Source organism: Phacochoerus africanus, chromosome 8 (genome assembly GCF_016906955.1).
Source record: "Phacochoerus africanus isolate WHEZ1 chromosome 8, ROS_Pafr_v1, whole genome shotgun sequence".
In the NCBI taxonomy this organism is placed as follows: Eukaryota; Metazoa; Chordata; class Mammalia; order Artiodactyla; family Suidae; genus Phacochoerus; species Phacochoerus africanus.
This window is the reverse complement of record NC_062551.1, coordinates 61,051,303-61,122,593: the sequence shown is the minus strand read 5'-3', so window position 1 is coordinate 61,122,593 and position 71,291 is coordinate 61,051,303. Positions and strand designations below refer to the sequence as shown.

The 71,291-nt window shown below is 54.4% G+C and overlaps 1 long non-coding RNA gene across 2 annotated transcripts; it reads right to left on the bottom strand.

Moving 5' to 3' along the window:
* Positions 1 to 20,495: 20,495 nt before the first annotated feature.
* Positions 20,496 to 34,027, bottom strand: LOC125134350 (uncharacterized). Of its 2 annotated transcripts, none has more exons than XR_007136613.1 (3): positions 33,830 to 34,027; positions 33,204 to 33,292; positions 20,496 to 21,517 (listed from the first exon to the last, which is right to left on the bottom strand). It is a non-coding gene; the product is annotated as an uncharacterized LOC125134350 (long non-coding RNA). The 2 variants fall into 2 exon arrangements; XR_007136614.1 differs by lacking the exon at positions 20,496 to 21,517 and adding an exon at positions 26,059 to 26,528.
* Positions 34,028 to 71,291: the final 37,264 nt, after the last annotated feature.

Genomic DNA, 71,291 nt, shown 5'->3' with positions numbered 1-71,291 from the left:
GGCCCCGCAGGCATGAAACCTGGGGCGGGGCACGCTGCCGCCTCCTCCCCCCGCACCCTCCAAACACAGCCGCCAAGTCCTAAAGCTTCTTCCATCTTTCTCCCTTCTCTTCTGCCTTCCCAGTGGCCTTCCTCCCTCCCACCTCCAGGCTCTCAGAGGAAAACTGGGCCACTGAGCTCCCGGAAAAACAACCCGTCATGGCCTAGGGCCACAGGGTAAGGGACTCTGCCCTGTACCCCACGGGCAACGGTGGCCACCAAATCTCAGGGTGGAAAACTCAGAGGGGACACCGGCGGCTGGCGTGTGGACCACCCCCCTCCGAGCCGACGGCAAGGCTTCCTTTGCGATGGCACCGTCCCACCTGGAACAGAAGGCGGGTGATGCCTCCGGGCACGGGACTACGTGCAGGCACACGTGGCTGCAGTGTGACCCGGTGAAATTCTTCTCGCTGCTTCAGAGCTACATGTGGGATGCAGATCAGGTAGTTCGGTTCAACCGACATTAACTGAGCACTTACTGTGTGCCAGGCTCCATGATGGGTATCCACCACCACGGCTGCTGCCTTAAACAGTCGGAGGAACAGGAGTGGGAGCCCTGAAATTAGAGGAAGACTAGCTTAGGTGTGCTCCGGAGGTGCACCTGCCCAGGAGACTGTTACCATCAGGCGCCTTTAACATACTGGAAATGGGTGCTTCAAAGGCATTAGCTGTGTGAGTTGCTTTCAAGAAAACCAGTACATCCTGCTGGCTGACGGCAAAGCGTGTCGGGCTCCGGCTCCACTGGGCATTCAGCTCAAGAATGTGGACCGCAGCTGGGGGTGGAGGTTGGCCAGCGGTCCCTTTGATGAAGCCTGTGAATGATTATCGGTGCAGTTGCAATGCTCTGTCAGTGACCCATTTGTTATGCAGCCAAAGATAACTGATACATCAGTTGACTGAATGGATGAACAATGCCTCTATGAGGAGGCATTCTGGGGTCCCCGTTAGGATCGCAGGGGTTAGATAAGCTAATCGAAACAATGTGCCCCAAACTGCAGGTGCCTCGAATTTCAGCGGCACAGAAACCTGATTTTCAGAAGCCCAGGTGCTAAGGAGGAGGGTGGCCGTGATGGCATGCCTTTTCCAAAGACTGTGACTCAGGCAAAATGAACCCCAGAGGCTCTGTCTTCTAGAAGAATCTCTTTCACAAGCAGTGGCATATGAGGAGAGGCAGGGGAGCCTCCCAAAGGGTCCAGACCTGGGCTGAGTGCCGTGCATGCGTGTAACCTCTGAGCAAGTCCTGCCCTCTGGGGAAGGAAGGGCAATGACTTCACTGGGGACAAAGACCCCTATTTTAATGCATTCCTTTACTGCAAAGCCAACACCCAGTGCCAGTTCCGAGGCTGGAAAATCCCAGCCTCCATGGCTCCCTCTGCTCCTTCACCTCGTGGCCCCCTCCCCTTCTCCAAGCGAGCTGCGGTTTCCATGGCAACAGCCCAAGCCCCGCTTCTGATGCAAAGAGAAAAAAAAAAAAAAGCCACCACCACCACCAACAACGCATAAAGGCTCTGGAGGGAACTACAGCTGCTGACGTCAAACAGATCTGGGTGGGGCGAGAAGATTCTTAACGTTGCAGACGTCTCGCCAGCAGTCCACGCACATTTCAAAGAAAAACATCTTATTGTGGCAAACACACTCAAGAACTTACCGTTTTAAGCACTGGTTTTATTTTGATTAGAGTTGATTTACAACGTTCTGTCAATTTCTGCTGTACAGCAAAGTGCCCCAGTCACACACACACACACCCCTTTCTTCTATTATCCTCCATCACAGTCCAGCCCCAGGGACTGGATGTGGTCCCCGCGAGGTCCGGCAGCACCTCACCATCTTCAAGGACACGGTTTTGTCCAACTGCGCGCCTTCACTCTGTGGTGTAACCGTCACCCCCATCCATCTTCAGGATTTTCTAGCTTCCCCAGGAGAAATTCTGTGCCATTCACGAGCCCCCTTCTGCCCTCCCCTCGGCCCCACAACCACCCTCCTGTGCGTGAATTGGACGGATCCAGGGGCGTCGTGTGCACAGAGTTGTGTGACATCTGCCCTCCCGTGGCTGACAGGCCGCCCTCGGCCTAAGTCCTTAGTGTTTGCGGCCTCCGTCAGGACCCCCCCCTTCACGAGGCTCAAACACATTCCCCGCATTTTGCTTTTCCACTCCCCTGTGAGCAGCCACGTGCTCACGCGTCCAGGCGGTGGCGAAAACCCAACACAGACACGAGGGCACACGTGTCCCTTGGAGACGCTGCTTTCCATTCTCGGGGTGTTTACCCGCGAGGCGCTCCCGCCTGGTCACACGGGAACTGTGCTTCGCCTTTTGGAGGAATCTCCATGCCGTGTCCTACAGCAGAGGCACCCTCTTTCCTTCCCGCCGGTAATCGGGCAACTTTCATGCCCTTCCAGCTGCTTCCTGAGTCTCGGCAGATGAGCAAAGGGCCGGCTCTGGAGCGTCTGCAGACGCCAGGTCATCACAAGCTTTTGGTGGAGAGGAGCTCCAGGTGCCAGCATGTGAATACCACCTACCGCCAATACCTGGTCCTTCTCCACCCGCTCAAGCCTCGGTTTATACACGCGCCCCCCACAACAGTGTTCGAGTCTCTACAACCTGCTGGGTGCTGGAAGCAAAAGGATGAGGAAACCAAAGACCCAGTTTCCACTTGAAAGGGCTCTAAACCCATCAGTTCCCTCGTTCCCCGAGGGGCCCCTCTGCACCTGGAACCAGGCCCAGGACACGGTGGTGGGCAAACCACACCCTCTCGAGGGGTCGACGGCGGGTTGTGGACGGGACTTTGGGAACCCAGACGGCGACCCGAGGGCAGCAGACGGGGCACCTCCTTAGTGATTCCAGACCCTTGGGGCCGGTGCCAAAAAGCAAGCTCCCTTCCCGGCCGCAGGGAGCTCCCCTTCACGACGGGGCGGGGTGGGCTACTTAGAGAAGCACTTCTGTCAGGATGCGGCTGCTTCCAAGAGATGAGAGAGGCCACCCCATCTGGCTTAAACAGTGAAAGAAATGGCTCGGAAATACAGGCCGAAAACGGCAGCAGAAGAGCCACAGGCTTCATGCAGTTCTGCGTTAATGGCCGTTACTTATTAGGGTTTGGAATATCGGTGTTTTCTAGTTTTTATTTCATTTCATTTCATGGCCATACCTGCGGCATATGGAGGTTTCCAGGCTAGGGGTCGAATTGGGAGTTGCAGCCGCCGGCCTACACCACAGCCACAGCAACGCCAGATCCTTAACCCACTGAGGGAGGCCAGGGATCAAACCCACATCCTCATAGACACTAAGTCGGGTTCGTAACTCACTAAACCACAACAGGAACTCCATGTTAATAAAAAAGTTTTTTTAAAAAGAAGTGGAACAAAAATCCAGTCTAAATAAATGTCTCATTTTAAAAATAGGGTCATGCTTTAAAATCAGGTATTCTAGGAGCTCCCAGGTGGCTCAGTGGGTTAAGCACCAGCATTGTCACTGCAGCAGCATGGGTTGCTGCTGTGGCGTGGGTTCGACCCCTGGCTCTGGAATTTCCATAGGATGTGGGCAAGGCCAAAAAAATATGTGCTCTCAAAACACCAGCCACTGTGTGTTAGCTTCCTGGGCTGCGGTACGAATGACCGCAAACCCAGTGGTTTCCAACAGCAGACATGTGCTCTTCCTTGGTCCCGCCCCAAGGGGCCGGCAGAGAAACCCTTCCTTCCTCCTTCCCCTTCTGCCGGTGGCCGGGGACCCTGGCCTTCCTTGGCTGTGGCGAACTCCGTCCCTGTCCTGGTCCCCACCTGCCGTCTTCCCTCTGTGGGTCGGCACCCACATCCCTCTCTTCGTCTTTTGGCTGCGTGTGTAAGTTTGGGGCCAGGGATCGAACTGGCACCACAGCAGTGACAATGCTGGATCCTTAACCCACTGAGCCACACGGGAAACTCCTTGGACCTGTATTCGAATCACCTCAACTCTTAGGCAATGCTGCCTATTGTAGGTAAGAATTGTAATTCTTATTGCTGTGTCTGTGTACAACTTGGTACTTTGTAATGTGATGCTGTGTGTGTGTGAGTGTGGATTCACACATCTAGCCTTTCACAATCTAAAACTGCTGCACTGACAGACTTGGTGTCCAGAACATCTACTGAGGAGGAAAGCAACCCTTCGTTAGCAACGAAACTACCTCAGGTCCCACAACAAGGACCACGGACGGCACAGGGACCTACATTCAGTATCTGGTAATGACCTATCACGAAAAAAATCTGAGAAGGAACACACACACACACACACACACACACATACACACACACACACAGATGGATAGCTGAATCACTTTGCTGCACACCTGAAATCAACACAAAATTGTCAAGCAACTATACTTCAATTACAAAAAAGAGAGAGAGGAGTTCCCGTCATGGCACAGCGGAAAGGAATCTGACTAGGAACTTTGAGGTTGCAGGTTTGATCCCTGGCTTCACTCAGTGGGTTATGGATCTGGCATTGCCGTGAGCTGTGGTGTAGGCTGGTGGCTACAGCTCCGATTAGACCTCTAGCCTGGGAACCTCCATATGCCGCAAGCGTGGCCCTAAAAAGACAAAACAAAAAAAAAAAAAAAGAGAGAGACAGAGAGAGGAAAATAAAACTGGAAAACCGTTCAGGTCCCACATTTGAAAAAACAATCGCTGGAGTTCCCGTCGTGGCGCAGTGGTTAACGAATCCGACTAGGAACCATGAGGTTGTGGGTTCCGTCCCTGCCCTTGCTCAGTGGGTTAACGATCTGGCGTTGCTGTGGCTGTGGTGTAGGTTGCAGATGCGGCTCGGATCCTGCGTTGCTGTGGCTCTGGCGAAGGCTGGCAGCTATAGCTCTGATTGGACTCCTAGCCTGGGGACCTCCATATGCCGCAGGAGCGGCCATAGAAAAGGCAAAAAGACAAAAAAAAACGCAGGGAGTTTCCTGGTGGCTTAGCAGTTAAGGATCCAGTGTTGTCACTGCTGAGGCCTGGGTTTGAGCCCTGGCCTGGGAACTTCCACATTCCATGGGGTACGGCCAAAAAAAAAAAAAATTGAAAATTTAAAAATGCATAAAAGCATGGATGGAGCAGTGCACATTTCCTTCTGTCTCAGACTCTAATGGGGCATGGCGCAAAATACTGTCAGGTTTTATCTGTATTTAAAATTTTATTATTTTGTTCATCATAGTTTGTGTTTTATTGCATTAAGGTTGCTTTTTTCCCCAACGCTTCAAATATGTTTTTTTAAGTTTTCAAAATTTTCGCAACGATGTCAAATACGAACGTGCTATTCATCTGGAGGACTGTGTGGTTTGCCCGGGAGGTTCCATGGCTGCTGTGTGCTCATCTCCTCTCTGTTCACCCAGTCCTCACATCAGCCTCGAGAGCCATGGCGGGATGGACCCCGTGGCGGGGGGGGGCTCTGCCATCAGAGCCCGCCAGGCGCCCACGCCTCCTCCTCCGAGCCCCGGGGGGCCTCCTCCACCCTTACGGTGGGAAGGCGAGGTCCCCCACCTTTTAGATTCGTGATGGGAATTCAACAGCACGCAAACGACTCCATTTATAATGAAGAAAGCAGCGCGGTACAGCACAGGGAACTCGATCCAGTCTCCTGGGATAGACGGCAATGGAAGAGAGGTCACCACGCTCTACAGCAGCAATTGGCACAACACTGCAAACCAACCGTGCTTCATTTTTAAGGAAGAAAGAAGGCACTTGCAGTGCCTGGTGCATAATAACTGCAATAAGCGCTGGTTACTGGCGAGGCGGGCGACTGTCCGGTGGGGTGATGGGTGCGGCAGTCACAGGCCCACCCACACTTGGGACTCCCGCCTCCAAGAGCACAAGGGTTCTTCACCTGCGGGGATGTGTCCCAAACACACCCACGTCCATCACCCTCCTCGGCCGCCTTGCAGATCGAGCCCCCTGTCCCGCCCACGGCCCCGGGCCCGGCCCGCAAGGGCACCGAGGAAAGGCATGTTCTCCTTGTGTGGGGCTGTTTGATCTCTGTCTCCCTCTCCCAGGGGCCCCTGAGCTGCAAGAAGGCAGTGGTCATATCGCCCATGCCCTGGAGAAGGCCTGGCTTACAGTCAGTGTTCACGATGCACAGCACAGCGGCACTGGTGGCACAGCGGTGGGCACAGCGGCCGGCTAACACCCGCGATGCCAGCAGGGTGGCTCATTTTAGCAGCGGAACTATAAATCCCAACGTTCTTTCTTTTTCTTTTCTTTGTTCTTAATTGTCTTTTCAGGGTCACACCCACGGCATATGGAGGTTCCCAGGCTAGGGGTCGAGTTGGAGCTGCAGCTGCCACGTGTGTGACCTGCACCACAGCGCATGGCAATGACCCACTGAGTGAGGCCAGGGATGGAACCTGTGTCCTCATGGATACTAGTCGGGTTCGTTACCGCTGAACCATGACAGGAACTCCTAAATCCCAAAGTTCTTGCCATCGACAGGCCCTTCTCCAGCCAACCCCCAGCCCCCGCCCCTTCCTCTTCCTCAACACCTCATACTTTCAGCCTTGCCCTGCTTGAATGCAGCAACGTGCCTCGGCCCCAGGGCCTTTGCACATGCTGTGCCCGCCCCCTGGAATGGTCTCTTCCTGTGCCAGCTCGCTACCCTTGGTCACCTCTGTCCTCAGTCATCCCCACCCAGCCGCAGGGTCTTTGGCGTACAGCACGCAGTGACAGGTTGGTGGCGGTCTGTGTCCTCCCTTAGATGGGAAGTCCCGGGAGGATGGGGGGGCAGGTTCATACACATCATTGCTTCCCAGGGCTTCTCAACGTCCCTGCTGCCGACATCAAGGGCCAGGTAATTCTTTGTTGTATGTGAGTGTGCACAGGTGTGTGACTGTGTGCCAGTGTGAGAACCTGAGTGTGCAAGTGCATGTGTTTTGAGAGTGTGACTGTGAGCAAGTGAGTGTGAATGTGAGTGTGTACATGGGTGAACGTGTGGGTGTGTGCATGGAAGCGTGCATGAGTGTGAGAGCGTATGAGGGGGTGTGAGGGCATGTGTGTGACAGTGAGTGTGAGTGACAGTGTCTCTCCTGGGCACTGTAGGAGTGTGTGTGTGACAGTGAGTGTGAGTGTGTGTGACAGTCTCTCCTGGGCACCATAGCAGTGTGAGTGTGTGTGACAGTAATTGTGAGTGTGATAGTGGTTCTTCTGTGTACCACTGGAGTGTGAGTGTGACAGTGACTGTGAGTGTGTGTAACGGTGTGTGTGACAATGGTTCTTCTGGGCACTGAGGAGAGTGTGTGTGTGTGAGTGACTGTGAGTGTGTGTGTCTCTCCTGTGTACCATAGGAGTGTGGGTGTGTGTGACAGTGATTGTAAGTGTGTGTGAGAATGACTGTGTGACGGTGTGTGAGTGTGACAGTGAGTGTGTGTGTGACAGTGGTTCTGGGCAGAGGAGTGTGTGTGTGAGAGTGACTGTGTGTGTCTCTCCTGTGTACCATAGGAGTGTGAGTGTGTGTGACAGTGATTGTGTGTGAGAGTGACTGTGTGTGTGTGTGACTGTGGCTCTCCTGGGCACCGCAGGAGGTGTATTTGGCAGCATCGCACGGCTCCATGCACGAGATGCTGAAAGCCCCTGCCCTCCATAGTCAAAATATTTCCAACCGCCCCCATCTGAAAACCCCCACTCCGTCCCCAAATCCTGAAGTCCTGGAAGAGGGTCTGCCATGACCGTCGGGGTGAAATGAATAATTTGTGGACGGACGCACGGACGCACGGTGGATGATTAAAGGAAAGAGACTTGCCCCGTCTTATTGCCCAAGCGTCCGAGGGGGCGCTTCGATGGCGGAAGGAGCACGTCCGCCTCTGGGGGGAGGTCCTGGCGCCCGCGCCGCCCGCCTGCCCGAGACCTCGCACCTGGTGTGGAGGACAAGGGCCAGCTGGCCCGCTGCCGTGGGGGGGGGGCGGGGCGGGGCGGGGGCGGCGGAGGCGGGACCCCGAGGAGGGAGGGAGGGGGGCAGCCCGGTGGGGGGGGGCCCTGCGGGCGAGCGCGGGGGTTCAGGAGCGTTGGAGTTTGCCGCCCCCACCTGCGCCCACGCCCTGTGTGCCCGGGAGCGGTTTGCGCCTTACAAGGCAATCTTTCTTCGACTCCGGGAGAGACGCCCTGCCCAGGATTCCGTGCTAAGAGGGTTCCGGGGGTGTTATTCACAACGCGAATGTCCAACGGAGACATTGATGTCAGGTGCTGCTATGACGATGATAAGAGGACGGGGGCCCTGACAGTTAAGGGCCCACACAGGAGCACGACTCCGTGCTGAGGCCTCCCAGTGAATCCCGGCACGGGAGAGGGGGGGTGGCCTTGGGGACCCCACCTGGGACACCGAGCCTTCTTCCAGCGTGCAAGCCGCTCGAGCACCGACTGCGGCGGACTTAGACTGAGAGCTGGAACACGTGCAGTCAGGGTTGGTGACAAGGTCAGGGTACGGCTGCGATCACGTGTTTTAAGGAAGCCCCTCACACAATCCCTGCGATGACTGCACAGGAGGCGTGAGTGCGCATGTGGATTCCAGAGGTGGAATCGCAGGGTCAGAGGGCAAACCCATTTTGGACTTTGTGGAAAACGCTGGCCAGAGCCATCTGTCCTCCACCTCAGGTAGCAAGGAGCCTGCTTTCCCAGCTCGTGTCAACCCCACTCCCCACCTCTTTTTTTTTGCCCTGCGAACACCCTTTCAGACCCCCTGCCCTGTCTTTACACTCGCCAGAAGCACAGTGTATATGTGCGTGACATAGATCCCTTGACTATCATGACTGCAATAATTAATTTAGGTTTTTTCTCCCAATTTTTTTTGGGCTGCACCTGTGGAATGCAGAAATCCCCGGCGATGGATTGAACCCAAGCCACGGCAATGACCGGAGCTGCAGCAGTGACAATGCCAGATCCTTAACCTACTGAGCCACATGGGAACTCTCCCAGCCTTTGCTAACTGTGGCTTTCCCCTGTACACACACACACACACTACTACTTTTTTAAAAATTGTGGGAACATACACAACATAAAATTGGCCACCTTAACGAATTCTAAGCACACAGTTGAGTAGTGTGAGGTCCGTTCGCACAGTGGTGCCATCATCACCGCCCTCCACCTCCAGGACACTCTTCCTCTTGCAAAACCGAAACTCTGTCCCCATCAACTGCTGACTCTTCATCCCCCCTCCCGCAAAGCCCCCACGATCAGCACTCTATTTTCTGTCTCCGAGAATCTGGTTAGTGGACTCTAACCTCATATGCGTGGAATCATACAGGATGTGTCTTTTTTCAACGGGCTTATCTCACTGAGCACGGTGTCGTCAAGGATCCTCCGGGTTGGTGCCTGTGTCAGGAGCTCCTTCCCTTTTAAGCTGCGCAACGTGCCCGTGTGTGGACTGCATTTTGTGCGTCGCTTCGTCCATGATGGACGCTTGGGTGGCTTCTCCCTTTGTGCTTCTGCGAATAATGCCGCTACGAACACGGATGCACAACATCCTTGTGCACTTAGGACCTTGCTCTCAATTTCTCTGGGTCTGTGGGCAGAGGTGGAATTCTGGGATCGTGTGGTAATTCCACCTGTAACTTTTTGGGGAACCCCTGGACTGTTCTCCGCAGCGGCGGCACATCTCACATTTCCACCGAGAGTGTCCTGTGTCCCGTATTCTCTCTGGTACCTGCCATGATCCTCCCTCGGTATCCCGGGGAGTGGGTTCCAGGACCTGCATAGATACCAAACCCCCAGGATGCTCAAGCCCCTCACACGGTACCCGCGGAGTTGACCAAGCAGCTGCCGAACCTGCGGATGTGGAGGGTCAGCTGTGTGTTCTGTGCTTTGAAAGAAGCACTTAACCATCCTGGGGGTGAGAGGTGGCACCTCATTGTTTTTAGGTGGTCAGACGGATGTGTCTCTTCTTTAATGCGTGTGCGCTTTTGTGACCTGTTAACAAGCCCTTCTCTGTCTGTGGTGATCGGAACAAGTGCGGAGGCTCCTCGGGAGCTGAAAAGCGGAGGTCTCTCCCTGGGGTCCGCTGCGCCCACACAGAGAAAGCTCTGTTCTCTGACACGGCCCTGGCTGCGCTGCTCCCGGAGGGATGGGAGCCAGAACTGAACTGAAAAGACGCTTCGAGTGGGAGAGGCCTTTCTCCCGGAACCCGGCCCGAGGACGGAGCTCTAAGAAGGTCAACGTCCAGCCCGAGAGCCAGGTACATCGGCCCCGCTCGGAATTTCCCCGAGGAAGGAGCCACATGCCGGACCGAGTCCAAAGTCTCTGCACACGGTCTCCACAACCCGCTATCTCGGAAACCGTCAAGTGTCGCCAGGATGCTGGAACCGTTCACTCCCAAATCGTAAATGTAGTCAAGACCAGTCCGTTCTGGAGATTACGTCCCTGGAACCAGACGCGAGGGGGTTTCTCTCTACTGTTCAGGGCTAGCGGGTTTCTGTGCCTGTGCCAAGCGATGTCACTGGGGCCTTGCAGGCCCCAGGCATCTATAGCTCACGTCCTAAATTCTGAATTATGCCGAAGTGAAGTATAAGATCAATGTGGGTAATTACAATGACTGAGATAGAGATGCACACTACTTGATTACGAGAAATGAGGAAAATCTAGGATTTTGTAATCTTTCTTTTTTTTGTCTTTTTGCCATTTCCTGGGCCGCTCCCAGGCTAGGGGTCCAATCGGAGCTGTAGCTGCTGTCCCCCGCCACAGCCACAGCAACGCCGGATCTGAGCCACCTCAGCGAGCTACACCACAGCTCGTGCCAATGCCAGATCCCTGACCCACTGAGGGGGGCCAGGGATTGAACCTGTGTCCTCATGGATACTAGTTGGGTTTGTTAGCACTGAGCCATGATGGGATCTTCCTCCTTCTTTCCCCCATTCCTTTTCTTTCTTTTTCCTTCTCTCTCTTTCCTTCCTTCCTTCCTTCCTTTCCTCTCTCTCTCCCGCCCTCTCTCCCTCTCTCCTCTCCTGCGTCTCTTGCAGCGGGTGAGGGGCCTCCTTTTTTCCCAGGGCACAGGCCCCCGGGTGGGACAGCAGAGCATGCCTTCTGGACGCTGGAAGCTCATCCCCGAGGCAGCTAAGGCGGCTGTGAATTCCTGAGTCGGGAGCAGTGGCGTCCGGGCCTCCCCAGGCCCGTCCCGGCCAGTCTCCAACCGGGAGTCTGGCTCCAGGACCTCGAGTAGGAATGTAAAGCCTCCCTGGCTTCTCCGAGATCCACCCGCCACGCCCTCGACACCTCTCCACACAGCTGGAGTCTGCCAAGTGCCTTCTGCTGCTTGCTGCCAAGAATGCTGGCTCTGACAGGGCACCTCCCTGATCTGGTGTCCCAAACCCTGGTGCTGGGAGGTGACGGACGGTCCCCAGGACCAGGCCTTCGCCTCCGCAGGAAGGAGTAAAAGCTGCCCCTTCTCTGGGAGGGGCAGCCCGCACAGGGCGCTGGGCGAGGAGCGTGGTTTGCGTTCCAAACTGCTCACTCGCGCCCCTGCGCAGCGAACAGCCCGCCCCACCTACACAGAAGCCCCACAGCCTCCGGACACCGACTGCAGTCTAACAAGGCGAGGCTCGCTCCTGCCTCCTCCTGCTGCAAACACCTAGCTGGCGTGTATTGAGTGCTTCCTGTATGCTCGTCAGAAACTCTCACGTGAAATGTAGCCCCAAAGCCATCTGCCAGCCAGAGGCTCCTCAGCCTCCTCCACCCTCATCGCCCTGCTAACAAGGATAAAAGGCATCATTTGGGTCAGTACTCACGGCGGCTAATCGATACATCCAGAGGGCTGGCTGGCTTTTCCTTTCTTTCGTGTTGTGGCTGCACCCGTGGCACACAGACGCGCTGGGCCAGGGGCTGAATCAGAGCTGCACCTGCGCCCTGCACCACAGCAACAGCAGCACTGGATCCTTAATTTATCGAGCGAGGCCAGGGATCAAACCTGCATCCCCGAGGAGACGAAGTCGGGTCCTTAACCTGTGGAGCCACAACAGGAGCTCCCCAGAGGGTTTCCGTGACCTCAAGGGCGCTTTTGACCCTCTGGGGAAGCTGAGGCTCAGGGCAGTTACAGAGGGAGGGCAGGATGGATTTGCACTCAGCAAATCTGAGTCCACTGTCACCAGACGACCCCTGTCTTCCTGTCCGAGTCTCAGGGGCCTCACCTGCAAACCGGGGCGGGCACACCACCCACCTGTCAGAGTTGTTATGAGGGGTGAGTGGAAGGTGTACAGAGGGGCCCAGCGCAGCCCAGCCAGCCAGCTGGGCCAAGGACCTCGCCCCCACTAATAGAACCGCTATCTCCATCAGCACCCCGATCCCCCCCACCGTGGTACTGACAGCCCCGCGTGGTGTGGCCGCCCTGTCCCGCGTCCGTCCCCGACGCCTCTCTCTGCATCCATCTCCACGCCACCACCTCGCTCTCCTCCTGTTCACTTTCGGGGGTCCGGCGGCCAGCGCAGGGGCCACACAGCCCACGGCTGTCACCCATCCTTCCGAGGTGACCCTGTGTGCTTCTTCCTGTGATCCCTCCCTCCTTGTGGACCCCAGGCCTTGTAGATGCTTCCATCCTCGTGTCACTGATAAATGCACAGAGGCAGGTAACTTCACCTACAGCCAAGCGTACAGAGAGGTTAACCCCTGGCATCTATCTGGACAAAACTTTCATTCAAAAAGATACACGCACCCCAATGTCCACTGCAGCGCTATTCACAATAGCCAAGCCATGGAAACAACCTAAAGGTCCATCAAGAGATCAATGGATTAAGATGAAGTGGTGCATATATACAATGGACTATGACTCAGCCATAAAAAAGAAGAAAATAATGCCATTTTCAGCAACGTGGATGGAACTAGAGATTCTCAGTAAGTCAGTCTGACAAAGACAAATACCACATGATATCACTCATATGTGGAATCTCAACTATGGCACAAATGAACCCATCTACAGGCCAGAAACAGACTCACAGACATGGAACAGACTTGTGGTTGCCAAGGAGGAGGGGGAGGGAGTGGGCTGGGCTGGGAGTTTGGGGTTCGTAGATGCCAACTATGGCATTTAGAATGGCTCAGCAATGAGGTCCTGCTGTACAGCACAGGGAACTCTATCCAGTCTCCTGGGACGGAACATGAGGGAAGAGAAGATAAGAAAAGGAAGTCGTATATATATATGTATATATATATACATATATATATATGACTGGCTCACTCTGCTGTTCAGCAGAAATTAACACAATGCTATAAATCAACTATATTTTAAAAATGTATAAAAAATTTAAAAAATGAATTTTCAACTGCTTTGTACTTCATTAAAAAATGGACCTGAAAACCAACTTGGAAAGTCATTTTTCCAGGTGTCAAGTGAACAATGATGAAAATACAGGCGAGCAGATTTGGCGACTGTGTGGAAAACGGCTGCTTTCCCAGGCTAGTGGGGAGAATGTGATTTATTATAACCGCCCTGGCACGTTCTTTTGGCCAAAGGCATTCCCGTCTAATATGCGCGTGCCCTCCGACCCCGCCGCCCCAGCCTGGGAAGATCCCCGGCAGATACTCCCAGGGGGACAGCCCCTCACGCGGCGGTCCGGGCAGCCCTGCTGGGGGAGTGACCAGCGGGAAAGTTGCGGGATGTGTGTGCTGGGATGTGAACAGTGCCACAGCAGCAGGACCTTGCAGCCCCAGGACCTCAGTTCTCCGCGTGGTGGAGAAATGACGTCCTGAAGCCTCTTTGGTGTCAGGTTCTACACTAAGTGAACGAGAGCTGCATTAAACACCGGTGCAGGAAACACTTCCCAAATTTGAGCCCACAGAGCCCACTTACTCGTCCACTGATTGACCATTTAAAAAATGTTTCGGGAGTTCCCGTTGTGGCACAGTGGAAACAAATCCGACAAGGAACCATGAGGTTTCGTGTTCCATCCCTGGCCTCGCTCTGTGGGGTAAGGATCCTGTGTGGTGGTGCGCTGTGGTGTAGGTTGCAGACCCGGCTCAGATCCTGCGTTGCTGTGGCTCTGGTGGAGGCCGGCGGCTGTAGCCTGGACTCGACCTCTAGGCTGGGGACCTCCCTATGCCAGGGGTGTGGCCCTAAAAAGCACACGTGCACATGCACACACACAGACCATGTTTTGGCCTCGAGATACAAACTCTTGCCTTTGGAATGGATAAGCAATGAGCTCCTGCTCTGGAGCCTGGAAACTACGTCTAAACACTTAGGATGGAGCACGATAATGTGAGAAAAAAGAATGTGTTCATGTGTGTGTAACCAGGTCACCTTGCCAGACAGCAGAAAACTGGCAGAACCCTGCAAACCAGTTATAATGGAAAAAATAAAAATCATTATTAAAAAACCCCCAAATGTTTTGGCCTCAAGTAGGCAGGGGATCAAACCCGTGCCCCACAGTGACGGCATGGAGCCCTTAACTGCCAGGCCGCCAGGGAACGCCAACTTATTTACCTTCTAGAAACGTCTCCCCAATACTTGCTGTGTGCCAGACCGTCCGTCCGAGAATGATGGGAAGTGGAGAATGTCTGGGGTCAGAAAGTGTCTATTTCTGACAGAATGTCCGTCAAAGGCCGCCTTGGAGAGCAGTTTGACAGCGTCTAGAACAGCCGGTGAAGTCCCCCCCCCACCCACCCACTACGCCCCCTTGGGGATCTGTGCCCCGGGACAGACTCTTACACACGCGGGAGACCAGCTCCTCGAGGTGCTGGTTGACCTGATGGACGGTGACTGAGCAGAAGCCATGGACTGGGTGATGCTTTGGGCACTGGTGGCGTCCAGGTTCCCCGCCCAGCGGCAGGAGGAAGGGTAAGTTAAGCAGGTATGTCCACCCCATGGAATGGGGTGGCAGTTTGAGAGCAAGGAGGAGAAAATGGGGCAACGGACAGAATGATTCGTGGACCTCAGCCCCCCACTCCGTCCTCACTCCGTGGCTCACGTTCCTTTTTCCTTTGGCTGCCCCACGGCTCGCAGAGGTTCCCGGGCCAGGGATAGAACCCGTGCCACAGCAGTGACACCACCAGATCCTTAACCCCCAGGGAGCTCCCATTTCATGTATGTGTTGCCCTCACCTTCTCCCAAATGCTTCCTCTCCCCTCTCTCTGCTCACGGCTTGTCGCCGGCATTCTTTTGGACCCGGGAAGGTGGGCCTTATGTGGGGTTGTCATCAGAACATGGGGGCAGATCCGCCGGGTTCCGGCAGACCTGGGGCCAGGGGGCGTGTAGAACCCGTCACCTCCACAAGGAGCTTTGTAGAAGCCCCTGCTTCTGGGGAGCCAGGGCGTTCCATCCCCACCCTCCAACTTCAGAACTGGAAATTTCTAGCCCTCCCCCCCGCCCTCCAGGCTGGGCTCTGTCCCTGCAGCCCCCACCTCTCTTCTGCCACGGTCTGATCGGGCTGCAGTTTCCGTGGCAACGGCCCTCCTTGGCACATCAGGTGACAGCTCTTGAGGGAAAACAGATGACAAAGACCCAGCCTGGGCCTGGGGAGGGGGAGGGAACCGCTGGGGGAGGGCTCCCACCTGCAGCCCCTCCGCCCCCACCTAGGGTCAGGCCTGTCTTTTGTGCACATTCCCGCTCATCTCAGACGGGGTCACTGCAGAAGAAAAAGAACTGGCTCTTTGGGTCTCCGCGGGCCCCCCAGGCCTCCCCAGCCTCCTGCAAGAGCCAGGGACGTTGTTCTTAGCTTTTCTGCCCGTGCTGATTCGATTCCTCCAACTGATCCACCGAGCCCGATGGGGGGGACGCCTCCTCTGCAGCCAGGGCTGCAGTGGGGGTGGGGGATCCGTGCCTGCCCGAGACCCTCATGTCCGGGGCGTCCATTCGCCTGGCGTGCTTTTGACCACTGGACAGTAGAGACGGAGGGCTGGCCCTGTGCTGGGTGACAGGCCAGCAGTGTGGATGCAGCAGAACCATCAAGAAGCCCCTTCTCCTCGGGAACTTTTATTCTAGTCAGGTTACAGACCATGGACTTAGTCACTACTCCCTGGTTTGCTTTTTTTTACATTTTAAAAATTATAGTTGACTTCTGCTTTTTTTTTTTAATGTTTCACTTTTCTCCTTTAAAGCCCTTCTGGCCATCTATATATTCTGAAGTTCACTTTTCCCAGATGTTTTGTTCACCTCTTACAAACAAAGGTGTCACCTAAAAGACTGCATTTCTTTGACTCCCACTGGGTTGTACGTAGCTCTGCCCATTTGCTCACTTTACTCTGGCTGATGTTATTTTCTATTTCTTCTGTACCTGTATTTTTGGCTCTTGTGGAGTCAGGTGAAATTTACCTTTTTCCTTCCAAGGCTGTGAGTTTAGAGGTGTGTTTCCTGAGCCCTTCTCCACACAAGGTATAAACACATTCACTCGAGCTTTCTGGCGGCGAGTAGAAAAGCCCCAAGGCTGTCCTCCTCCTCCCCTTCCGATCGGCTCTTGGGTATTCAGCGTCCAAAGAGTGTTCCAGAAAGGACACTGGTGGCCATCATGGCATATCCATGAAGGTGCCATGACCCTAGTTTTGAGAACAGGATGCACTCATTGGTACCCGTATTCACATCCTCAAAATGTGTGACGATCCTATTATGTGCCAGGCATTCTGGGCAGGGATCTTTGTGGTAATCAATGTCTTTAAGGGACTGACTTTTTTTCCCCTTCTTTGTCTTGGATGTTCTCGTGGCCTGCGGAAGTCCCCAGGCCAGGGATCGAACAAGCCCCACGGCAGTGACCCAAGCCAGTGCAGTGACAACGCCAGATCCTGGACCTCTGGCGAGCAGGGGTGCTGACATTCCTTTTTTATGATGTATTCCCCATGCCTCGAATGACCCCTGGCACAAAGTCATCCTCCCACAAACCTTTGCTAAATGAATCCTTAAAAAAAAAAAAAAAAAAAAAGTCTTGTTTGAAGGAGCGAATGTCACTGGAGCTCAGCTCTCGGACCAAAGAACATGACTTTTCCCGTGTTTGCTTTTTTTCCGTCCCACTGGCTCCCAGACCTGTGGGCCCATTTTTGTTGAATAAATGAATAAATAAAAGAGCAAGGAGAAGAAACGCTAATGCTGTGTTCTTGGTCCTTAAAAGACGCAGGTGATTTTCTCACAGGGTCCGGGGAGGCCCTCGCGGGCGAATTCGTGATCGTTTGCAAAACTCCCATCTCAGGGTGTGTGTGAAGGGGCACGGGGTCCCGCACAGGCCACCGAAGGAGGGCTGTGGGCTGGGTCCTCCCCGCCCCCAAGCTGCCCCTTCCCATCAGAGCACCGGCCTGGTCCCGCAAGAGGCGGCAGGCTGGCTGTTGCCATGGAAACGGCAGCTGGAGGGGGAAGGAGGGGGCTGCGGACTGCAGCACCGACCCTGGAATTTTCCAGGCGAGCACGCGGCAGGTGCCTGATAAACGTTTGTGGAAAGAATGAATGAGTGTGCCTCTCCTGCCCTCAGCCCAGCCCCCAGACATCCCGGGAAGGCTTCCTCCCCTCTGCAGGGTAAGACCTGGGTGTCAAGGTGTGGGTGCAGCCACGACTGCGCTCACCCTGGGGCCCTGGTTCACTGGATTGTTAGGGGAGCTCGAGCTGCTCCCGTGAAGCTGTGCAGCGCCTGGGAAAGAAGGCGGCCGGGAGCTGTGGCTGCAGAGGCTCTGCCGTTCTCTCAGAGCGAGGGCTTCCAGTCCCTGAGCCCTCTCTCCGTGGACGCACTGTCTCCTCTAACCTGCCGCACCGCAGTCCTCCGTAGGAATAACCCAGTTGTCGCTTCTCCTCTCCATGGACATTTAATTTTCATGGCAGAGAAGCCCCATCCGTGGCACAGTGCGTGGTACACGGATGGCACTGAACGAATACTCAATGGGCCCTCTTGAGCTGGAGTCCTTGTGGGGACAGGGGCAGTTCCCCGCTCCGCAGGTATTTATCCGGAAGCGGAGTGGCTGGGCTGGAGAGTGACCTCCTCGACCTCGGCATGGCTGACATTTGGGGAGAGTCGCTCTTGTTGGGGGTGGGGTGTCCTGCGTGTTGCAGGATGTTTGGCGCATTCCTGACCTCTGTTCACTTGATGCCACAGCACCCCTCCTCCCACGTGTGACCATCAACCGTCCCCAAGGCTTGCAAACACCCCTCCGGTGGAAGAGGCCAAAGTCACCCCCCCGGAACCAGTGGCTACAGAGAAGGCACACTGCCAGCCTTTCCAGACACTGGCGACTCGGCATTCTTCCTCCTCTGTACTTTCTTTCTATCTGTTCTCCCACGTTCCTGACCGTCTTTGTGGGACGGGACCTCACCCGGGTTTGTTTGGCTGAATTAATGGCCTCCGGATGCTGTGTTCTCTGGCCGTTTGGGCCCATGGAAAGGCGTTCAAACCGACCGCTAAAGGGCGGATCGGAAATGTGGCAACACCCCCCCCTTTCACACCAGCCTGCGAGGGGACAGCCTCTCCATGTTCACACCCTTACCCACGCCACCAATTTATGTTTTCGCATCTTTTTCCGTCTAGATGGGAGAGGGGACAGAGTTTGACTTTACACCGTTCGTCCGGCTCTAAGGGGAGTATCTTTCCAGGGGTCTTTATCACTGGGACTTGCTCGTGCAGCAGCAGCAGCTACCTCTCAACCTCTCCTGGTCGTTGCTTTTGTCTCTGGGACCTGTTTGCAGCCTTGGTCGATTCAGCGCCTCATTTTGGACAGCGGTGCAGCTGTTGGGGGCAGCGGGCGTGTTCAGTGTTTTCTCAGGGGTGTGTTTGGCCCGGGTCCCTCTGTGTTCAGCACGCACAGCGTCCTGTTTGCCAGCTCGTCCTTTGTGTGGGCTGCGTGTTGCCGTGCCCCTTGGGGAGCTGTTCACACCCCACGATCATTAGAGCACGGCTCTCCGCCTTGCGGTGGGGGTGGGCCGGCGGAGCGGGGCCGGCATGAAAAGAGGGCCGGTGCGGTGGGGAACCAGCCATGTGTCTGACGGGCAGGAACTGCCCAGCAGCCCGAACCCCAGGGCAGCCCATGCTCCAGAAGGGGAGGCAACGCCCCCCAGGAAGAAGGCTCAGCCCAGGCTGAGAGCCCAGTGGGCATCCCCGGCCTCCCCTCCGAGCAGTCATCTCGGGAATCTGCCAGGACCTTCTCCCCACGCAAGGGCCCCGGGACCCTGGCATGGCTGGTGAGGTGGCCAACCATCCCGGTTTTCAGGGCCCAGCAGGATCCCGGGGCCCTGTGAGGACCGAAAGCCTTGGCCGGCCTGCCGGGTGGAGTCCTCAGCACCAGGGACGCAGCACTAGCCACGCAGAGCCACAGTCAGCTCCCCAGGGGATCTGGTGAAGCTCTGCCCTGGGAGGCAGGGCTGAGAAGAGACAAGACTGGTGGAACCAAGCCTTGCCTGGCAGCATCCTGCCCACCTTCGGCTCGGCCCACCCGGGGGCCCCACCCCCACCCGGTCAGAGGACGCAGGGAGCTGGGATGCCTGGCCTCTCTCCTGGGAGTGCTAACAGTACCTCTTTTTTCTATTCTGGTGCTCGGACACCTTGGGGTCCTTCTGACCCGGCAGAGACCACCTCTGCCAGGGTCAGCCCCCTCCTAGAGGGTACCATCAACTGCCCTGGGAGCTGCCTTTTATTTGCAAACCAGCCCACGCAGAGCCCACTCTACCTCCGTCAGGATGACGCTCCACCTGCCCCATCACCCCCTGGAGGCATCGGTCACAGGGTGGCCCCTGCGCCCCTGTGCCCGCAAAAGCGATGCAGACCGGCTCCTGTGCACGCTCCCCACCGGCCCCACTCCCCCACAGCAGCCACGCCCAGGGCTTCGCTGGTGCCCAGGCTCCCTCTGCCTCCTGACCAAGCCTGGCGCTTCCCTGTGGGCCCCCTGCCGTGTGGGGGGCTGTCCCCTCGGCTCGGGGCCGGAAAGGAACCAACCACCTTTCCAGGGACACGTCTCCACATCGCTGACTCGGCCACACCTGCACACTCTTAAGTCTGTATTTTAAGACACAGGGTTCCCACGGGGCTGGGCTGGCTCAGCGACACCCAGAAAGCACTTGGTCAGGTCTGCACTTTATTTTCATCATGTCTGTTTTTTAGTTTTTTCAGGCCCACAGTGCGGCATATGGAAGCTCCTGGGCTAGGGGGTGAATTAGAGCTGCAGCTACCAGCTTCCGCCACGGCCACGGCAACTCAGGATCCTTAACCCACTGAGCAAGGCCAGAATCAAACCGACATCCTCACAGCGACTGCACTGGGTTCTTAACCCTCTGAGCTGCAATGGGAGCGCCTTTTTCCTCATTTTTATGTATGTATGTATGTATGTATTTTATCTTTAGGGCCACACCCTGGGCATACGGAGGTTCCCAGGCCAGGGGTCTAATCGGAGCTGCAGCCACCCGCCTACACCAGAGCCACAGCAACGCCAGATCCAAGCTGCACCTGCAACCTGCACCACAGCTCACAGATCCTTAACCCACTGAGTGAGGCCAGGGATTGAACCTGCATCCTCATGGATCCTAGTCGGGTTTGTTAACCATGGAGCCACGAAGGGAACTCCCCTTTTTCTTCAGTTTTAAACGTTTTATTGACGTGTAGTTGAGGGTCAATGCTAGGATCATGTCTGCGGTACAACGAGGCGGATCAGGGATCCATGAACACACATCCGTTCTCTTTCAATTCTTTGCCCACATGGGTCATCACCGAACCGAGGCTGCAGGTCCCTGGGCTGTGCAGCAGGTCCCTGAGGCCTGGCCGCTGCACACACCACAGTGTGCATGGAGTCTGCACTTTGCAAAGACCAGCCCAAGCACGGGCGGGGATGACAAGGGAGGGGACTGGGGGGGACAGTGAGGACGTGGGGCTTGTTCACCTGAGAGGTGAAGGGGTGCTGATGAGGGTGGCAAGGCCGCCTGGTGGGGCTGCAGGAGGGAGGTGCTCGGGCCGCCTGTGTCTCTGTCTCCCTCCAACAGGTCTGCCTGTGGTTTACCTGTGCCCTGACTGCTCGTCTCACAGGCGGGAGCCCCCGGCCACGAACACAGCCTCTCGTCCGCCCTCATTCTGAGCAGGAGGCCTGGGGTGCCCTCCCCAGACACGGAGACCCCCCCTCCCAGCCCGCGTCTCGCTGGGGCTGCTCCGAGCCGCTCCCAGCTCCTTGCCGACCTTCTCTTCCTCGTCTCCCGCAGGGATCTCCGTGGTCCTGCTTCCCTCCAGGGTTAAAACAGCCCTGTCCCCACAGGTCACGCTCCCTCTCCTTCCAGGATGGACGCCCACCGCAGCCGGGGCCGACGGCAAGGAAGCCTCAGCGTTTTCCAAGGAGGGCCCAGCAGGCGAGGGCTTCCTGGAGACGGCAGGCAGGGGTCTCTCTGGGGGGTTCATTCTAAAGGCTCCACCTTCAGGCGCTGCCGTGCCCACGGATGTGTGTGAGCATGGGCGCGTGTGCACTAACGTGTCGGGGCACAGATTCTTAAACGGGGCTGCCTGGGTGTGCTTGAGCTGCGTCTCAGAGTCTGGGGGGCCTGCATGTATGGAGCATGGGCTGTGTACCGGACTTGTGACACCGCGTCAGCAGAAGGGTGCTTGTAGGGTTACCAGCTCTTCCTACAAAGAGAGGAAAAACTTGGTCACAGCAGGATTTGACATGCTTTCCCAGAGAGCTGAGCGATGGGTGGCCGGTGTTTGCGGAGAAGGTGCTGCCAAGTTTGCTTAAGAGGCCCTGCCGGCATCGTACTTGGGCAAGAGATGGTTCCTATACTGAGAGGCCCTGGACGTCTGAGATGTACTGGGGAAGGGGTTCCTGCCCCCAAACGAGGCATAAACACACAGGGAGACGAACGTGACAAGTGACGCGATCTCCGACGCGTGGGGACATCCTGGTCTTCGCCGATGCGCTTCCCTTTTCTCTACAGGGAGAACTTAGGAACCGTGACAGGGAACCGATTATGAGAGAAGCAGCATGTCTGCTTTAGCAACGGGCATCTGCAGAGCGGCGTCTGCAGTGGGCTTCTTTCGGAAAGAAACTCTCCCCTTACGCAGATGAGGAGAAAAAACATTCGCATATATAGGGTTTATATAGATATATGTACATATGTTTATACAGAAATATAGACGTTTATAGAGAAATAGATGTTCTATATATGTTTATAGAGAGATATGTATGCTTATAGAGATATATGTTTATGTGGAAATATATGATTATATAGAAATACACATGTGTAGAGAGAAATATGTTTATAGAGAGATATCTGTTTATAGAGATGTGTTTATAGATGTATATGTTTATACAGAAAAATATGATTATATAGAAATACACATGTTTATGGAGAAATGTGTTTACAGAGAGATATATGTTTATGGAGAAATATGTTTATACAGAAATACATGTTTATAGAAAAATACAGAGAGACATATGTTTACAGAGAAATCTATCTCGGATCAGGGGCCATTCCAAGGCTGCCCTGTGGGCTTCTCCGGTCCGGGGACATCGGCGAAGCTCCGCCCCAGGAGGACCGATCTCGGGTCCCTCCACAGTCCCCATTTTCTACCCCGCGGGGGCCCCTCTCCAGGCTCCTGGCCACACTGCGGCCCGCCCTTGCCCCCCTGCAGGCCGAGCTCCCACGGCGGGTTCCCGCGTGGCCTTGGCCTGCTCGCGACCGGGTGAGTCCAGGTGAGTCCCGCGGCCCCGCCGGCCGGGCCTCCGCCCCCGCGCCCCCCTCGGCCGGAGTGACCTTTGCGCTAGACTGACCGTCAAGAGCGGCCGCCTCGAGGGGCCGCGTCTGCTCTGGTCGTTCCCTAATCCAATTGGTCGGATTGATTCTTCATTAGCGCAGCCCAGGCGCCCGGAGAGCAGGCAGGAGGGGACCGGCCTGGCACGCTGGGGCGCTGGGCTAATTGGGAACCAGACAATGAGCCGCAAGCACGGCGAACCCCAGGAGCGCCTGGCGCGCTCCGGCTCCGAGGAAGCACCGAGTTCTCTTCCTCGCGAAAACCCAACGTTCTGAAGACACACGTCACATCGCCGGGACGCCCTCGTCGGTGAGAAAAGCGGGATGATAAACTGCACAACTATAGACGGCCTGGATTTCAAGGAAAAATGTACAGGCCTGTCCCTGCAGTGGATGCGACCGACCAGAGACCTGAAGCCACAGAGCAGAAGGGATGTGGCTCAGCCGCCGGCAGGGAGTGAAATTCAGGAGTCGGGCAGATCTTGAGGCCCTTCCATCCCCTTTGGCCCAGGACCTGGACCTCCTGGAGGCTTTCAGGCCTCCGTGTGTGTGTGTGTGTGTGTGTGTGCGCCTGCGCCTTCGTGTGTGTGTTTTCCGGAAGAGTGAAATGTTAGAAAAACACCTTCCCTTCAGAGGCACACAGAGCTCTCTCCTCTCCCCAGGAGCTCTCCACGCACCTACGTGGAAGACTCTCATGTATTTTATTTTTTTGCCGTGCCCATAGCCCTTGGAAGTTCTGAGGCCAGGGACTGAACCCGAGCCACAGCAGCTACCCTAGCCGCTGCAGTGACAGCGCTGGGTCCTTAACCTGCTGTGCCGCCAGGGAACTCCCGGGTAGAACCCTTTATATGTTCAAACCTTCCCTTTCTCAGGGAGGGCGGCTGCCAGCCCGCTTCCCTGAGGGGAAGCGATGTATGTCCCAGTATCGGTCAGAGCCCTGCCAGAGAAACAGACCAGTGGTGTCCTGGGCTGAGGTGTGCTCCCCTGTTCATACGTACTCGTCCGAACGCCCAGGACTAAGGACGTGGCTGTGTCTGGAGGAGGGACCTCATGAGAGACGATGAAAAGTGAAATGAAGCCCTGTGCTTGGGCCTGACCCAATCCGACTGGTGTCCTTCCAAGAGCAGATGAGGACACGAACACACAGAGGGACGGCCACATGAGGATATGGTGGCAAGGTCCCCTGTCACCTGCAGGCCGGGGAGAGGGGCCTCAGGAGGGACCAGCCCTGCCCTCCCCTGATCTCTACAGCCGTGGGAGAATCAGCGCCTGGGGTACCTTACTATGGCAGCTCTGGTGAACTCCTATCGTATGTATATTATACATGATGTGTGTGCAGACCACATACACTGTATATGAGGTGTGTCCATACATGATATATATCATACATGTGCCCATATATCCCATATGCTATATGGGATTGGGGGGTATTATAGCATATATTATACATGATGTACAGATACCATACATACATTATATGTGATGTGTGTGTGTATCTGTATTATACGTGATGCGTGTAAATCATATATATTACACATGATGCGCACATATGCATTATATATATTATATGCGTGTATATATATCCCATACACTACATATGATGTGTGTCTATCATATACATTCCATATGGTGTACACACATGGCATATATGTGTGTATATCACATATATGTGGTGTGTATATATGTCATACATTATATATGATGTGTACATATATGTGATGTGCATATATCATATAACAGTGCACATATACATTATATATTATATATAACATAAAATCATATATGATGTGTGTATATACCCTACACACTACATATGATGCATGTCTATCCTATAGATTATATATGAAGCGTATGTATGTACCATACTATGGAAGATGTGTGTATATATCATGTATGTTACATATGATGTGTATACCTGCATTATATGTGATCTGTGCACGTATCGTACATCTCATACAGGGTGTATATATCATATATACGTTATATGATGAGTCTATACCATATATCCATTACACACGATGTGTACCTGTCATATACATCATATATGATGTGTACATGTTCTATGACTTTATGTAACATGTATACATCATACATGATGTGAATATACCTTATATATTATACATGATGTGAGGAGATATCATATATATGGTGTCTAGATAGCTATAGATTTACAGCCCTATTTATATCAATTATATCAATAATATAGATTATATTGATAGAGAGAAAGAGAGGTCGGTATGTTGGTGTTCTGCAGGTGTTAAGGGACTCCTTTTAAGGCACTGGCTCCCAGGACTGTGGTCGGGCAGGCCTGGGGTTGGCAGGGCTGGCCAGTAGGCTGGAGACCCGGGCAGCAGTTGATGCTGCAGGCGGACCCAGAACTCCTCTTGCTCAAGGAAGCCTCGGTGTTGGCCCTTCAGGCCTCTCAACTGGGCAGAGGGCCCACCTGCATTCTGGAGGAAAGTCTCCCTATTCAAAGCCAACCGACTGTAGATGCCACCCACGTCTAGGAAACACCTTCACGGCTACGCCGGGGTTGGGGTGCGACAGCACACCTCGGGGATGGAGCCCGGCCAAGCCGACACACCAAACAAAGCGGCAACCGCTCCGCAGGCCTGGCTCCCCTCCTGACATCCCATCAGTCGGCTGGGCTGTCAAATCCACCCCCACCCCCCTGTCCCCCAACTCAGACCCGTCCCCACGGCCAGGGCTCCCTCCTGAGACGGGTGATCCGTCTTCTCCTCACGGTCTCAGAAAGACACCTGCCTCCATTTCCCGGGGAAGACACGTCCTGCGTTCACGTGGCTCTTTAGGCAGAGATCCGACCCCATAGCCCGATCTGCAGGCAATCTAAGGTCTGGAATTCCCACGCGGGAGGGGGCCGAGGCCCTGGGATCGGGGAAGTGTATTAACTTGCAGGGACCAACAAACAGAGCAGCTCCAACCACCGGACGTGCTGTCTCCATGTTCCGGAGGGTGGACAAGAGGAATCTAGGCAGCGGCAGGGTTGGTCTCCCGGGGATGGGGAGGGAAGCCGCCCCCAGCCTCTCCTTGTTTGCAAGCCGCCAAGACGTCTTGTCACTATGTCTTGCCGTGTCTGTGCCCAATTTCCTCTTCTCATAAGGACAGAGATCCTGCTGGACTCGGACCCACCCCAACACCCTTGTTTTAACTCGATTTCCCTGTAAAGACCCGTCTCCAAGTCAGGTTACACACTGGGGGGGCGACGGGTTAGGAGTTCAGCATGTGAATTTTGGGGGGGTGCAGTTCCACCCCTAAGAGGAAGCAGAGTCATTTGCCCTCAGGCTGTGTTTCCACCAAGTTATGAACTATTATGCAAAACAGGCACAGTGGTAATGGCCAAGTGAAAGGCACACCGACCCCAGCAGAGCAGGACGTGTGTGTGAATTTAATTAGACGCCGCCGGAGGCGAAGTGGCAACCGCCAGCGCTGCTCACAGATTTGGCTGTGGATTGAGCTGATTCCAGAAACTGAGTTCCACGGGTGAATTCAGGATGAGGCTAGAGCCATAGCTGATTCCCATGAATCAGGGAAACCAGAAAATCATCAAAAGGGGAAGGGTTTCCGTTCCCTGTTCCCCCCCAAAAGAGAAAAAACAAGACCCCACCCCCAAAGGATGACTGACAAGACCAGAGAAACGACGACAACCAGAGCAGAGCCTCCGCGGTTTGGGAACAGCCGTCTGCACACGGGCCAGGTCTGTGCTGTTTCTAAGAAAACTGTTCCATTCCCGCGCTGGACGGAGACCTCGCCATCGCTGGGCGTCCGGCCGGGAGTTCAGCTTGTGAACCACAGAGGAAGCTCCACGTGGGTCGTTGAACTGACGTTTCTTCTGGCAGCTGGCCTTCCCGCTGCTCCTTCCAGGGGCCCTGGGCATCAAGTCAGAAATGTCACTCTCTCCTGAATCCCTTTCCTCCTCCGGTTTGGCCCGCGGTCCTCCTGGAGGACCGGAGTCTGGGGCATCCCTGAGTTGGGGGGGGGGCAGGGCCAGAGGACGCCATCCTCACTCATCCCAAGACCACACGGGGGAACATTCTATCATCTGGGGCTGGGGGCGCGGGGGCACACACCATGATGCTAAAACCAAAACAGAAACAAAAATGTCAAGTGTGACTCCCAAATCATTGAAAATCTCCTCACGGAGAGGAGGAGAAAGCTGAAAACCAGTCAGAAGGAAACGGGGGCAACCGTTGCAAAATCCAAGACCCTCGAAGGCCATAAATGCTGACGGACAATTTTTAGGGACAAGTCCGTAAGGAAAAGCTGAACGTCAGCATCGCAAAAAGGCGGGCAAGGATCTCAACGCAAGATCAAAGAGTGATGAAAGCTGGTCCCTCTCACTGGTCACCCCAGAGCTGGACGGAACATCAACAGCAGAGACCACCTCTCTCTACCCAACCGGCAGGAACGGGAAGGCACAGGGCTTTAGACTCGCAACACCAGGGAGATGGCGGATAGAAAGGTGGGTGCTGGCAGCAGCACTCCTCCCCAGAGCCCCCAGTGGGGGCAGCCTGCGGGTAAGAGGAAGGTAGATAAATGGACTGTGCTCTGTCCATGTCATGACTACCACCAGGTGCTAAGAAGCAGCAAAGCGTTAGGTCATTTTTTGCTTTTTAGGGCCACGCCTTTGGTGTACCGAAGTTCCCCAGCTAGAGGCTGAATCGGAGCTGCACCTGCTGGCCGACACCACAGCCACAGCCACGCAGGATCAGAGCCAGGTCTTCAACCTACACCACGGGTTGTGGCAACGTCGGATCCTTAACCCACAGAGTGGATTGAACCCAGGTCCTTGGGAACACTGCTGGGTTCCCAACGGGAAGTCCAAAATGTTAGTTATTTAATAATTAATGTAACTAAACAAAATGTTAATACAATACAGGCATGGATGCGTCTCAAAAGCATCATGCTGGGAGAAGAAAGTCAAATGCACCAGACTGCAGGATTCCACTTGCACCAAAGCCTAGAAAGGTGAAAGCGCAGTGGCTGAGAACAGAGCAAAGGCTTCGGTGCAGGGTTGGGGAGAGGGGCTCTGGGGCAGTCGGGCACAGGGGACTATGGGCGGAACTCAACACTCTATGGTTTTTTCGTTCTTGCTTTTGCTTTTGTTTTTTTGTTTGTTTGTTTTTTTGCTTTTTAGGGCCGCACCCGAGGCATATGGAGGTTCCCAGACTAGGGGTCTAATCGAAGCTACAGCTGCCGGCCTTCACCAGAGCCACAGCAACACTGGATCTGAGCCAAGTCTGCGACCTACACCATAGCTCACGGCAGCGCTGGATCTTCACCCACTGAGCGAGGCCAGGGATGCAACCACAACCTCATGGCTCCTAGTCGGATTCGTTTCCGCTGCATCGTGACGGGAGCTCCCGGTGTCTTGACTTATGTCTTGACTGTGATGGCGGTTCCGTGACTGAACACACTACTGCATGTCTCAAACTGTGCACTGAAAGTGGGTCAATCAGAGTATACGTACATCACATCTCCACAAAGCTGAAGGATTTAAAAAACCCTCCAACTTCAACTTCGCGAATACTCGTTCCATGATGAGAAGATCATTCTTAGGGCACATGGTGCTGGCAGGGTCGGGGTGGGGAGACAGGGCTTCGGCCCCTCTGCAAATTCTGCAAATGCCGATTAACCGCCTGCTGTGTGCTCGGCGGGGATCCTGAGCCCACCCACAGCTGACTCCGGAGCCTAGAGAATCCCTGCTCGGTGGCCTTGGTGGCCTTGGTTTCCATGGCAACGGCTGGAGTTTGCATCTGCTGGTCACAGAGGCGGTGGGGATGGGGTGGGTGGGGGGAGGGGCAGGGCGCGCCCTCAGGGCTCACACCGTGGTGTGGGTACACCTTAAAAACGGGTTTTTTTTTTTAATTAAGAAGAATTTTACTCAAGCATAGTTGGCTTGCAGTGTTGTCTGGATTTCTGCTGTGGGGCACAGTGACCCAGCCACACACACACACATACGTCCTTTGTCTCGCGTTATCCCCACCAGGTTCTGGCCCTGGAGACGGGATGCAGCTCCCTGGGCTGCGCAGCAGGGCCTCGCCGCTCGCCCGTCTAAACGTCACAGCTGGCAGCGGGCTAAGTTCTGCAGGAAGGAGGACGTGGGAAGCATGGGATGTGTGCTGGAGCAAGAAGTCTTGCCTCCATGGGAACTAACTGGGGGTCGCTTCCTCGGGAAAGGGAGCTACAGAGAGGATCCTGGGCGGACCCCAGGCCCTCAGAGAAGGCGCCGGCGCCTGAGAGGCTCTTCATCCAGACCCATGCTTGCAGGTTGCGTCTCCAGGACTCGTGTCGGCTCTTGGGTTGGTTCTTTCTCCTCCTGTCCCCTGATTATGCTCAGCGATTTGTTTCTGCACAATCCCAGCCTCCTGACCCACAGCCCAGCCCTCCCTCTGGAGCCGCAGGCAGACTCCACATCCCAGGAGGCTGGATCGTTCAAGCGCAGCAGCAGCGCATTCTCAAGGGATCCCGAGAACCGAGAAACCAAGTCCGGCGCCAGCGGTGGGGGCAGATCAAATCGCCCCGGAAGATATCTTCAGCCACTCCACTCCGTCCTGAGTAACTCCCAGCTCCTCTCCACTCTCCCCTAAAAGTCTGCCCTGACCCTGGCCTCGCTCCACAGGGGCTCAGAGCAGTGGGCTCCAATGCAGTCCTATGCAGACATAAATTGTTGGAACTTCCATTTGTATCTTTTTTTTTTTTTGGTCTTTTTGCTATTTCTTTGGGCCGCTCCCGCGGCATATGGAGGTTCCCAGGCTAGGGGTCGAATCGGAGCTGTAGCTGCCAAGCCTACGCCAGAGCCACAGCAACGCGGGATCGGAGCCGCGTCTGCAACCTACACCACAGCTCACGGCAACGCCGGATTGTTAACCCACTGAGCAAGGGCAGGGACCGAACCCGCAACCTCATGGTTCCTAGTCGGATTGGTTAACCACTGCGCCACGACGGGAACTCCCCATTTGTATCTTGATTTATACCCTGGACACGTTCTAAGTTTTATTTTGAACATAGCATTTTTCTGTGTATTTACCATTGATAAATAAATTGATACAAGTACATGAGAAGAATGAACCAAATCTTTTAATTCCAGACGTGCAAATGGCCCCAGCCAGCTCCCCTGGCATCACCCTTCCTCTCTCACTGCCCTTCTCCCACCTCTTCCCTGGGGCCAGAGTGATTCTCCAACACGGCATCTTTGACGGGGAGCCTCTCCGAGCTGGGCCGGTTTGGGCACCTGAGCCCTTAGTAGAGTTCAAAGCTGACCCCATCTTGTACAACGAAACTCCTCCGTCGACAGGACGGGCCAGGCTGTCCACACAGTTCCTCTGGCTACTGCCTGTGCCAGTCCTGCGCCCTGCCTGTTTTCTCAGATTGCACTTCCCCCACAGAAAGGCACATCTTAACTGGGTGTGGGTAGACCAGTTGTTCCAAAACCCTAGGGTGACCCATGAGCAGAGGTTCCCCACGGGCACTTCTCCAGAGGAGAGACGCGAGCAGCCCACAGGCTCAGGAAGAGATGCTCCGTGTCTTGAGCCGTCCAGGAAATTCCCATCCCAACCACAGGAGGTACCACTTCACACCTACGCTAATCCCGTGGCTGTCATCAAAGAGACAGATTTGAACGCGTGCTGGCAAGGAGGCTGAGAATCGGGGGCTCTCGGACACGCCGGCGGGGGTGTGCAATGGTGCAGCTGCTTTGCTGGACAACAGGGGCGGCTCCTTGAAGCGTGAGGATAGAATGACCGCACACCCCAAGTAGCCACGTCTCCATGTACACACTCGAGAGAAATGAACACACGACTCCTTACAAAGACTTGTCCATGGCTGTTCCCAGCAGCACGGCCCCCAAGGGCCGAAAAGTGAAAGCACGGGAAATCGCCATCAGCTTAGGAGCAGACAAATAAAGCGGGGTCTGTCCACACGGTGGACTCGATGTCGCCACGAGGAGGAGGTGAGTGCTGCCGCGTGCGACAACACCAACTCAGGAGCATTCCAGCACGGGAAAGAAGCCATCCACAGAAAGCCGTGCAGCGCCCGAGTCAGAACAGGACGTCTCGAGAGACAGAAAGTAGATCGTGTGTTGCTCGGGGCTGGGGGGCGTTGGGAGAGAATGAGCCGAGGATGTCTTCTCGGGGTGGACGTGCTAGCAGGGGTGGGGGTGGTGGTGGCTGCACTGCTCTGCAAATAGTCTAGAAACCATTTGAATTATCCTCTTTTTTTGTTTTGTTTTGTTTTTTTTCTCTTTTTGTCTTTTCTAGAGCCGCTTCCTGCAGCATATGGAGGGTCCCAGGCTAGGGGTCGAATTGGAGCTGTAGCCACCGGCCTATACCACAGCCACAGCAACGCGGGATCCGAGCCGCGTCTGCAACCTACACCACAGCTCATGGCAACGCCGGATCCTTAACCCAATGAGCAAGGCCAGGGATGGAACCTGCAACCTCATGGTTCCTAGTCGGATTCGCTAACCACCGACCACGACGGGAACTCCTGAATTGTCCTCTGTGAATGGGTGTGTTATAGAGCACGCAGACGACAGCACGATAAGGCTGTTACTGAAAAAGAAAAAAGTGAATGCGTGTTTGTTTTTGCTCTGACTGCACTACAGAGTCTTAGGCCTTTGGGGGTTGGCAGGCATCACGCGCCACAAGGCGAAGTATCCACACACAACCGCTTTCTGCATGGCGGGACCCGGACAGACCCCAGGATCGGAAACCCAGAAAGTGAGGGGGCAGGATATTCACCCGAGAAAGTGTGTGTGGGGGGGGAAAGCCAACGAAGGATGGACATTAGGGGCGCGGGCTGCGAAACAGACGGCTCGTGTTTCGTGTTTTTATGGTTGGAGGTCGAGGTCTTCAGAACACTGGCTGGGCTGTGCTCTTTCCGAGAAAGCCAGGCCCTTCCTGAGTTGGACGGCGACGGATATGCTGCCTGGATTCCCGTCCAGCCTTTAGCTCATTCACCGGGGAACATTCCCAGGGTGGGCTGCTGCACGGAGGTTTTGCCTGGCAACGGGGCCAGATGTTGACACTCAAACTACTTCTCGAGGACGCAGAGCCTCCCGTCCCTCCCGTCAGAAAGGCTCCTGCCATCTCAACCTCTTTTCTGTTTATGCAGGTTGGACCCCGATCCTTCTGTGGCAACACAGGCTGTCCTGAAGGACCCTAGAGCCATGTGCAGGACTGCCGTTCACGCCAGCCTGGAGCTTTCGGTTTTCCATCCGCCGCTGCTAATCGCCGCTTTAGTTCCTATTTTGGAGGAGGTGGGATGATTCCAACAAGACATTGCATGGAGCCCCGAGTATCAGAAATGCTCTCAGTGCAGCATGCCACTGGCATAAGACCTGCTAAGGAGCTACGTCACCTCCTGTTTTTCTTACCCAGGCCTCGAAACCCTTTGCGTGGCAGATCTCAAGTCAGTCCTGCCACGTTTAAAATACTTAGCAGCCCCAAGTGACCGACGCACCCCGACAGGGCAGCAGCCCTGGCGTTTGGTCTGAACGGGGAAAGCAGAGGTGGGGGCACAAGAGGGAACTCGAGGCCTCTGCTTCCCGTCTTGGCAAGAAACCCCAAGAGAAGTATTTCTGAAGCTACGGGATGAAGGGGGGTTTACGAAACGTGACAGAATGTCAACGAGCATCAAATAACAGCAAGCCCATAAATCCGACGCCCCAAGAGCTGAACATATGAGGGGAGCTTCCAGCGTCACCAAGGCTGAAATGGCCCCTCCAGGTGGACCATGTAGAAACGGAGAGGAAGAGGCAAGGGCTTAATTTCACTAAACCATGAAGAGCCAGGTTGGAGGGGAAGCTGCATACCAAAGCGGAGAAGGGGCCAAGAGCGAGACGCGACTATTTCCGGAGAGAATCTGCGCCTGTGCAGTAAACACAGACGAGGCGGGCGTCCCATCGCACGGGTGGCATCGAAACAGACACCTCAGCCCAAAGGCTTTGGGGGTTCTCCCGGGGCTCGGCAGCGGAAGGCCTGGGTATCGTCCCTGCAGTGGCTGGAGTCACTGCTGTGGTGTGGGCGTGATCCCCGGCCTAGAAACTTCCCCCTAACTCACATGCAGCCAGAAAATAAAAAATACACCACACCACTAAAAAAACGGGCCTGGGGAAGGTGATGTTTTGAAGAGACAAAGTTGAAAGAAGAGAATAGAGTCAGGAAGTCTGGGGAGTAATGGGCCGTCTCAAATGCGGGTGTGAGTGTGGCTTTGCTGACGGGCACCGACGTGGGAAAGGACGTGTGCTTTGACCCAGCAAGTCTACACCTGGGATTCTAATGTCCACGAACACACACAAGTGTTCAGAAACCTACAGAGCGGATATCCCCCTTTGGGACAGCAAGAAGCTGGCAACAGGTGTATGCAACGCCTGCTCAGAGGCAGCAACAGCAGTCACGATGGGACACTGGTGAGAGCAACATCAGCTCCTTCCTCCTGAGAGATCTTGTTTCTTGGGGAACATTTACCGTCATGGCAACACGTTCATTACAAAAGCAACCTCCATGCCAACTTTAAAAAAAACACTCCATCTATTCACTCACCCACATTTGCACCCCACAAACAGGATCTGCCGTGCACCAGACTCCGTGCTGGGTGAGGCACTGCGAGACTTCCAAGAACAAAAAACAAGCTGCCAAGAGAAAACAAAGAAAATGCCTCTTAAGAGCAGTTTGTGTTTTCCCTGTGGCTCCACCTTTACCCTCTGACCTGGAGAAATTCCCCGGGACGTGGGCGAGGCAACAACACAGTAAGACTCCTCCCAGCCTTCCCTCGTTCACAAGTATTGTTCAAGCGAAAAGCTGTGTCGGGCACTGTGCGAGGTGCTCAGAGAGACCGTGATGCCGAAAAGAAAAAACTATGTGGGGGGGGGGGCAGCCCAAACACCCATCAGGAGGACGCAGTCACGGTGACTGCCTCACCACGGCAAACGTCACCCGAATCAGCATGGAGAAACCGCAAGAGGATCCTGATCCCCGGTACCAAACTGCACGATGCTGTCACCAACCCCATGTCCACGACACCGCTGGGGCGACCCCCACCATGGTCAGGACGCCGCCCCTGACCTCGCACCCGTCCCCCCACAGCCGTGGCACCCCGCAGGCAGCCACTGGCGCGTGATGGCTTGGTTTAACTTTCCTCATTGCTCTCCCACCATCCGAAAGTACACCTTTCTTTTCTCCACGTTTCTTCATCATCTCCTGACTGAACGGACGTGAGAACGAAATGAGCAGGTTCTTAGAATCCGACGTTTCACTCATGTCTGTCCTGGGATGGACTGGAAACGTCCTTTCTTTTGGGGCTGTGCCGGCAGTGCGTGGAAGTTCCTGGGCCAGGGATCAGACCTGCGCCACAGCAGCCACCCGAGGCGTTGCAGTGACAAGGCTGGATCCTTCACCCGCTGGGCCCCAGGGGAACTCTGGAAACTGCTATTACATAGAGATAGACTTATGGTGGGGGCGGGGTGGGATATACTCATCCACGCTTCTAAAAGGCACGGATGGCGCCTTGACACGGTGCCGAGATATTTTTGAACCTGCAGGTATTTGTTTCTGCAGGGCTTGGAAAATTCCAGTCTCTGAAGCTCTGCCTTGGTCCCCCCACTCCCACCCCCACCCCGGTTTCCGGGACAACAGCCTGAGCTGCCGGTTGGGGGGGGCAGAGCAGAGCTCCCGAGCACCAAACGGGCCAGTGCAGGGGAGGCGAGGCCTCCAGGGTGGGCTGGAAGCCCCCGTAGCCCTCGCAGGGGTGCGTGCCAGAACCCCGTGCTCGGAATCCACCTCATGTGAAACCAGGTCTCTGCCACCTCGTTTTCAGCCTCTGGTGGGTGGAAAACGCCACCCACCCAGGGAAAATCATGACTCGGGGAACGTGTGTCCCTGAGGCTGAGGGATGAGCGGTACACGGCTTAAGCGCTTCAGAATCGCCCTGTTTCCGATGCAGTGAAACCCGGGTGGGGTGCGGGAACGTGCATGTCTGACAGGTGCCCGGGGCAGGCTTCAGATGGTCCGGGTCTAGCATTTGGGGGCCGATGGGTCTTCACCCTGATCTGCCGACCTTGTGCCCCTCCCTGCTTAGCTGCGCTCCACAGACCAGCAGCGGGGGGACCCCTGGGGGCTTTGCGGAAAGGCAGGATCTCAGGCCCCCGCCCCACATTTTCTGTTTTGGACAGAGTCATGTCCTCCAAAATTTCCGTGTTCAAACCCTGCCCCCACCCGGCAATGACTGCATTAGATGGGGACACGTAGGAGGTCATTCCGTTCAAAGAAGGTCGGGGGCAGGGGTGACCCAGAAGGGACAGAGGCCTTCCTTAGAAGAAGTGAGCAGACCCCTCCCTCCCACCCTCTCTCTCTCTCTCTCCCTTTCTCGCTGTCTCCCCCGAGCCCTGCCAGGCACACACTCAGCAAAGGCCATGAGGGACACAGCGAGGGGACACCATCTGCAAGCTGGGGAGAGGCCTCGCCAGAAACCCAGCCTAAGGACACCTCGGTCCTGGACCTCCAGCCTCCAGAGCCGCGAGGAGAGGTCTGCTGTGTCAGCGGCCTGCCTGTGTTCTGCTGGGGCAGCCTGAGCTGCCGCGGAACCCGAATTCTCTAACCTGGCTGGTGGGCACCCCGTGGTTGGAGAAGCTTGGAGGGCCCCACGGGCGAGGGCCTTGGGTCACTGTCCTCCCCCCACCGTTTCACACCTTCCCGTTGGGGAGGAAACCCTCGCCTTGAGCGGCTCCCACCTCCGACCGTAACCCTTGTCCCCCACCCCCGCTTCCTCCCACGGACCATCCCCGCCCTCCCAGGCTCGGCTCAGCCCCAAAGACCCCACGCCTCGATCCCTGGAGCATCCCCACCCTCCCTCAGGCTCCGCTCACCCCAAAGACCCCACGCCTCGATCCCCGGAGCATCCCCACCCTCCCTCAGGCTCCGCTCAGCCTCACGCCTCGATCCCCGACCCAGACCCCTCTCTTGACTCCCATCCACATTGCCCGCCGGGTGTGCGTTTGGACTCCCGACGCCACAGATTTCAAAGTCCGTCTCCTGGCGGACAACGCAATGAATCTTCTCTCTAGACCCGTCTCTGCTCCTCTGCGATGATTCGCCCCTCGTTCTCTCTGATTTTGTTTCCTCCAGTTTTACTGGGATATACGTGACCCAGGGCTGCGTGTAGGCTGAGGGGAGCGCATCATGGCAAGACTCACCTACGTCCCGCCGGGATCATCGCAGGAAGTTCGGGGAACACCCTCCATCTCACTGAGATACAAAATAAAAGAAAAAGAAGGATTTTGTCCTGCCCGCAACCTGCAGAAGTTCCAAGGGTGGGGATCGAATATGCACCCCAGCAGTGACACCACCAAATCCTTAGCTGCTAGGGCACCAGGGAACGCCAAGAAAAAAAGACCTTTTCCTTGCGATGAGAACGCAGGATTTACTCTCAACTCTCACATCCACAATGCACGGCAGTGATAATTCTACTCACCGTGTTACATGTGACAGCCCTAGTACTTACTTATCTTATAACTGGAAGTTGGTTTCTTTCTCTTTTTTTTTTTTTTTTTTTTTTGCTATTTTAGGGCTGCACTTGCAGCACATGGAGGTTCCCAGGCTAGTAGTTTAATCGAACCTACAGCTGCCGGCCTGCGCCACAGCCACAGCAACGCAGGAGCCGAGCTGTATTTGCGACCTACACCACAGCTCACAGCCACGCTGGACCCTTCACCCACTGAGCGAGGCCAGGGATCGAACTCGCATCCTCGTAGATCCTAGCTGGGTTCGTTCACCGCTGAGCCACGCAGGGAACGCCCGAGAAGTTGGTATCTTCCGACCACCTCCAGCCAACTCCCTCCCCGCTCTCCACCTCCAGGACCACAAGCCGCATCTCCATTTCTATGAGCAACCCTCCCCTCCCCTCTCCTCCCTGGTGTTCCAGCCTTTGGAGACAGTCAGTGGGTGTTTCTTCTCTGCACCTAGAATGGTCTTAGGCAAGTGGGTGAACTGAGCAGAGACAGAGACGTGGTTTTCAGAACTCTGGGCATGCGAGAGAAAGCCCATCATCTAGACCAGTGGTTCTCAAACCTGAGGCGCACGAGAAGCCCCAGAGGGGCCTGTCAGGAGGTCGGGGCAGGGGGCATGAGAACTTGCTTTTCCTTCCTTCCTTCCTTCCCTTTCCTTTCTTTCTTTCTTATTTGTCCTTTTCTTGGCCATGCCTGTGGCACGTGGACGCTCCCAGGCCAGGGATGGAACCCGTGCCACAGCCGTGACCCGAGCCATGGCCGTGACCACACCAGATCCTTACTGTGGTGCCACAAAGGAGCTTCAGAACTTGCATTTCAGACAAGTGCCCGGGTGCCGTGGATGTGGCCGGCCTGATGAACACACTTGGAGAAGCACACCTTCGGCGTGACAGACTGTAGAAAGAACTTAAAAGAACGCAGGTCACCGAGTAGTGACTGTGAGTCACACCTGCCACGACACTCAGGAAACACTCAGAAGGGGAAAACTGGATTGAAAGACCATCCCCCACACAACCGTGTCCGCCTGATGTTTCATAGAGCATCTCGTACAGCCGTTCTGGCTGCACAGAAAACCTGCAGGAAGGTACAGACAGTTCCCGCCCCCACCCCCCTCACACAAGGGCCTCCTCCGCCACGGACTCCGCCTCCAGAGGGTTCTGTGCTGCAGTCGAGGACCCTGTGGTGACAAGCCCTCCTCACCTCAAGGCCGGGGGTCACGTCGTGGTTCACTGCTGATATGCGCGCTGTGGGTCTGGACAGATACCTAAGAACCCGCATCCACCACCAGAGTGTTGGGCACACTGGCTTCACTGCCCTAAAATCCCTCTCTTGCTCCACCTGTGCATCCCCCTTACCCCCACCCCTGGCAAAGGCCCCTCTGCTTGCTGCCCCCACAGCTGTGCAGAAGACCCTGTTTTGCAGAAGAGTTTTCCAGAATATCAGGTAGTGAGAATCCTGCAGTGTGCAACCTTTGAAGACTGGCGTCTTTCTCACTTGGTCACATGCACGTCTTTTTTTTCTTTTTAGGGCCACGCCTGTGGCGTATGGACGTTCCCAGGCCGGGGTGAATGGGAGCTAGAGCTGCCAGCCTACACCACAGCCACAGCAACGCTGGATCCAAGCGACATCGGCAGCCTACACTGTAGCTGGTGGCAACACCAGATCCTGAGCCCACGGAGAGGGGCCAGGGATGGAACCTGCCCCTCATATGGATACTAGTTGAGTTTGTTAGTGCTGAGCCACCACGGGAACTCCCTCCGTGTATGTTTATGGTCCGATAGCTCATTTCTTTTCAGTGCTGAATTATATTCCACTGTCTGGATCCCAAGTGATTTTTGACAAAGGTGCAAGAGTGACCCAGTGGAGGGAAAGTAGCTTTTCCAACAAACTGCTGAAGCGACTGGACATCCACAGGCTGAAAAATTAACTTTGACCCAAATCTCACATGTGGAGGCAGATACAGGAGCCCAGGTGTGTGATAAAACACACACCCACATGCACAAGAACATACAAAAGTGGGGAAGAGGAATTGGATGGGCGGACTGTGTGTGTGTGTGTGTAGCCTGGGTGTAACCCTTGAGAGGATCTGGGTAAAGTGCACACGGGCTCTGAAAGCCGCCTGTGAGTCCAGAGTCAGCTCAAAATAAACACAAGTAAAAACACAGACATGTCCTCTCCAAAGCGACGGAGCAGAACAGGGAATGTGTTCCCTTCTTTGCATCACATAGTATTTCTTTTCTTCTTCTTCTTCTTTTTTTTTTGTCTTTTTACCTTTTCTTGGGCTGCTCCAGAGGCATATGGAGGTTCCCAGGCTCGTGGTCGAATCGGAGCTATAGCCGCCGGCCTACGCCAGAGCCACAGCAACGCGGGATCCGAGCCAAGTCTGCGACCTACACCACAGCTCACGGCAACGCCAGATCCTTAACCCACTGAGCAAGGCCAGGGATCGAATCTGCAACCTCATGGTTCCTAGTCGGATTCGTTAACCACTGTGCCACACCTGTGGCATATGGAGGTTCCCAGTTTAGGGGTCAAATAGGAGCTGTAGGTGCCGGCCTACACCACAGCCACAGCGACATCAGATCCGAGCCGAGTCTGTGACCTACACCACAGCCCACGGCAATGCTGGATTCTTAACCCACTGAGCGAGGCCAGGGATGGAACCCCAAATCTCATGGTTCCTGGTCAGATTCGTTTCTGCTGCGCCACAACGGGAACTCTCACATAGTATTTCTTAGGTGGGAGACCGTATTGGGGGTTATACGGGAGGCAGCTCTTATTCGTTGGAGATGCAGCTAATGCACTCAGGAGACGGAGTATGCCATGTTTATTTCACTTTTTTTAAAGAAATTTTTTGGCCACACCTGCATGCGGCATGTGGAAGTGCCCAGGCCAAGGGCTGAACCTGCACCGCAGCAGCAACCCGAGCTGCTGCAGTGACAATGCAGGATCCTTAACCCACTGAGGCACCAGGGAAGTCTCATGATGCAATGTTTGGGCTAAAAATGATGAACTTTTTTTTTTCTTTTTTTTATGACCGCACCCACGGCACATGGGAGTTCCCAGGCTAGGGACTGAACCTACACCTCTAGAGTGACCCGAGCCACTGCAGTCAGATTCTTAACCCAGTGCATGACAACAGGAGCCCCCAAATGATGAACTTTGAAAAAGATACGTCTATACGGCTAAGACACCTATGGCTACAGGCTCACAGGTGCTCAAGCAAAGTGCTGAGCAGGTAAGTAGGTGTTCAGTACACTCTCTTTGCTCATGAATGATTCAAAAATGTTTTTACGACAAAATTTTTAAATAAGATACGTTTATGACTTAGAAAAGGCACCTCCAGAACAGAGGTGAGGTGCTGATTCGAGGTCAGCGGTCCTCTTCCCTAATTATTTAAGTGGATGTGGCTGGATGCTGACCAGCCTCGTGCATTAGGGGCCATCCTGGGGTGAGCTGCTGGCCTGCGGTCTCTCCGCTTAACTCTGAGGCATTCGGGGAGCTGAGCTCTTCCAACTGTCCCTGGGCTCACTCCGTGCAAAGCTCGGAGCGCGCCTGCTGGTCACTTCTCAGCCCGTCACCGCCCAGCCCTCAGCCATTCCTGACCTGGTTTCCATGCTTCCACTCTGAGCCTCAGGCCCCTTCCCAAGCAGCCCTGGTCCTCCTTGAAAAACATCAGCCAACCAAAAAGTAAAGTAAAAACCAAAAACACAGCAGTTCCCGTCGTGGTTCAGTGGTCCGACTAGAAACCACGAGGTTGTGGGTTCAATCCCTGGCCTCGCTCAGTGGGTTGAGGATCCTGCGTTGCTGTGGCTGTGGCGTAGGCCGGCAGGTGCAGCTCTGATTTGACCCCTGGCCTGGGAACCTCCACATGCCGTGGATGCAGCCCTAAAAAGACAAAAGACAAAAAACAGTGAAAAGTAAACCACACCCAGACTTGGGCCCTCCCCGTCCAGAGATGGTGTGCAACCTGCCGGTATGTCTGAAATGTCCTTTCTTGGAGCCACTCTTCCATTGCACGTCTAGCAGTTTATCCTCCATGGGGACCCGCCCAAACGTCCTGGGAACACCCATCGTAAGGGAGACTGGGGCAGCCTTGCTTTCCAAAGACACGAGGTGCCGCTGGGTCTGTAAAACATTCCCACCAGGACGGTAAATCCAGTGGCCAGACAGCATTTTTCCAGCCCGACGCTGTCGATCTGAGGCAAGCACGATGCAGACTCTAGGCACGTCCTGGAACAGCGCCCGCAGTCAGCCACGCGGTATCGTGCACTTAAAATGCATTCCGAGGCTGGCCTCCTGTTTTGCGTCCTCACCACAACAAAGGGATCCGATTTAAAAGTGGTGAGGGGAAGAAACAAGAGTCAAGCTCTTTTTCTCTCTCAGACCAAAGCTATATGTTAAAGGAGGTTGTGTGACCGGAGAAAACGCCTCATGCGGTAAATGAAACAGACGGCAGGTGCAAACAGAGAACCATGCCCATGTCGGGCAGCTGCAGCTCTGAGTTGACCCCCAGCCTGGGAACTTCCATCTGCCGAGGGAGCGGTTCCAAATTAAAAAAAAAGATGCATGCACCCCAATATTCATAGCAGCTCTATCCACAATAGCCAAGACATGGAAACAACCTAAATGTCTATCGACAGATGAATGGATTAGGAAGATGTGGTATATATACACAATGGAATACTACTCAGCCATAAAAAGCAGGAAATAATGCCATTTGAAGCAAGGTAGACGCAACTAGAGATTCTCATCCTAAGTGAAGTCAGAAAGAGAAAGACAAACACCATATAATATCGCTTCTATGTGGAATCTAAAATACGGCACAGACGAACCTATCTACAGAACAGAAACAGACTCACAGACATAGAGACCAGACTTGTGGTTGCCGAGGGGGACGGAGGGGGAGTTTGGGGGTGATAGGTGTAAACTGTAACTTTTCGAATGCACAAGCAGTGAGGTCCTACTGTACAGCACAGGGAGCTCTCTTCAGTCGCTTGCGATGGAAGAGGACGGAGGGGAATGTGAGAAAAAGAGTGTCTGTGTATCTGTCTGACTGGGTCCCTATGCTGTACAGCAGAAACTGACTCCATACTGTAGTCACTGTAAATCTTTGTGAAAAGAAAACATAAAAGAATAGAAACCACTAGAGGTGTGTGAACACGGGACCTACCAACACTGGGAAAAAAAAGAAAATACCGAAGTCCAGAGTCCTAAGTACATTCACTGTCTTTGCCCGACTATTGGAGACGTGCGTGTGCCCGCACATGTGGAAAGAGACAGAAGCATCTCCTGCCCCCAACACCACAGGTCCCCGAGGTCAGCATGACTGTACTCTTCCCGCGCCTAGGCTCTTTCGGTGGAGTTCACCGGCCCTGAAAGCGAACACTCGGCTGCCGGGAGAGGCGGGCAGTTGGCACTGCAGAAATTCTATGGAGGCAGAGCTGGAGGGGGCGACGCGCTCCTGGTGGGGGCGGGTCCCCCTGCTGCTCGGATTCACATGCGTGATGTTCTGAGGCTCACGGGCTGCCTTTAGGAAGACGCGGGGTTTCCTTGAAGACACACGCGCGCATGTCTGTCTGTGTGGACACGAGGGAAGAGCAGTGACACTCTTCCCACCGACCCAGCCGTGATTCCCAAGCTTTGCATAATCTGGTTTAACCGAGCAGATCTGGAACCAGATGGCTCGTGTGTGTATAACAGTCTGCAGTGTGTGCACACAAGCACCAGCTGTCCTGGGGCCAGGACCAGGCACCCCGTCCGTCAGCCAAAAGGAGGTGGGGGCTTCGCCCCCAGGAAGCTAAGAGAAGAGCTACCAAAGACGAACACGGCAGCAGAGGGCTGGGGTTCAAGTGTTTCATGATTTGGAAACGTATGTCCCCAGAACAGAGGTCAGTGTAGAGTTGTTTCCGAGAAGTCCCAGCTCGTCCTGCTGGGAGGCAGCGTGTGTGTTGTTTGGTTTCCAGCCGAGGGCTGAGCTGATGAACCACGGTGCGTCTTTGCATGAAAACATAGTGATGACTGGGCCAGGAAGCAACGTCCAAACGCCTTTTCCAGGACCACAAGTTACCCACTAGACACGTCTCCCAACGGACTCCGATCTGGCCCCAGGCCCTCCTGGAACACTGAGATGGGAGCTAGACTTTCTTTCTGGGTGGGAGGTTTGCTCTTTTCTGAGCCTGACAGCACACACAGGAGGACACTTCTGCAGTTGTGGGGTGGGAGATGGCCTTACTCAAGACAATCCAAACATCCACGACAGAAAGAAAGAGGATTTAACCTGATTCCATGAGTCCTCCCAATGCAAGAACACGAAAACCTCTATCACGACTAAGGTTTAATGACTGATGACATTTAAAAAAAGGAGTTCCCGTCGTGGCGCAGTGGTTAACGAATCCGACTAGGAACCATGAGGTTGCGGGCTCGATCCCTGGCCTTGCTCAGGGGGTTAAGGATCAGGCGTTGCCATGAGCTGTGGTGTAGGTTGCAGATGCGGCTCGGATCCCACGTTGCTGTGGCTCTGGAGTAGGCTGGCAGCTACAGCTCCGATTCGACCCCGAGCCTGGGAACCTCCACATGCCAAGGGAGCGGCCCAAGAAATGGTAAAAAGACAAAAAATAAAAAAATAAAATAAATTAAAAAAAATCACATCTTGGAGTTCCCTGGAGGTGCAGTGGGTTCAAGATCTGGCACTGTCACTGCAGCCGTTGGGTCATACTGTGGGCATGGCCAAAAAATTCTTGTTTTAAGGCGAGACAAGAAAAATGTAAATGGAAAACTTTTTCTCTGCCCCTTGGCCTCCCTCCTGCTCGCTGACGTGCCCTGCACACCTGCATCATGCATTCAACAATTGTGCTGGCGTATGGGTAACTTCACAGTGTCGCGAGTTTCCGAGACCCACATGTGTGCGTGGATCCACTCTTTCTCCCAGAATGTTGAGTAGAGCCCCCTGTGCTCCGCAGCAGGTTCCTGTTAATCATCTACTTTGTGTTCAGCCGTGCGTGTGTGTTATTTCCACCCCCCTAACTTACCCCTCCCAGGTCACCATAACGCGCTGTGCATTAACGAGACCGCCTCCAGGACGGAAATACCTGCTCTTCCACAAACCCCCTTTCCTCCCGACGCCAGCCGCACTGCCCCTCGGAGGACGGCATCCTTTCTCAGCCCTGCAAGGGGTCACCTGACCCACCCATTGCCTGCCTGTACCTGCAGGGGTCTTTGGTGAACGTCGCCTATGACGCCAACACATCGTTTCCATACAGATCACAGCTGGTGCTCAGCAGACTGGGGGCGGGGGGCGGATTCTGGGCCGCACCTTGGTCCTTGCGCCTCGTGGACATGCTTGGCCTCGGTGCGTGTTTACGACCATGTGAGTGTCACTAGCTCGTGTACAGGCTGTTGCCCAGGATTCATGGGTGCCTGAGCTTCCGATAAATGCACGAGGATCGGGAGACTTCCAGGGAGGGGCCACAGATGGATCTGTAAGATCCGAGACGGCAGGCGCCTCACGCTCAACGTGAGAAGAAGAAACGAGAGGGAAGGGTGGCAGATGAGGCCTGATGAGGCAGACGGGTGGCCCGGGCCTCAGGTTCCTGTGAACGAGGCCCGGTTCAGTCCTAGCACAAGCGGTGGCCTGTCCACGAGACCCTCCCCGACCCAGGAAGGAGCATGCTGAGCACCGGGGACAAACTGGGTGTGAACTGCCTCCTAAAGCTTGGGTGAAATTAAGGCTGAAAGGGAAGGGGTTTGAGGACAAAAAATGTTGGCCACCGCCCAGTTCTGTAGGAACCGAGCGAGTCACCGGTCCCGGGACCGGCCCGACGGCTAAGACCACCTGAGAGGAATCCAGGACCCGGGTCAGGAGGGAGGCCCTCTGCGCTTGGAGGAACTGGCAGAAGAGTCCCTCAGAGAGTCAGGTATTCTCAGGAGGAGATCTCGAGGAACCAACTTCTTGCCTCTGCCCACATACCGAAGAGCACTGAGAGGCCTGCTCCCCACGACCCGCAGCTATCTTTCCACCGAGAGGGCGCTGGGCTGCCCGCACCCCCTCCAGGACCCCATCTCCCCCGCTTTGGAACCCCTCTCAGAACCTCCCCGAGAGGCTGTCTCCTGCGCTATAATCGCCAGGTTGGCCCGAAGAAAAGGATTCCTTTCTTTCTCGGATGGACTGACTCATTCTGACACCAACACAGCCACCCGGGTGTGACCAAGGCAGCCCATAAAGCCAAAGGAGCCCCGTCGCCAACCCCAAAGAGCACCAAGGGGACGGGCCGTCAGACCTCAAAGTAAGAAAGCAAGAGAGGTGAGAACAGGCAGCGCTTGAAAGAGAACCGCGAAAAGGTGCCCCAGGGCGCGGAAAACGGGGAGTGGACGTTCACAGCCTGGTGTCCCTCCGCGCACGAGCAGATAAACAAAATGTAGCGCACACATACAACGAAGTATTCAGGAGTTCCTGCTGTGGTTCGGCTGGTTAAGAACCCGACAGGCATCCATGAGGATGTGGGTTCAACTCCGGCCTCGCCCAGGGGGTTAGGCTGCAGCGCAGGTCGCCGGTGCTGCGCAGATCCAGTGTGGCTGTGGCTGTCGCGCCGGCCGGGGCTGCAGCTCCCATTCGACCCCTAGCCTGGGAGCGTCCATTCGCCCCGGGTGTGACACACAAAAAAAAGCAAAAGAAAAAGAAAATAAGAAGGAAATTCCGACATATGCCACAGCATGAAGGAACCTTGGAGACACTGTGCTTAGTGAGACGAGCCAGAGCAGCCGTGGCGCTCGCGCGGCGCAGAACCGAGAGGGACGGGGGCAGCGGCTGCGGGAGGGGAGCCGGGCAGCGAGCGTTTAGCAGATGCAGAGGTTCAGTTTTGCGAGATGGAAACCAAGCGCTCTGGAGGCGGGAGGCGCGGATGGCCCCACGGCCCTGCGATGTGCCTCACGCCGCTGCCGGCCTGCTCACCTAAACAGGGTGAGGGGGGTACATTTTTTTTCCTTCTTTGTAGGGCCACCCCTGCAGGCCTGCACCACAGCCACAGCAAGGCCAGATCAGCCTCGCATCTGAGAGCCACGCAGCTGCCAGCAGCCACGCGGGATCCTCAACCCACTGATCGCGGCCAGGGATCGAGCCTGCATCCTCTTGGATACTAGCTGGGTTCTTAACCCACTGAGCCCCAACGGGAACGCCTACGAGGGCACATTTTATGTTATGGGTATTCTACCACAATTTTAAAAAAGAAACCTTGCAGTCAAAACCAAAGCGAACTGGGTCATTGGTCTGACAACAATGAACAAGGCAATGATGCCCCGAGCCGGCAAGAGTTGGGGGTGAGTGGACCCCTTTACATCAGGCCGGTGGGTACCAGTAGGCACAGCCTTTGCGGCAGCACAGGAGGCAGATGCCCTCTGACCCAGCCACCTGGGAATCCGGGCAGTGTGAAAATGGGGAAGGCTGGCTTGCCTGCCTGCGTGGGGGCCGCCAGGACTCTGTAATGAGCAAAGAGTAGAGGCTGGGGCGCAGTGAGGACCCACGGGGTGTCACCTGCAGTGACAACAGAGCATTTCACAGTCAGGAGAAGGTGGCTCCTTTCTAGAAATATAAATGGCATTTTAATGCCAGGGTGGAAAAATTGTAATTAACTCCCACTTTAATTCATTGCTGAAAATGGTATCTATAAACTCTTCAACTAAGATATTTAATTACCTATTTAAGAAATAACTTGTTTGAGAAAGAAAGGATAGAAAACAGTACGTGATTAATGGTTCCAGTTTTGACCAAAGATCATTCATTCACTAAGACAGACTCTAGAAAATCTCACAAACATCAAAGCCACAAATTCAAGCCATATATGTAACGACATGGTCTAGTGACGGCTTTCACGAGAAATCAAAAATAATACAACAGGTGAAATTAATCAATATAAAATACTGAATAAGTCATTAAAAACTTTTTTGCACTAACTTCTTGAAATCTGTGGAGTGTTTTGCAATGACAGTATATCTCAGTTTTTTTTTCTTTTCTTTTTTAGGGCTGCATCCGAGGCATGTGGAGATTCCTAGACTAGGGGTCAAATCGGAGCTACAGCTGCTGGCCTACAGCCACAGAAACGCCAGATCTGAGCCGCATCTGCAACCCACACCACAGCTCCTGGCAATGTTGGATCCTTAACCCATGGAGCGAGGTCAGGGATCAAACCCACACCCTCATGGTTCCTAGTTGGGTTCGTTTCCACTGCACCACAACAGGAACTCCAATTTTTTTTTTTTTTTTTTTAAGGCTGCACCTGTGGCATATGGAGGTTCCCTGGCCAGAGGTTGAATTGGCGTTGCAGCTGCCGGCCTACACCACAGTCACAGCAACACTGGATTTAAGCTACATCTGTGACCTACACCACAGCTTGAGGCAATGCCAGATCCTTAACCCACTGAGCAAGGCCAGGGACTGAACCTGCATCTTCACAGAGACAAGGTTATGTCCTTAACTGATAAGCCACAGCGGGAACTCTGGTATATCTCAATTTGGACCAGACACATTTTAAGAGCTCAGGAGCCACGTGACGGCCCGTGGCTACCACGTTAGACGCCCCAGGTCTAGAGTGTGTTGACATGTTTTTGAAGCCACATGTGTTCACCTTCAGAGGCTGGAAAATTCCAGACCCTGCAGCTCTTTCTCCATTGCTACAGCCCTCCTCCTCTGCCCACGCGCTACAGTTTCCATGGCAACACTGGAGCCAGCCCTGCAGCAACAGCAAGGAAGCTCTTGAGGGAGGAACAGAGCAAAGCAACTCAAAGAAAACAGCCTGGCTGGGGAACGGGGCGGGCTGGGGGAAGGGTCCTGCAGACAGCCCCTTGCCCATGTCTCACGCACAGCATTTGTGCACAGAAAAACTGCATCATCAGACAGGGTCTTGGCAAAAGAAAACACAATCGGCTTCTCAGGGGGGCGGGGGGGGGGGGTCCCGGCACCCCCTGTTAGCGATCACAAATCTCCTGCCAGCTCCAGTGATAACCAGCACCAGCTATTCCACCAGCCGCACGTCCGCGCATTTATGCATGTGGCAAAAATGGGTCCGACCCCTCTTAATTGCCACTCTTCAAACAGGGCCAGAAGACAGGCAGAGCCTCTGCTGGGGAGAGACACTGTTTCATTCAAAAAGTTTCACTTCATTCATTATTTGTTACACAAGTTTTCACAGAGTCTCTCACTTGCTGGAGGTTGTGGATTCCCTGGAATCAGGGCGTCCTCCTTCTAGTGGAAGAGGTGGGCTGGGAGCAAACAGGGGAAAGGACAGCGCGGTGGGGGCATCCTCGGACAAGGCTAGCTTGGGCTTGGGCTCGAGGCACAGAGAGCGAAACAAGGGTGATGCTTCAGACAAGGCGATGGGGGGCTCCCTCCAGGGGGACGGAGCTGAGGAGAGATGCGAGGGAGTCCGCTGGCGCGAAGCGAGAGGAAGGGCCTGGAGCCGAGAGCAGAGGCTGGAAAGGAGGCAAGGCCGGGGGCTGCAGGGCCTTGCAGGTCACCACGCCCACTCTGGGGTCTGTTAAGTAAATGGTAAATGATCAATGGTGTCCACCTGATGGGTATGAATTGCGCACCTACTATGTGCCAGCTCTGGCAGTGGGGCTGACTCTTGAGTGACCCTTTCCCTCTAGAGCTCCTCACTCTTTGGGGGTGACTTTGAGGCTTAAATGAAGTCATCCGGGCATGCAAGATGAAGGGCACAGAGTAGGCGCTCCATAAAAGCCACTCTCTCTTGTGCGCCTTCTGGAGAAGACAGGAAGAGTTTACCTGCTTTCCCACACATGAAGGATGGTAAAAGCTACATTTTAGGATGCGGCAGCAAGGAGGTTCTGCAGCCGGATCAAACCCACAAGCAGCCATCAAGTTACTCTGGTGACGGTGCGGCCTTAACCACCCCAACCACGCCTCCGACAGCCCCTGGCTTCCCATGAATTAAGCCACCCCGCCTGGCCCTGTGCCGGAGGGACCCACCGTCTCCCACCAACAGACCCTACTTCAGGAAAGCAGCCAAGGCCCTGCCTGGCCAAGGGCAAAGCCCAGAGGAATCTGAATGTGTGTGTCTGAACATGAATACATTACAAAGCATAACAAGAACTCACTCGCTGAGCGTTTCTTTCAAAGTATTACTGGGTTCGGTCAAACACACACATCGCTGAATAGCTCGGAATGAATAGTGCATCACCCCACAGAAGGCACACATGTGAGTAACTGTGACACGCCAGGCACACGCTGGGGCCCCGCAGACAGCCAGGACGTAGATTTCCAAGGCAGGCGAAGCTTCAAGCTTCCTCTCTGGCCTCTTCCGAGAGTCTAGAAAGGTGTTTCTAGAATGTTGGCGGAAGTGAGCTATTTTAACTGCCCTTGGTTGAAACCACCACTTGTTTCCCCTTGGACGCCTCCTCCTTTAAAGAAACCCTCATGTTGGATGGCCCTCAGATGGTCCCGAGCAGTTTGGAGACTAAGGGCAGGCTGAGTGGAGGAAGATTTAGCGGAGTACATGTCTCTGTGGGGTTGCAAGATTTGGCCTATAAAAAGGCAGGATGTCCAGTTAAATTTGGGTTTCGGATCAACAATGAATAACTTTCAGTACAACTATTTGTTTTGTTAGTTATAAGTTACTAGTTATACACACACACACACACACACACACACACAGATAAGACTGCAGATAAGGTTATACCCGTATAACTGCATATGGTTATATATATACACCACATATAATCACATGCTGTTCTATATAAGTAACTCTAAGGTTACCGGTTACCATTCTGGCGAAAGAATCGCTCCGGAAACACCACGCCACGCCAAGCCTACGGCAGAGACCAGGCTACGGACACGTCTTGCAGTGCAAGGCCCCAGAAACACAACCACTGGGGGGAAGGCATCAGGCTTGACAGTACAAACAGGAGAAATGTGGAAACATGAGAAACCTAAGATTTGTAAGTGGAGGATTCACTTATCGCTCATGCCTGGTCCTGACACACGTCACTGCCCGTGGGCAACTGACTCCGTGGGGCAGTGTTTCCGATGATACCATTTTGGGAACGTGCGATACAGATTCTAGCAGAATCCCTGTTTCCCTTGGGTTGGACCTGATGGACACGCCCGAGGAAGACTGCGTGTGGAGAGGGACGGATGCATGTCTGCTGCCTCTGCTCCTGAGGGGGTCTGGTGCTTCCAGCCGGAATGTCACCTAAAATTCCCTCCGATGCTGAGGAGTGAACTGAAGGAGATGCTTCCGTGAAGTCTTCCTCTGGTAACACGGTCATCAGTCAGACAAGGCATCAGTTATGCCACGGAAACAGTAATCAGATGGCACAATTTTCCGGCACCAGCCGATACAACAGAAGGACCATTTAAAAAAAGCCCATGTGGAGCTCTCGCCGTGGTGCAGCGGAAACGAATCCGACTAGGAACCATAAGGTTGCGGGTTTGATCCCTGGCTTCGCTCAGCGGGTTAAGGATCTGGTGCTGCTGCGAGCTGTGGTGTAGGTCACAGACGCGGCTCGGATCTGGCCTTGCTGTGGCTGTGGTGTAGGCCTGAGGCTACAGCTGATTTGAGCCCTAGCCTGGGAACCTCCACATGCCGAGGGAGCAGCCCTAGAAAAGGCAAAAAGACCTTTTCTCTTGGGTATGATTTAATTTCAGATCCAATTTGTCTATATATATATACATTTTCAGAAATATCAACCACATCGGCATCCAAATAGGCCAGAAAATGACGTATGCTAGTGAAGGCCAAGTTTCAGTCTGAAAGAAAGAAGTCTGGCAGGGGCTTCAAAAGAGGAAGATTACTAAAAACCCTGTTAGGCAAAAACCATCATGATACGAGAGTTATGACAGCCAAAAAGATAGAGGTAATGAAAACAACTGCAGAAGACATTTTTTCTCATTACAAGAACCCAGGACTCTTCCAAACAGGAAATTAAAAGCAGAAGGAAAATGGAAATAACATCGAATAAAAACCACAATTTGCAGGCCACCAAAAAAATTAAAAAAATTTAAAAAAAGCAAGGATTTCGGCACTAGCTCCATCTCAATAAAAGCTGTTGATTTTAAGAAGGACCATGAGCTGTTTTAATGAGCAATATTCCATTCAACGCTGTTGAAAAACTGGTTTGGGGCGTTCTTCTCCCCCAAAGTGCGATCTCAGCAATATTTACAAAGGATCCACTGCATATGCAGTAACGTAGTCTATTATGAGACCCAGGCTAGGCTTTCTGAACACTCTGGTCTGCTCTCATTGTTTTATTTGTGGACGGCTCTCAACCAGAACAGTATTACTTGTATCAAATGGGTTTTCCAACAAGGTAAATACATCTTGATCCCTCCAACTTGACAAAGACTGTACTTGGAGCCCACAAGGCTGTGTTGACTCAGAGGATACATTATTCAAATACAAATGCACTAGACTAGACAAGAAGGAATATTTACTTTTCAAATAACTCTTGAAATAAATTTCATGGGAGTTATTATTACACTCATCTTGTTCACTTAGGGGAAAAAAAATCAAAGTGAGAAAACAAATGTGCCTTATTTAAACGGAACGGTACATAAAGAATTAATTTAAATAATGGAGGAAATGTTTACAAAAAGAAGCCGCAAATCAAATGCTCTGTGCCAGATGCCAAACACAACCAGAGTTTTATGACTGTGCACTGGCGCTGACGGGGACAGGTCAGACGGTGACTGACGAGGGTCTGTCATAATGGGGAAACCCATGAGACGTGTTCAGGGGAGCTCTGCTGCCTGCTGAAAACTGTCTCTTTGAGACGTTACCCAACAAAGTAAAACAAACTCTGAGCGGCTCTAATCCACCATGGACAACATCCTTGGTGAGTATATGACAGTTGCAGCTGTTCGGAAATTTGAAAGCAAAAGACAGCAAATCTCTTTACAAACACTGATAAAGCTGCAGGAATGCATCCTGGGCCACTCATTTCCTTAATCCTGGAGGGAAAGAGCTGACGACCCTTTGCAACAGTTAGGCTTTTTTTGCATGTTGCAACAGGTTATATATTTTTTCTTTCTTTCTTTTGTAATGGCCACACTCCCAGAATATGGAAGTTCCCAGGCTAGCGATGAAATTTGAGCCTCGGCTGCGACCTATGCTGCAGGTGTGGCCGGAAACGCCAGGTCCTTTAAATTTAACCCACTGTGACCGGCCTGGGCGCGCGCCCACGCCTCTGCGGTGCCCGGAGCCACTCCAGTTGGATTCTTCACCCACCCCGCCAGTCACAGCAGGAACTCCAAGTCATGGATTTTCTTTCGGGGTTCATTTGCACATGTTGCAACAGTTACATATTTTCTTTTGGGAGCTCACCTCATAAAAATTTTAAAATTGGGATAAAATGCACATCACCTCAATTTTACCATTTTAGCCGTTTTCAGGGTACAATTTTACAGCATGAAGTACATTCGCATGGCTGTGCAACCAACCTCCAGAACCTTCGGGTCTAGCGCAACAGAAACCCTGCAGCCCCGATGCCGGTAGCTGCCCTTCCCGCTGCCGTCTTAGGGACGCCACAGAAACGCGGTCCTTCAGCTCTTTCTGTTTAATACTAAGGAAAAGTACTTGCATTACTTTCATCAGAAGACAAGAATGAATGGCTACAAGGAACAAGCAAACAGAACTCACGGGAGAAGAGCATTTGGAGGTGTGTCGGGCAAATTAATTAGACATTTAGTGTCATTTTTGGACTTCGTGATACTTTATGGTATTTTGAGTGATTTCCTGAGATCGCCACACTCATTCTGAGTGAAATGGCCCTTGGGTGTCAAGGTTTGGCATTTGTCACTCTGTGTTCTCCTCCTCACAGAGCCACCCCCCCCCCCGACTGTCCAGGGTCAGGCCCCCAGAGCATCGGCCGGTCCGATGCTCAGGAACACGGCTCCTGGGTCCCAGGCCCCAGACTTTGAAACCAAAGCCACATTCCTCCTTGTCAGGCAGATAAAGATGAAAGGGTTGCCACGGCCCAAGGCTGACGACAGGAAGAAGGGGCAGACACCTTCACAGGCTGGCCATGGGCCGTCCTTGCCAGCAAAGACTTTGGCAAAGATGATCAAAGTTTAAAATGCACATGTCCTTTGATCCTGTGATTCCACCTCTGGAAATCTGTCACTGCCCCGCGGAACCCCACAAACCGGCACCCACGTGGGGCAGTGGCAGTGAACGCGAGAAACGAAAACCAAGTGCCTGTGACAGGTCCCGAAGGGTGTCCGGAGAAAGCACTTGGAAAACAACGTTTAAAATAATTATTTAATAACATGAGAGCACAGGACGTGGAAAAAAATTAAAACTCACGTAGGGGCCACTATCCCGGTTTGGGACAAAAGCAATCCCCTTGTTCATTATTTATGTCACCTCTCTTTGTCTAGGAACTGTAGGAGGTGTCTGCTGTGGACCTGGTGTTCCTTAAGGTCCTGAGGACATGATGGAGATCAAATAATAACAATTATTATTTTTTTTGTGATGCCCGCAGCATGTGGGAGTCCCTGAGCCAGGGATCAAATCCCAGCCCCAGCGACAATGCCAAGTCTTTAACCACTAGGCCAACTGGGAACTCACTTGGGCTTCCTTTTAATGGGAGAAATGGGAACCAAATTACCCAGTGGGAGAGTGATTTGGTAATGCATTGAAACAATGAATTAATTCCCCCTCAGCCACGAATTCCCTTCCTGGACAAATACCCTGGAGAAATTCTGTCCATGTGAGCAAGGAGAAAAATGCAGAATGAACACTGCAACAGTTATCAGGAGTTCCCGTTGTGGAGCAGCAGAAACGAATCCGACTAGGAACCACAAGGTTGTGGCTTTGATCCCTGGCCTCGCTTAGTGGGTTGAGGATCCAGCGTTGCCATGAGCTGTGCTGGAGGTCGCAGATGCAGCTTGGATCTGGCATTGCTGTGGCTGTGGCCTAGGCCGGTGGCTACAGCTCCGATGCGACCCCAGCCTGGGAACCTCCATATGTCGTCGGTGCGGCCCTAAAAAGACAAAAAGACACACACACACACACCCAAAGACACCGCAACAGTTACTTATCTGACAGAGACTCCTGTGCCAACCTTGCCAGTGTGTGTACAAGAAAAACCTGGAGGAAGCAGATGCAACCTGTCACATGTAACATGGATAAACTCGAGTCCTACTGCAGAGCACGCGGAACCGTATTCAACATCGGGCGATAAATTCTAAGGGAAAAGAATAAAAGAAGCACGGAGACAAGGAGAAAAACCCAGAGGGGTGTGGCACCTACATGTTCACCAAGGAAAGGACGGGCCCAGGCACAGCGTGTTCACACACCTGCACCCCACGCAGCCGTCTGGGGGACGAGCCCGAGCTCCAAGTTTCCAGGTGACGACATCCCGGGAAGAGGACTCCTGCACGAGGAAGGAAGCCCCAGGCTGCCAGGGATGGAGGCTGTCAATCACCGCCCCAGAGGCCCTTGCCCCTTGTCCTCGCTTGAAACCACCTTCCTTCTTTTTTTTTTTTTCCTGTTTTTTGAAATTGAAATATAGTTGATTTACGACGTTGTGTTAGGTTCGGGTGTACAACTGATTCAGTTACACATGCATATTCTTTTTCAGATTCTTTTCCCATAGAGGTTATCACCGAGTATTGGGTAGCGTCGCCTGTGCTGGACGGCAGGTCCTTGTTGATGATCTATTTTATATACAGTTTGTGTGTCTGTGAATCCCAGTCTCCTAATTTATCCCCCCACCCCCTCCCCTTTATAATCATGAGTCTGTTTTCCATGTCGGTGAGTCTGTTTCTGCTTCGTCAGTAAGTTCATCTGCGCCGTCGTTTAAGATTCTACCTATAAGTGACGTCAGGTTCGTCTTTCCGTGTCTGGCTAACTTCTCTCAGCTTGAGAATCCCTAGGTCCATCCACCCATCCTCTTTCTTTGCTTATTCACAGCTCTGGGTTCCTGTTTTGAGCTCTACCCGCCGTAATTCAATCAACCAGGGCAGCGCAATGTGCGAATACCCTCTGGAATCAGATGCCCACACCCGGGATTTCTGAGCTTCCAGTGAAGCGCTTGTTCTCCTCCAGTAATTAGATTTATTGTTCCCTCTCTCAAGAAGCATAGAGAGATGACAACGACATGCCAGGATCTTCCTTAAACCCATGCGTGTTTACCACCAGAGCCTGGAAAATTCCAGTCTCGGAAGCTCTCTGCCTGTTCCGCAGCTCGCTCCCTCCTACGCCAGCCGGCCGTTTCCACGGCAACGGATACGGGCTGCGCGGTAACCGGGCTGCGCGGTAACCGCAGGTGATGAAACTGCCTGGTGGGGGAAGGGGAGGCGTTCGGAGGCCCCCCACCCCCCGCCGAGGTTCCTCTCCCACTCCCACCGCAGAGCCCGTTCTGAAGGCCACAGCCACTTCCTGAATGGAAATCCCAGCCGCATGAGGAGAGCGGGACTGGGAGAATGCAGCTCTCCTGGGGTCAAGCTCATTGGGGAGGGGGATAAATGGGGGAGGATGAGTGAAATATGGACCACCTGTCATCCGGCCTAGGATGGAGGTGCCTCTGACACTGGCTCAGGCCTGAGAACCAGCGTCTGCACTCCTGATTAACACCTACTGGGGAAGCGTTGCTCTGGTGCTGGGGACACGTTGCTCTGGTGCTGGGGACCAGCCTCAGAGTGTGCTCTGGAATTCTCTCTGCATCCTCGTCACACTCACATCTGCCTACAGGTGCCTCCCGTTTCTCTCCCATCCCAAACCTCCTTCTAAGCCCCTTGCACACTCAGATGCCAGAGGCCGGGGGCAGGGGTGGCGGGGGATGGCCCTGGGCCCAGGGTTTCCCTTGGGGGTAAATACTTTGGTTCCAGTTGGAGGTGGTGGTTGTACCACATTGGGAATGCACCAGATGCCCCTGAATTACTCCCTTTAAATAGTTCATTTTATGGTACGTGAATTCCTCCTCCACAAAATTATCAAACAACACAAGACGACGTCGAACTCTGAGCATTTCAAGCCGGGCACAGCGTTTACAAGAAACCCAGTGGACGGAGTTCCTGTCGTGGCTCAGTGGTAATGAATCCGACCAGGATCCATGAGGACTCGGGTTCGATTCCTGGCCTCGCTCAGTGGTTGGGGGATCCGGTGGTCCCCTGAGCTGTGCTGTAGGTGGCAGACACGGCTCAGATCCTGCGTTGCTGTGGCTGTGGCGCAGCCTGGCAGCTACAGCTCCAATTCCATCCCTGGCCTGGGAACTTCCATGTGCTGTGGGTGTGGCCAAAAAAAGTGCCACCTAGTAAATATTTTAGGCTTTGGGGCCGTGTGACTCGGGGACTGTTCAACGCTGCCGCTGCAGCATGACAGCAGCCACAGGCAGCAGCGACAGGTGAGCGTGACCGTGTTCAGAGAGCCTCACTTAAGGCGCGTCTCCCCGTCTCCGGGCCGTCCCTGCTCCCCGGGTCGCTGCCTTCTCCCTCCTGCGTCCGGCGTCCATCTCCTTGTCGGTCTCCACCGCCCGGCCCGCCGCGTCTTCAGCAAGTTTTCCTCACCAGCATCGGAGGAGGTTTGTCCAAGGAAAAGGCGGTTATGTCCCCCCCAGGACACCTCAGCCGATGGCCCTGCTTTTGGATACACGCCCCGCTCTTTAGCGGGAGCTATAAGCAGAGGGAGCTCTGGAATTTCCACACAGAAGGGGCTGGAGAGGGACAAGGCTGGTGGCTGGAGGGTTTAGAGGCCTGCCTGGCAGGGTGTCTGTACAGAGAGGTTTGCTGTCACACGAGATCGCAACTGCGCAGCAAGCACACAGCCCCTCCGAACGCACACGTTTGGGGGTTTCTCCCATCAGGGTCAGAGGAGCGAGGGTGAGGATGTGCTCAGTGTCGTCGGGTCGCCCTCATCCCCACGTTTACGCAGCGACGCTCAACAAACACGCCTGGAGGGAGGTCACCCTCATGGGCCCGGGCTGAAAACCTTCCGACAGAAGGAAATTGGGGGCCCCAGGCCGTCCCAGGGGCTGGGGACAGACCCTCAGCACACCTCAAAACAAGGACACAAGCTTTTCCCCCCAGCAGAGCAGAGAACACCCCCTTACAAACACAATCCAGGGACACAAGCTATCAACAGGTGGCTCGCGAACTGTTTTTAAGGTTGAGAAATGGATGCCTCCAGAAATACTGGGCATTTGTGACGTTTCTGGCAAAACGGCTCCCCTCCTGAGTTGGATGTCGACGTATATGGACCTGGGACTGGAGCCAGGCACCTGTCGGTCAGGAATCAGGGAAATTCCATGCGGGCGGCAGCCCTGGCCTTTTATTTGGCAACTGGGACCAAGCGGACGCCCGAACGGCTAGTGTTCAGAGACGGCTTGCTCTTCCCGAGGAAGAGTCACTTCGAGCAGAGCCCTCTTCTGTGTTCAGTTTTTGGTCCGGATCCTGCTTTCAGCAACGGGCTGCTGAGGGACACTGTGTCTGCGTCTGAGATGAGGAGGGAAGGGGGTGTCTGGAGCAGGGAGAGGGCTCCTGGCTCACCTCCCCGTGAGACGACAGGGTGAAAGGGCCTTTGTACGCTCGAGGGATGGGGAAGGTCCTGTTCAGCTTAACGAGCAAGCCGGTGAATGTACAGGAGAACGTGAACAAGGCTGCCTCCACCAACAGAAACATCAGGAGCAGTCTTGAGGGGAAACCCTGTCACGAATAAGACAACGAACGACTGGGCGAAAATGCCGCAGAATAGACATTCAGGGCATATCTACGTAGGCGGGAGGCACGCCGAGTGTGAGCGGTCAAAAGGAGGTGCAAGGACCTCAAAACAGACATATAGGGAGTTCCCTTGTGGCTCAGTGGGTTAAGGATCCGGCACGGTCACTGCAGGGGCTAGGTCGCTGTTGCAGGGTGGCTTTGATCCCTGGGCCAAGAACTCCCACATGCTAGGGGTGTGGCCAAAGAATAAAAGAAAAGAGAAAAAAAAAGCAATGTAGGCCAAGGGTATGGAGAGAGAGGGGGAGGGAGGGAGGAGAAGGAGGAAGGGGGGAGGGAATGGGAAGAGAAGTCACATGTTGAAAACCATGAAAAAAATGTACCGCCATCACTTGGGATCCCACAGCAAGACATCAAAACCCAAATGAGACGTGCTGTGCTCCCAGCAGGCTGAGCAAGATGAGAAAAGCGACACGGGGGCTGCTGCAGGTGCAGAGGGACAGGCCGAGCCCGAGGCTATCCGTGGACACGCACATGGGGCCCAGCCTTTTGGAGACATGGAACCACGGGTATCAGGGTCGAGGACAGACGGAACCAAACACAAGCCCACTTCCCGACCGCAGGCACGTCTGTGCGAGGTCCGGAAAATCGGGGAGGGAGGACGCCCAGCCCGGGGGCGGGAAGATCGGGTGTGAAGAGGAGGTGGCGTTTTATTGTCAGAGAAAGTCAGCGCCTTCCTTCGGAAATAGAATGTTTTTTGTTTTTGTTTTTGTCTTTTTGCCATTTCTAGGGCCACACCTGTGGCATATGGAGGTTCCCAGGCTAGGGGTCTAATCAGAGCTGTAGCCGCCGGCCTACGCCAGAGCCACAGCAACGTGGGGTCCAAGACACGTCTGCGGCCCACACCACAGCTCACGGCAACGCCGGATCCTTAACCCACTGAGCAAGGGCAGGCATCGAACCTGCAAACCTCATGGTTCCTAGTCGGATTCATTAACCACTGCGCCACAATGGGAACTCCCTAGAATTTGTTTTTGAAGAACATTTAGGATCTTGATACATTTAATGGGAGAAGAATCAGAACAGAAGCCTTTATATAGACCAGAGTCTGTCAGCCTCCGTGCTGTGGACACTGCCGGCCGGATGGTTCTGTCAGGTTGGAGGGGGGCTGTCCTGCGTATTATAGGATGTTCAGCAGCATCGCTGGCCTCCACTTTAGAGGCTCATGGCGCCCTTCTCCCCCAGGGTGACAATAAACTATCTCCAGACCTTGCCAAGGGTCCTGTAGAACCTGCTTGAACACCCTGCTGGAGAACCACGAATACAGACCCTCATCCCAGTTCTGAGGCAAAATAGAACATCCATTGTCCTGTCTTGCGTTCATCCACTCACGGAGACGCACTCCAGAGCTGCCCCACAGAAACACAGTGCATGCACACAATTAAAGTTTTCTAGTCGTCCCACTGGAAACTGTAAAAAGTGGGAGTTCCCTGGTGGCTCAGTGGGTTAAGGATACAGGTGTGCCCCGCCCCACCCCAAAGTAAAAAGAAACGGGTAAAAAGAATCTTACTGGTTTCCTTCCATTAAGCCGGTCTACACAAGGTATTACCACTGCCGCACGGGGCACTGGCCCCATTTCCAGGGCTCACAGGCCCCAGGGGGCTGGTGGCCGCCACACTAGACAGCACGGGATTAGAAGGTTTACTGACCAGCTCTGTGCACTGGAGGAATACAGTGGGGGGCATGGGGGGGAGGCTGCCTGTGTTCCAGAAACTTCCCTTTCAGTGGGAGAAGCAGACACAAAGACACGGCCACTTGAGCACGCGCCGGGACAACATCTAGAAAGGCTAGAGCATGCGTTCCCAGCCCCACCACCCATTCCAACTGGTGGTGAGGTTGGGAATTGAGCTGAGAACCTCCCCTCAAGACACACGGCTCCCTGGGCTCGTGACCGGGAGCAGGAGGTGCACTGGGACATGCACGCAGTTAATAAACCTTATTTGAGCAGCAAATGCGTGACAGGGGCTGCCCCCCATGCGAAGTGACCTCCCCCCCCCCCGGGTTCCTTCCTCTCCCAGCGTCTAACGCCACTTGTGACGTGCCTCACTGCATGCTTATCCCTGGCCTGCATCTCCATGGAAAGCTCTCTCGTGGGCTGAGCCTTCTCTGTCTGGTTCGAGGGCGCACCCCAGCTCGGTCCAAAGAGAGATGCTCCGTCAGCAGATGAATGGTGCATGCACGGGCCCCCTCAGAACCCAGTCTGCTCAGGGTGCAGGCCCCAGGGCTCACAGGCAAGGGGGCTATGTGTGCCTCGTTTCTTTCTCTCATTAAAAGGTGGAACACCCCAAATAATTGACAACAGGTGTTCAGACAAACTTTTGCCTGTGCACGCTCCACAATAACCCTAATAACCACGAGGTGGAAACAGCCCCAACGTCCATCAGCAGGTGAATATGCGTGAACGAGGTGTGGTCCAGCCACACAACGGGATGCGAGTCAGGCAGCGAGGTTCTGACGCGCGCTGCAAGGTGGACGGACCTCCAACGCCCCACGCCAGGTCCACCAGAGAGCCAGTCCAGAAGGGCCCCGCGTTATGAGAATCCGCTTGGAGGAAGGGACCAGAACTGGCCAACCTGCGGAGACAGGCCGTAGGTCAGTGGCTGCCCAGGGTCTGAGGGCCGAGGGTCAGATGTGGACGTCGATGAGCGGTGGTAACTAAGGAGAAGACGGTTCCCTCTGGGGGAGGAAAACGTTCTAAGATTGGTTCTGGTGGTGGCTGCACAGCTCCGTGAACCTACTGAAAACCCACTGGATTGTTCTGCTGTGAAGGCCAACTCCACCCCCCCCCCGGGAAATGGTACGTATGCGCGAAGGCCGTGACCCCGAGTTCTCAGGCACTGGGCTGCGGGCCCCACACTGGCAGACTTTCCTAAGCAGCCAGGGTGGCCATGCACCCCAATTCCACAGTGCTACCCCCCACGGCAACCCCCCAAGGAGGAAGGTGTAACACAAGTCAGGAGCCAGGGCAGTGCTGCCCAGAGGAAATAGAGCGCCAACCCCACATCTAAGTTTTACTTGTTCTAGTAGCTACAGTTTTTAAAAGCGAAAAGCAAAAAAAAAAGAACCCGAAAAACAAAAAAACCCAAACCCAAGTCTGATTAATTAATTATTTCTTCTTCGGTCAGCCCTGCAGCACAGGGAAGTCCTCCTGCCAGGGATCCAATCCAGGCCAGAGCCGTGACCCACACTGCAGCTGCAGCAACACCAGATCCTTCACCCGCTGCGCTGGGCGGGGAGCAAACCAGCGCCTCCCCAGAGACGAGTTGGGCCATTAACCCGCTGCGCCAGAGCAGGAGTCGATCTTGAGAGCAGCTTTACTGACCCCAGTGTCTCCAAAGGAGTTTCATTTCAGTATGTCCCCACTACGCAAGACGTCACTGAGTGTGCTGGACGGGGAGTCTGGGGTTCGTGGACACAAACCAATCTGAGTAGGTGCAGAAGCAATGAGGTCCTCTGAGCAGCACAGGGAGCTACATCCGGTTTCTCGGGGGGAGATCGCGAAGGCAGCTGCCGTGAGGAAAAGAATGTTTATACACACATGTGACTGGGTCGCTCTGCTGTGCAGAAGAAACTGGCACAACACTAAAAATCAACTATACTTGAATTGAAAAAACAAAAAAATAATTAAAAAAATGATGTTGCCGATGTATCTTATTTGGTTTTTTGCCGTGGAGCATCTTTGAGCCCCGTGTGTGCTTTGGACTTAGGTGGAGTCCATGTCAGGTCGGAGGAGCCACACGCCAAGCGCCCAGCACCCCGGGGCCCCTCGGCGGTGGGCACCCTGGCACCTCATTTCCCCAACACATGCGCTGAGGACACTCAAGTCTATGTTCTACCGGCAACCCAGGGCTTGAATCCCACCTCAGCCGCACCTCAGTCACTTCAGGCCTCTGAACCTCAGCTTCCTTGTCTATGGACCGAGAGGAAGTCTACCTCCAGCCTTTTCTTCTTTGGGAGAATAAATAAAAGAATGCCTGCTGGTGCTTTGCACGGTGCCTGGTTCATGATAATCACTCGGCAAATATCAGCGGTTGCTGCAACTGTGTGAAAACACAAATTAAACCCTGGCAGGAAACACTTAGAATGGAAAACTTTTATGCTGGGCTCAGAGTGATTATTTACACCCCCTAAAAAAAATGTCATTCATTTTGATCAACATAAAATGAGGTGTCAGTGAGGAAAGCAAAGACTTAGAATAAAACTGATGATAAACCGAGGCTGGTGCCCAGGGAGCGGGAGGGAACGCAAAACAGCGTTCGTGTCGTCAGCCTGGAGGGTGGCCGTGCAGGAGGCAGGGTTCCTTACAGCACAGCTTTTAGAAATCTCTGTTGGGTGGTTCTGTCACCACAAACTCCAGATTAAAAGCAAATTCCCTCAAGCTTTGGAATAAATATATTTACACATAGTACCAACTGCCTTTGAATAAGAAAGACGGAGTGACTTCTTCCTGGTGTTTTTTCCATAACTTCACCTGGAATTTGTTAGTACAATTCACAGGGGTCCCCATGGCATAAACATGGACAGCCTTGAAAGTTCTTCCTGTTTCCAGGTACAAAAAATAGGTGCCCCCAAATCTGAGTGGTTATGCAAGCCAAAGACCCAAGGGAATATAAAGTATTAGAAGGCCCAGGAGTTCCCGCTGTGGCGCAGTGGGCTAAGAATCCAACTGCAGCAGCTGGGGGGGTCACTGCCAAGGTGCAGGTTTGATCCCTGGCCCGGTGCAGTGGGTTAAAGGATCCAGCGTTGCCACACCTATTGCTCGGATTCAGTCCCTGGCCAGGGAACTTCAGCTGCCTCGGGAGCGGCCTTAAAAACAAAAAAGTCCTAAACAGAGGAACACAGCTGGAGTCGTCAGATAGTTTTCCACTTTTCAGATTTTAAGAATGAATAATCAAATGTTACCGCCTCTTATTATTAGCTGTCTTTTGTCAGGGGTCCATCCTGAGAGACAAAACACCTTCCCATTAAAGAGTGAAATGAAATTCTGTTTAGAAAGTTAGCCTGTCTGACCGAGGCCAGGAGGAATGGAATGGGATGCTTTTCCTTCTATGGGACACAGGAGGGTCGACAAACTAATTTGAGAACCACTGAAGGCAGCCCGTGAGAAAATGAAGACAAACACGGGTTTCTGTTTTTAAAACAAGAAAGAACAGAAAAGAGGGGTTTTTTGGCTCCACCCGAGGCATACAGAAGTCCCGGGCCAAGGGTCAAACTGGAGCCACAGCAGTGACCCAAGCCACTGCAGGGACAAGGCTGGCTCCTTAACCCACTGAGACACCAGAAGGTTTTCTGAACATGAAAATCACAAAGGAAAGAAATGGAAAGAAAAAAAAAAGCATTGCATGGTGGGTGTGGATAAAGGGCTGAGGTGTGTCTGCTGCAGGGCAGGTGTGTCTGCTGCAGGGCAGGGACTGTGTGGTCAGGAAGGTCCTTCCTCCCAGACTCGTCGGCACTGTGTGCGCTGCGCGCGGGTAGCCTGGGGCAGGGTCCCACGGCGGACACGGCCTCCGGAAACAGGACTTCTTCCAAGTTCCCTGTCTCCATGCCCATCGGCTTCTTCCCAAACAACCTGAACGGTAATCCTGTCTTCCATTCCTTTCCCAGCCATGGGAATTTCTCTCCTTAGCCTGCGGAGACGCGCCACATCACCCCAGAGGAGAAGGTATGAGAAGGTGCGTCTGGACCTTTTATAGACAACTGCAAAGCCAGAGCCCAGCTAGGGGACATATGCGATGTTTAGACACGACCAGACTGCAGTTTGCAGGTTCACTGAAAACCAGGTCTCCAAAGAACTGCTCTTGCTGCAGGTTTAGTTCCCGAAGGTAGCCAATGCTGCCAGCTTAATGACAACAACAACAAGTGTGTTTCTTTCAACGCTTTCTGCTGGTTCCAGCAATCCTGTTCAGAAGAAAGCTTCTGGGGGCATCTGCGATTTGAGGTTTTAGTTTCGTTTTAGGGCAGCTGAGTTTGCGTTGGATTTACACGGGCTGCAGCGTTTCCCGTGGCTAGACTGAAGTTTAGGGGGCTCCGAGGACTTCCATGTCTTGAAACGGGCACCTCCGGGTGCCAGCCGAGGCTGTTCCGTGGGTCCGGACCGCCCAGGCTGTTAGAGACCACAGGACAGGTTTCGACCCTCCAGCCTGTTTTCGCGACGGTCTTTGCCGCTGGCGATCTCTCACCACCAGACAGCTTAGCAGCACTGCCACGTACCTCTTACCGACACGTTTTAAACATGTGAGCGGTGTCCCGTGCCTAAAGCGAGACTCACACTCGCGTGTGACAGTTGACTGGGCTGGGCTGGCAAACTAGCCTGCGGGGCTGGGGTAAACCTGCCCATGTGAAACAGAAACTGGAGCAACACCGAAATGAGTTTCGACGGAAGTGAAACCGAACTATCGCAGGGGGAGAAGAAAGCTGCTGCCCTTGGAGCCCCGGCGGCCGGATGCCGAGGCACGACTGGGTGACATGTTCATAAATATTTAACAGAGATGACGTGACCCTGAATGCATAGAACAGTGCGGGTCTTCCCTCCAGCCCCTCCCGAACGCTCCAGCCATCTCTCATCCGCTGCTGGGGGGGGGCCGGGCCGCTGCTTCGGCAGCTGCTCTGTCCTGGGGCGGGTGTGCCCTTGCCTCCTGCGCCGTCCCTCCCGCCAGCACTCAGACTTGCTGCCAGAGCACAGACGGGGCTCCCTGGACCCCACAGCCCCTGCGCCCAGAGCATCGTTCCGCGCCAGCCCCCACTTCCTTCTGAACCCACACCTACGGGGCTCCCCCACCCCCAACAGCGCGCAGGACGCACTCTCGCGGAATTGGCCAGAAGGGAGTGGCTTCTTGGTCTCTAGCGCATCCACCCTCCTGCGCACGTGCGGCAACGCGGCCCGTCCCCTGCCCCTCCAGCTTCCGCGCCGCGTCGGGGCAGCTGTAGGGGTGCGTGGGGCTCATCCTCGACGCTTCCGTGCCCGGCCTGGGCCCGCGGTCACTGTCCTGGGGTGAGCGGGGTCCCTAGACGCAGGTCCGCCTTGAGCCTCAGAGCCTGGCCCCCTTTGGAGACAGGGTCTCAGCAGACGTAACTGGCTCAGCCGAGGAGGCCGCACTGGAGTGGGCTGGGCGCCAGCTCCAATCGCGTCCTGGTAGGAAAGAAACAGGCAGAGACTCGAGCCTCGTGGTGACGGGGTCAGGGGTCAGAGGTCAGAGCTACAAGCCAAAGGGCGCCGGCTGCGGTGATGGGAGAGCTGGGAGAGAGCTTGAGGTAGAGCCCCAGGAGCGAGCGAGCGAGCACCCGCGACAGCCTGGCAGGGGGCTTCTGGCCTCAGACGTGGGAGGGCGTCGACTGCGTTTGTTTCAAGCCGTGAGGTTTGTGTGACTTGGTACAGCAGCCCTGGGAAACTGATGGGCACAAAGTTGCCTCTCTACCCAGCTCTCTCCAGGGCTCCAGATGGCACAGCCCACCCGGAATCTCGCGCACACCCGGCCCTGGTATAACCAAAACGGACTAGAGACTCCCTCCCAGCCTGTGCTGTGGGCTCCGCCCGTGTCCCCTGCCCCAGGGGCACGCCTTAAGCCCCAACTGTGTGCTGGTGTTGGGGAGGGGAGCTTTGGAAGTCGTTAAGTTGAGCTGAGTTCATGCGGGTGGGGCTCCGTGATGGGATTCAAGTCCTCTGAGCCCGGACTTGCCCGTGAGAGGACACAGCGGGAAGGCAGCTGTCTGCAGGCCAGGAGGGGGTTCTCACAGGAGCTCAATCTGCTGGCGCCTGACCTTGGACTCCCAGCCTCCACAGCTGGGAGAGTGAGGCCCCCGCACCCCCCCACCCCCTGCCGCCATCAAGGGCCTTTTGTCACAGCAGCAGAGTTGACGAATCCACCTGCTCATCCTCCAGTCCCCACCCCCCACCCCAGTAAAGGGCAACTCCATTCATCCAGCTCCCCGGCCTCTGCCCAGACATCTCACCAATGTCTCTTCTTTCCTCCACGCCTCCCAGGGCCATGGACAGCCTGTCTCGTTGGCTTTTCCTTCCAAGATACCTAGGTTGCAAGCAACATGCACCTCCTCCAAGGAGGAACTGGATCAGGACCTGAACTCTTCCTGCTGGGGACAGAGACCAGACCCCTCCCCCGGCCCCTCCGGCCCCAGGTGGTCTGCGGCTGCCCTCCGGTCTGCCCTGACCCCCCAGCGTCCACCTGGCTCGCTCCACTCCCCCACCAGGCTCCCTCCCATCGCGACCTCTGCACCTGCTGTTCCCTCTGCTCTTCCCCCAGACGTTCCTGCCATTGAATCACACCCCAAAGGTCTCAGCTCAGGCATCACTGGGCCACGCGCCTGAAAAGGTCTGCCCCTCCTTGCTCTCTGCCCCTCAGCCTGCTTTACTGCCCCACTGTCAGACGTCTCCCTGCATCGCACTGTTACATTCTTAGGGGCTCTGCTACTACTCGGTGTTGGATCGTCCATTATTCCATCACACATATCCTATCGCCTTATATTCCACTCGTCATCTTGTGCATTATCACAGATCCACTACCAGATCACACACATCATATTCCCGGACATTCACTGTGCATTGTCTTATTCTGTACGACATACCGCGATACCTTTGCACAGTGTTGTTACATACTGTTACATGGTACACATCCTACGCCACATCACGCCCCCTGAGTGTGGAGTTGTATCGCACCTGCGGGCTGCCTCCCCACACCACCTCACACGGCACTAGCACCTCGCCACCTGCTGATGTGTGCCCGTCTCCTCCGCCTGCCTGGGGGGTGCAGTGAGGATGGGAAGGTGTGTTCTCTGACTCCCCGTTTTGATCTCAACACCTAGAACGGCACCTGGTGGACAGTAAATGCCCATAAATATTTGTCAGACAAGTGACAAGATGATTCCAATACATGGCATGCTTCAGTTTGATGTGCTACGAGCCACCCTGGGATAAGACGGCAGATGAGCATGCTTTAAGCCGCATTCACTCTGAGAACTGGCTTTCAGGAACTGGCGTCCTGGCAGCTAATTGTGGGAGGCGTCGCTTTCCCCCAGAGAAGCGTCGGGTGGAAAGCTCTGGGTGGGGTCCTGGGTTACACCGGCCGTCACATGCCCGTGCGGGCTGTGACCCAGGCTCCCTGTGGGAGTCCGCAGTGGGCGAGTGGGGACGGCGTTGACTCAGCAGGTCAGGACCGACCCTGGCAGAGGAATCGTCGGGAGTTTAGGCAGCACTGGCCAGGACGTCGTGGGTGCGGAGTAAGAACTGTCTGGAGGTTGGCGGGAACCGGCTCCTGGTTCCCTACGAAACAACACAGGCTCATAAAACCATGTGCGGCCCTGCAAGGGGTATGCAAAGCTGGAGAGAGAGGCTGCGTAGAGAGGACAAGGACAGACTGAAGTAAATAATTAGGAAAACTGCACCAGGCTGGCAGACAGCTGGAGGAGCACAGAGAAAGACGGAGAAAACACACTGACTTGGAATGTTAGTAGGGGATTCATTTTCTTTGTACAAAAGACACCAAGTACTTTTACAATTAAAGACATAAACTGTAAAAGAGAAAGTTTTTTTTTTTTTTAACTGTTTTTTTAGGGCCCCACCCATGGCACATGGAGGTTCCTAGGCTAGGGGTCCAATGTAGTTACAGCCACCGGCCTCCACCCCAGCTCTTGGCAACGCCGGATCCTTAACCTACTGAGCCAGACCAGGGATCAGCCCCGCGTCCTCATGGATACCAGTCGGGTTCTTAACTCCGACTCCGTGACTTCTGTCAGAGCAGGGGGAACGGTGGTCCCAGGCCTGACCTACCCTAGCGCATCCTCATGGGCACGTGCCAGCACACCCGAGAGTTCACAGTAAGAACAAGAGGAGGTTCCCAACACCTCGATAGTTTCTGCCCCAAAGGGTCAGCTCATGGGCATCAGCTACAAACTCGGGGAACAGATACCATCACACATGCCTCCTGTAAGAGTCTGCCCGAGGGGATACCCTGAGGTCCTAGGAAGAGAGAAATGCACAGGATCCGCCAAGGCGAACAGTTTTATGGCCACGTTACCGCATTTTACACACCTCCTGAATATCAGATTTATTTTCCATGTCTAGCTATCTGGGGGGAAAAAAGGGACCCTCTCCCAGGTAAAGGACAAAACCAAATACTAATTTCCTAAGTTCTTTTTCGTTGTGAATGATGATAAAACAAATAGCCAGAAAGAAGGCTTGCCTTTCACTTTTACGGAACAACTGAAGGTGTACAGATGAACTGCAAAGAACGAGACCTGGCACATGAAAGGAATAAGAGCGAATGCTGGCGTATAGCATTTAAAAAAAAAAAAAAAAGAAAGAAAGAAAGAAAAAAAGAGGAAAGAAAAAGAAAACAAGGTTGTCAGAACCTGAAAATGAGAGAAACTGACTGAAAACAGACCCGGGCAAATAACTGCAAACAGATGGTGTCTTTAAATCTGTTTACCGTCAGGAAGTGAAAGTCTTCCAAACACTGACCGCACAGCACGGAGGCCCCAGGAACATCGCTCCCTCGCCTAATTACATGGCACTGTATATATTTCTTGGACTCAAACCTGGCTTTGCAGCTCGCAGGAGGATCCCAGAGTAGGTGGACGCACTGACTTGGCCTCTGGAACTGGGGCCACATGTTAAACGTCAAACTGCGCTGTCTGGGTTTGCACCCACTTTCGAACCCGCCGTCCTCCGCTCAAGCCCACTTTGGGGGTTGGACTCCCCGTGGTCTCCTCCGAGCCTGGTCTGGTCTGGGGGAGATGGGGAGCCGGCCCTGCAAAGGCAGGGAGGGTTGAACACCACGCAGGACCCACGCCTGGCTGTGTGTGCATGACACCAAAGCTGCCCCCTGGCGCCGAGCAAACGGGGTTCTGGCCCCAGCACGGTGATGTACCAGCTGTAGGGTCTGCCTGTGCGATCCCCAGCTCGGTGCTGGATGCCAGGAGCCACGGTGAGTCCCACGAGGCCTGGTCGCTGGCCCCCCAGGGCCTAAATCCAAAGGCGGGATGGTCACAAACCGCCAATTCTGAAGCCCGATTCAAAGCAAACTTCGAGCAAATCTCAAGGCCAACTGGCCGCGGAAAAGAAACATGAACGGTGTGCGTGTGTGTGTGTGGAAAGACGGTCGGCTTCAGCTGTGGTATGGGAGACGCAGCATCGACCCTCCGTGGACCCTCTCCCCACGCATTGCTGGGCTGAGAGAGGCGGGCCCACACTGCTGGCGAGGGCGTGCGCAGGCGGTTGGGGGGCCTGAACTTGGCACTGGCTGGACAGGTTCCTGAAGACCTAGTGAGCGCTGACCTGGGGTTAGGGGACAAGCCGGGGAGCGGTGAGCGCGCGAACACGGGGCCCGCGAATAAGGAAGATGAGGCGGCGGCGGCGGCGATCACTGCAAACAGTGACTGTCTCTGCGAGAGACCAAGGGAGGTGACACCCGGGGGGTGGGGGTGGGGTCAAGGAAAATGCACTGCTTTCTGGGCAGCCTCTTCTGCTGTTTGGATCCTTGTATAAAGTGCACTGACTATGTTTCCAAATAAATACCTGAGAGAGTTCAGGAAGTTGCAACACCGAGGATACCTGGGTAGGGCGGCTGTGCAGCCCCGCCGACACTGGGGATGAGAACACCAACGTGGGTGGAGGGCAGTCAGGGTTTAAGAAGACCCCTTAGGAGGAGGCCTGGGCACCGTGTCCTGCCCATAACAGGCATGTGATAAAGAAAAGAGGTACTGGAGTTCCCATTGTGGCGCAGGGGTTAACAAATCCGACTAGGAACCATGAGGTTGCGGGTTCGGTCCCTGGCCTTGCTCAGTGGGTTAAGGGTCCAGTGTTGCTGTGAGCTGTGGTGTGGGTCGCAGATGCAGCTCGGATCCTGCCTTGCTGAGGCTGTGATGTAGGCTGGCAGCTGCAGCTCCGATTCGACTCCTAGCCTGGGAACTTCCATATGCCTCGGGTGTGGCCCTAAAAGGACAAAAGACCAAAAAAAGAAAAGAAAAGAGGTATTTTATGTACTTATTTATTTTGGTCATGCTCATGGCATGTGGAAGTCTCCAGGCCTGGGATGGAACCAGCGCCACAGCAGCGACCCAAGCTGTTGCAGTGACAATGCTGAGTCCTTAACCTCTGAGCCACCAAGGAACTCTCCAAAAGAGGTATTTTCACTCAGATATTCAGAAAGAACACAATTATTCCATTTGCAGCCACATGAAGGGACCTAGAGATTATCATACTAAGTCAGTCAAACAGAGAAAGACATATATCATACGAGCTCTCTAATAGGTGGAGTCTAATAAAAAATGATACAAAAGAACTTATAAAACAGAAAACAGACGCAAAGATTTCAAAACCAAACTTAATGGTTACCAGAGGGGAGATGTGGGGTAGGGGGAGAAGCCGAGAGGCTAGGATGGACATACGCACTCTGCTGTACATAGAACAGATGGTAACAAGGACCCACTGTGCGGCACAGGGAACTCAACCCTGGGTAGTAAGCTCTACGGGAAAAGAAGCTGAAAACAACTGGGTATGTCTGTGCACACCTGAAACGAACGCAGCTAAGTGAATTATACTCCAAATACACTTTTTTAAGAAGAGGCATTTTAATTCCCTTCTCTACTCTCCTCCAGACCATGACCTCCAGGGTGAGAAGGTCTTCAGCCCTCGTTCTAGAGATTCTTCTGGCTTCTGTGATCCCCACGCTTTTCCAGTCTCTGCCCCGCTCTGTCGCTGACGTCACCAGGCACTCTGGGTGACCACTCCATTTCACTGTGCTCTTTAAAAACAAACCCAATCTGTGATTTTGTTCAGCACGGCATCGTTTTCGCTACAAATACCCACCTTCCCCCAAAATGCCTTGTGGCTACAGGAACAGAGCAGGTGGCCCAGTTTTGGCCAATGAGACGTGGGCAAAAGTCGTCTTGGCATTTATTTTTCCTCGAATAAAAAGCAGAGTTTCACCAGGGGGAGGCGTTTGGCCTCCCCACCTACTTTCTGTCTGGGATGTGGGTGTGATGCCTGGAAGTGCAGTAGCTGCCTTGTAACCATGAGGAGGACAACCTTCCATTATGAAATGTGAGGAAGAGAGAGAAAAGGAACCTGGGTCTTTGGTGTCATTACTGAGCTGTAATCGTGCATCCTGAGTGAGGGGGAAAACGAAAGCCCTTCCTCACTGACGGCACCGGGGAGGGTTTTTCTCATGTGTGCAGTTGAGACAGGGATGAACTGACACTGCCTCCTGCAGAACTCACGCACAGAGGGAGTGCAGGGTGTTCGTGCACCTTCCTCAGTAACCTTTCTTACCAGGTGACTCGGCTCAGGCCACAGTCCAGCCTCCAGCAGTGTGTCCCACCGTTAGCCTGATTTCCCTCCTCAAACCCGGCTCCCAAATGCCACTGCCTGAGGCCCCAGACCTCCTCCAATCAGGCCACCTCCTCCCTCCATCCACCCGCAGACAGACCTCTCCGCTTGATCCCTACTTGGGGTCCCGGGTGCCATCTGCTCCATAAAACATGGCCAGACTCACAACCAGCTTTGATCTGCCCTGAACAGCTCTGAGCTTCAAATCCTGCATCTCTAAGCTGGAACGATTACAGGACTAGTTTCACACGGGGTGTGGTGAGGACTGCATAGTACCACCCGGCTTCGAGCCACTTTCCCGGGAAGAGAATGTGCTGACCGAGGAGATGCTCAGATGCAGGGGGCTTAGCAGTTAATCGTGTCCTTGGATGCAGCTGCCTGGTTACATGTGTGCACACGCAATCTTGGCACCCTGCCGTTGTTTCTAGTTGAAAACTACGGCTGGCGGGTTCTGTGGGCTTTGGGGGCAGCGAGAGGAGGCTGGGCTGGGATGCATCCAACACGGTACTTGGATGGGGACCATGTGTCGGATGCTGTCCCCAGTCCCGGGGATCGAAGAGGGAACGAGCAGCCAAAACCCCTGACCTGGTGCTGCCTCCAGTCCTGGGGATCGAAGAGGGAACAAGCAGCCAAAACCCTGACCGGATGCTGTCCCCAGTCCTGGGGATCGAAGAGGGAACAAGCAGCCAAAACCCCTGACCTGGTGCTGCTGATGCTGTCGCTGGGGAGACGGAAAACAACACGCTGATGGATGCACAGGGCCAGGCTGTGAGGGGGATGAAGCGGGTGGAGCGGGATTAGGTGCGAGGTAAGGCCAGGGAGGCCGGGGGAGGAGGCCAGGGTTTGGGCAGAGCCCTTGGGGACGTGAGAAGGGAACAGAATTTGCCAGATTGAGAAGAGAGAAACAGAGGACGCCAGTTCAAGTTTCAGATACACGGCGAATGCCTGTGTTATTTGGGGCGTACTCTACACCGGCCACCCCCAGAACATGGAGAAGTTCTCGGACCACACATTGAACCCACACCATAGCACCGACAACACCCCAGTCCCTAACTGCTAGGCCA